At 40.5% G+C, this 72,089-nt stretch overlaps 1 protein-coding gene across 9 annotated transcripts; it reads right to left on the bottom strand.

Moving 5' to 3' along the window:
• Positions 1-21,319: 21,319 nt before the first annotated feature.
• On the bottom strand, positions 21,320-52,169 carry SOCS6 (suppressor of cytokine signaling 6). Of its 9 annotated transcripts, XM_077352876.1 has the most exons (4): positions 51,178-52,163; positions 49,866-49,957; positions 29,977-30,069; positions 27,751-29,665 (listed from the first exon to the last, which is right to left on the bottom strand). In XM_077352876.1, the coding sequence occupies exon 4, from the start codon at positions 29,542-29,544 to the stop codon at positions 27,940-27,942; it is 1,605 nt and encodes a 534-aa protein (XP_077208991.1). In that variant the 5' UTR covers positions 29,545-29,665; positions 29,977-30,069; positions 49,866-49,957; positions 51,178-52,163; the 3' UTR covers positions 27,751-27,939. The 9 variants fall into 9 exon arrangements, with proteins under 9 accessions (XP_077208997.1, XP_077208991.1, XP_077208995.1 ...); XM_077352882.1 differs by lacking the exons at positions 29,977-30,069; positions 49,866-49,957 and adding an exon at positions 21,320-25,904 and having other exon boundaries at positions 28,060-29,665; positions 51,178-52,169; XM_077352880.1 differs by lacking the exon at positions 29,977-30,069 and having other exon boundaries at positions 51,178-52,164.
• Positions 52,170-72,089: the final 19,920 nt, after the last annotated feature.

The raw sequence follows: 72,089 nt of genomic DNA, 5'->3' as shown, positions 1-72,089 counted from the left end.
GGGGTTTCAGTGGCTGTTTCTGCCCTTTTTATTATATTGACAGTTTTGGGCGATGTTTGGGTTTGCCCTTTCTCTAATTTTTAACAATAAGCCTTTATACGTATGTCTTGATGACAGTGATAACACACTAACCCTCCTTGTCAATTTTGTTATTGGAGTGTTATGTCTGGCCGGGTCAGCGTTTGATGTCTCAATTTCCTCTGAGGTGCCCCAAACTTTATTTTTCTTGACGGGAAGTGAGAAGATACCCTCAATCACCCTCAATCTCATCGAATAAAGTGGTGGCTTCATCCACTGTTTTTAGTTTTTTATCCCACAGGAACCATCTAAATTGTGAGGGAAATTGCCTGTAGGACCCTTCTAAGTTGCTTCAGTTCTTCAAAAGTTTTTACTTTACTCCCCTCAACCCACCTATTCAAGACTGTCTAGGCAACAACCTAGCTGGACACATATTTCACCTGGCTTTCTTTTAATTTCTCTAAGGGTTTTTCTGCTTTGTTCTAACCCCATCCACCCTTCAGCGCCATTCCTCATGAAGGCTAACCCCATCAGCCCTCCCCTTACCTGCCTCCTTGTCCAGTCCCCCAGCTAATATGGCAAGTAATATCTTCTCTAGGTACCAGCTGCCCCTTGTGTGGAAAAATGCACCAGCCCAGAAGATGTTATTCCAGCAACTAGGAGAAGAGACATTCCAGAAGAGAACTCTTGTGGCAGTTATCTGCCAAAGTCCTGCCTCTCCTCCAGGTCTCTGATGAAATTGCCACCTGTTTTATGAAGCGAGTCATCTGCCAGTATGATGCACGTTTTCTTATATGGAAAGGTAATCTGACAGTACAGCAGCTTCATGAGTTCAATATATGCCCATTTTTACCCTTGTATACTTTGCTGTGAATGCATCCGAAGAAGCTGCTCTGCTTCAGAAAAGCTTATGACTGTTTTTGTTGTTTTAGAAGCGAGGAAAAGATCATGGTGTCAAAAAGCAGGACAAACCACTTGATCAAAGCACACAGAACTCCTCATCCTATCCCGAGTAATGTTTCACAAAGTAGGTGTTGCCATGTCAGAGAAATGTGTCTGTGGAGCAAGTCCCTCATGACTCCAGTAACTAAGTCATAGTAAGGATCCTGGTTTTTTTTTTTTTTAAGAAACATACTCTGCTGGGTTGTTGGTTTGTTTCGTTGTTTTTAGTTAAAGGAATGTTTTAAAATATCTGTCTTTGGCAGGGTTGTAAAAAAGAAATCCTTCAAGCCAGTCTGAGCAGGAGCAAAAGGCATCCATCGAGTATCCATATACGGAAAGCTGTCTAGGAACACATCTTCTCTGCCACGATCTGTATTTGGGGAATTAAAGTCAGCTGCAATCTGAGCAAGGAAAGATCGCAGGATTGTGTGAGGAAAAAATATAGCCTCTACTACTATCTGCTATCTATCGAATGGCTTTGATAGTAATTAGATTTTGCTCTTGAGGCGTTTTGTCCATGAAATTACAGTGACAGATTGTCACAAACTGCAGTGAAGTCCCAGGAAAGCAGGCAAAACTCAGAACTTCGAGAAAAGACTCTAAAGTTTATTCTCCAGGATTCTAGAACATACAGGATACGTGTCATCTCTAGGTAACCCTTGAGATACTTTAAGATTACAGTAATCAAATATGTTTTATAGAGAAAAGATACCCACACACACACTCCTTGTACAACTAACAAGACGCATTCCTTGACGTGATGAAGGGGCGAACCAGCCTATTGCAAAGGCACGACGATGTAAGTGAATATACACATCTTAGAGTTCACCCAGGAAAGGGCTTATCTTCAACGCAGGAATGCAAATCACAATTCACACCTAGGAGTGAGAACAACCAGCCTAAACATCTTTTGAAATGCAAAGACACTTGAGCTCTGGAAACACACAGTGGAAGCCAAGGGCCTTTGGCTCATAAGTGGGAAAGCCATGGAAGAGAGCCACATAGCTACCTGATATAGAAAGTGGGTGCCAGCCTTTGTGAGTGATGTGTAGGCCTGCATATGCCCCACTAATGGCCATGGTATTGATTACTTGTTAGCATAGCCTGACAAAAGAGAGCCTTTACCTTACCTTCTCCAAAGCGAGGCATTGCTAGTTCCTAAAAGGGCTGGCAAGATGCAATCCTGTCAAGATGCAATCTTGTCATGATGGAGTCTGGGCCAGTGACATACATCTAGGACATATAATACTAACCATAAAATGCTCCAATGTTTTTTACTATTTTTTGACTGAAGAACAGTATTTTTACATACGTTCAAATTGCAATATACATTATTTCAGATTTCGAATCCATGTCTCTACTATGAAAACGAATGTCAGTAATGCTGTTTTTTATTTTAAACTGATTTCATTGATACAATGAATAAAGAGGGGTATTTTTTACAAAGAGCTACATTTAAAGGGTACACAGAAGGATTTGTGCCGAATTTGGAGTATAGTCCTCTATAAACTCATCTCTATATATTTTAATGAAGCTGAAATAACAAAGTTATTAATAGAATCTATTGTATAGCAAAAAAAATTAAATTGCCACTCACAATAGATTTATAGCGCATATTTTTATCGGAAGCATTCTTTCCAAACAGAGCATTCTCAGGTTCCCAATGCTATTCAGAAAGTAGGGGGAGAGTTGTAAGCAACAGGAAACAAAAGCCATGAAATACTTTTTATTGCAGCCAGTCAAAGTCACATGAAATATTATGTAAGCTTCTGAGCTTACCAGAACTCTTAATCAGAACAGAGGTTAGACTTTCTTTTTTTAATGGCCAGAAAAAAAAACACAATTTACAGTTCAAAAACTAAAGGTCTTGGCAGCCCTTGGTATTAGATGTTGACAGGCTGACAGTCGAATTAATCTAGGTGTTAGGTTGCAGTATTTGCATACTGGAAAGAAAAGGCAAACAATCAGGTGCAAAAGTCACATCAAAACCCATGCAGGAAACAGTTCTTTTTAGAGCTGAACTCTTTTTGTCAAAGCAAGTGATAAAAGACACAATTCACCACTAGAGGGAAGTGTTAGTAAACCAATAGACAACCAAACAAGCTTCTGCACCTAAGCATTTTAGAGTGGGTAATGAAGGGGTGGCTGAATATACAGGAAATCAACACGGAAGACTTTGGATATTAGTTTTCAGTTATTTAATACAGTCCCTTTTTTTCTCAGTGGGATGGGAGGAGATCTTGCCAAAATAGTTTGATGATAGCTTATATTATATTAGGGGAGGTATTAAAAGCATTCATCACTGTTTATCATCAATCCACAATTCTATTTCTACAGCAGTTGATTTGAAAACATCTTGCATTTTCTCTAAGTTCTTCAGGGAAATAGAGGAAAGTGCTTGAAATGCAAACCAAGTCATGGCACATGCTAACTTTCTCAGAGAAAGCTTCTTTCTCATTTGAGTTTCAGGAAACAAATCAGTACTAAAGTGAGGCCAATAAAGAAGTAATCAGGCACAAATTTACTGGATGTTTTATCATTTGGCATCAGAGGCCACTTTTAGGAGAGTACATATATAAAAATTAACATTAGTGGCCTTGGCATAACTGCAATTTATCATACCTCTTAAGTGCTGCATTTTAAACAATTATTTTTTTTTACTGCTGCCATAATCTAGGCAAATTTTGTGGCTCCAGCACTAAATAACCTGTGCTAAGGAATGAATAGCACTCCCATGAATTACTAGCACTCCAGAAGCCACTACATTGGATATCATTGGGTTCCTGGGATCAATACTAAGTTCTGGCTTTGACCTTTGGAGCTTTAAAGGGATTAGGACAGGGGTAGTCAAGCTGCGGCCCTCCAGATGTCCATGGTGACAGGGGTTCATGGGAATGGTAGTCCATGGACATCTGGAGGGCCACAGTTTGACTACCCCTGGGTTAGGATCATGTATTTGGAGATGGTGCCTGGGGAGGACAGGGGCCTCAGTGGGGTACAATGCCATACTGTGCACCCTCCAAATCAGACATTTTCTCTAGAGGAAGTGATCTCTGTAGTCTGGAAATAAGATGCAATTTCAGGGGATCCCACGATCCCACCTGTAGGCTGGCATCCCTAATTAATGGCAAGCAGCTGATTGTCTTTTGAACCCGTACCATTAATTTGTGTGCCATTTCTGAAAACAAGAGCTGGAGGACATGTAGGCACAACAGAAAGGCTGTGAAAAGTGGGCAACCTAGAACAAATCATTTTTCCATTCAGGTGGTCACATTTAAAGGTACCCACAAGACAAGCCCATCTTCATGTTGCAGGTCTCTATCTTCCCCCCACCATTCCCAAGTTAATTCATTTCTGCCCCATCTTTATCCTCAATGGGGACCCAAAGCAACTTACACCCTCCTCCTCTCTTCCTTCGTATCTGCACAAGTAAGGGTCCCGTAAGGTAGGATAGGCTGAATGTGTGTGACCAGTCCAAAGGGACTCCCAAGATCCTATTCCAGGGGTGGACTACAGTCAGACTGGAAGGGGCTCGTGGTAGTTGTAGTCCATAAACATCTGGAGAGCCAGAGTTTGGCCACCCCTGTCCTGATTCAACACTCTAACCCAGTCATTCTCAAAATTTTAACTAACCCAGGGAAGGACAGACTGGCTTTCTGTTCATCTGCCTGGTCTGTGGTGGCCTTGTTGAATTCACACACAATTGATAAGGAATGGGAGGGAAGAGCAGGATCTGCCACACTCCCCCACTGGCTCCTCCCATTCCCCCCTCTCAGAATCTCTTCTCAAAGCATTTCTGGCAGCAAATGGCTAGAGGAAGGCTGTTGCAAGTAAAGGAATTCAGATATTCAAGCAGGAGAGGATTGTGTCCAATGCTACTGTGTCTATCCTCCAAAGCAGCCATTTTCTCCAGGGAAATTGATCTCTATAGTCTGAAGACGAGCTGTAATCTCAGGGAATCCCACCTGGCATCGCTAGCTGAGAGCTAGCACACCTGGATCCAATACAAGGACTGTGCACAGCCTGCACAAGGATTCCTTTCTTCCCAGGTTTCTCCAGGCCCTGGCAGCCATTTATTTATTTGTTTGTTTTTATGTTTGGATTTATATAACTGCCGCTCTCATAGAACTGGTTTGTGGCAGTTTACAGTCTTATAAATACATATCCAAAATAACAAAATAACCATTTAATAATCCTTGATTATAACAAGTCTAAAAGCTCAACTACACAGTTGATGGCTGTATTAATTAATTTAGTTAAAAATGCATCCCGCACAGTGAGACCACTGGCTGATTGAAAAACAAGTCGCTATAACAGTTGGAACGATATTACCAGGGGATAGATCACCTCATGCTTTAGGATGCTTTGGGATGATCCTGCGTTGAGCAGGGGGTTGGACTAGATGGCCTGTATGGCCCCTTCCATATTTGTATTGCAATGATTTCTATGATTCATGCATTCAAGGCCGGCATAATACCGGCCCCGTACCCTAAGGGGAGGGGGGAACCAAATCTTAAACCCCAGGACTACCTCCTGGTCTCAGACAAACACCAGGTGAAAGAGCCCTGCAGAACTCAGAGAGCTCTGTCAGGACCCGCAGCTCTTCAGGGAGCTTGTTCACCAGGTAGGGGCCAGAACAGAAAAAGCCCTGGCCCTTGCCAAGGCCTGGCGTGCTTCCTGGGGTCCCGGGACTAACAGCAGATTCGTACCCACAGAGTAGAGTGCTCTGTGGGGGGCATAAGGAGATAAGCGCTCCCTCAAGTATGTAGGGCCCAAGTCGCATATAGCCTTAAAGGTTAAAACCATGGAAAAAATATTCTCTGGTCTTGCTAGGAATACCAACCTCCTGGTGGTTCCTAGAGATCTCCCAAAGTTACAAGTGACCTCTGAATCACACAGATCATTTCCCATAAGAAATGCTGCTTTGCATGGTGAGCTTTATGAAAACTGAGATGAATGCTTCCTTGTTTTGCTCAGGCAAGTTACTGTACACAACAAAAATGAAACTTACTTCTTATTTTAAAAGGATTTAATTTTATTAGTGATACCATGCACACTGTAAACATGTAACTTCTGGGGGCGTAGCAGGGAGGCATGGGCAGCTGACATCGCTTGTGGGGTTACTCAAAGCCTGAAGAATATATCAGGGGTTACTCCACAGTCAAAAGCTTGAGAAAGGCTGTGAATGTCATGTTTACAATAGATTTTTGTCAGTTTGAAATCAGCAACACCAATGATAACAGTACTATTAACTTCCTGCTGTAATAGCTATTAAATATTACTGTGATTTGTCTTAGCCCCTACAGATCATCTGGTGCACAGTGTCGGATAATGAAAAATGCCTGTCTCAAAACGAGTTGTATTCCAGAATGCACAATACAGATGAAAGTCTGCTGCATAACTAAAATATTTTCACTAGGTGGAGTAATTGTCAAGAAACTGGATTTCATCCACTACCACTACCATCCCTTCATTCTCTTACTTACAGTTTAAGAGAGCCTGAGTATTAACTATTATCCGCAGACAGTAGTAAAAAGAATATGGCCAAGGAGAGAGGTAATACCCATATTCACGGCCAAAAATCTTTAAGAAGGACTATAGAACATAACCTGAAGGAAGAATGAAGACATAACTTTAAAAAAAAATAAATGCTTTCTAGCTCTTTATGTTGTATTATTAGGACCCTTTACAAATAGCAATTGCATCTATAATGAGCAATATAACAAGGCAGGATGACAACATAAAGCTATTTCTAATATCCTCGAAATAGCATTGTTGCCAATTAAGAAAGTGAAATCCTATACTTTCGGGGTCTGGCTTTAGGCTCAGTTCCAAAACAGAGGCGTTTTGTATTCTGATGCTGTGTTGAATTTTGGCTTTCATTCTGCTGAACAGAAGAAACACGAGATACAGCCTCTGCTTCCACTCTGAATAACAACAAGCTAATATGGAGATCATCCTTTGAGACCATAATAATTTAATACGATCAACAACTGTTTTTCCACTGTGCATTTTTTATTTCATATTACAAGAAAGCTAATCATATTAGGGTTGCCAGATCCCTGCTAGACATTGGCAGGGGATGGGGGGGGGGGAGTATAAGGTTGTCTTCAATATTTGGGGATGGAGCCCGGAAAGGGCAGGGACATCAGCGAGTTACAACACTAATCAAATCTATATGCATTTCACACAGCTCCATAAAATACAAATGTTTTAATAAATTCTGCACTTTGACCAATTCCTGTAGATTTGCAGTTTTCAGAAATAATTATGTATACCTCTCGATGGTGATGGAAAATATACATGCAACCTGGTACTCATATTCATTCAATTTCAGAAATTCACAACCAAATTGTGCATACCTCTGCCTCCCCCTCTGCTAACAGCTTAAAGTTCAATGCTTTGGCTACCATATTTGCTTAGAAATCCTTTTATAGTAAAGTATGAAGAGAACATAAAGTCCTGGGCTAGAGCAGCTGCAGCAAGTTCCCACAGAATCAGACCCATGAAGAATATGAATTTATTTATTTACTTAGATTTATTTATTTAGATTTTATACCGCCCTTCCCTATGGCTCTGGGCAGTTTACAGAAATGGGATTGGGAATCACTTGAGAATTTCAAGAGCAGATATCAGACCTGATGTGGGACAAGAAGGCATCAGAGGCAACTGGTGTTTTGTTCTTTCAGTTTTTGCTTCTTTCATTCGTTGGCACAATGTTGTCCTTTGCCTGCCCTTCTATGGTGCTACATATTTTTCTATGTCAATAAGCACTAACACTGTATTCTGGTATCAGTATATGAGAACCCCAGGATTAAGGGCTGACCAAATACTTTATGACCATCTTGCAGCAGATGCTGACTCCTACTTGTACGTTCAGGATGGGAAACTAAGTCCAGAGCTCTCTTTCCATTCTTCTCATTTTAGGCCCACATATGCCTGTCCCTTTCTTCTGCTATTTTATGAGTTTTTGATACTCAGCATATCCATTGTAGCAACAGGCCTGTCTCAGTCATGAGAACAAAAATACATAAACAGTTTGGGTTTTGTTTTTTTGAGGAATATGTCTTTCACTGGCCTCATTCCCTACCCTACCTGCAAAAACAGTCTAGATCATTCTTTGTACTGTACAGAAGAACATACAGAACAATTAAACTGAAATGCCTTTCATCACTTCAGACCCTGAGGTTATTTAATGCAGTACCTCTCTGTGCACTCAAGGCATGCCATTTTCTGAACCACCATTCAGGAAATGCTCCTGAATTGGTCTAGGTAAATGCCCAGTTCCCAAGCCTCTCTCCACGAGAGATTAATGATTGTAACCTTTGTGCAGCCTGCATAATCTAAGGAAGCCGTGAACACCCATGACCTAATGCAAGTGCAGATCAAGGGTGGGATTCTATTTCCAGCCCTAGAAAGCTCTCTGTTCCTTTTGTAAGGCGACAGGGGACAGTTTTAGGGAGAGGGGAATAAAATAAGAAAACATCTGTTGTAGAGAAGGTAGCCTTTCACTATGTTTAATTATAATTAACTTGGGACCCTTAAGCCCATTTATGAGATATCACTGCTTAGTGGGCGCTGAGGGATTAACATGTGGTATGCGGTCTATGTCTGAATGGCTCATCTACAAAGAGCAGCTAACATTTCTTCTCCTTTACCCTAGAGCAGGGGTAGTCATACTGCGGCTCTGCAGATGTCCATGGACTACAATTCCCATGAGCCCCTGCCAGTGAATGCTGGCAGGGGCTCATGGGAATTGTAGTCCATGGACATCTGGAGGGCCGCAGTTTGACTACCCCTGCCCTAGAGTTAGTGACACCTGGAGGGCTGCAGTTTGACTACCCCTGCCCTAGAGCTACTGACCGCCCCAGCTAGTGACAAGATGCTGGAAGGCATGAATTCCTAGTGCTCTGGCAGTGTCATCCTAAGAAGAGTTATGCCCTTCTAAGTCCATGGATGTCAGTTGGTTTAGAAGGATGTAACTGCTTACGAGTGCAGTGGAAAAAAACTTCTCTTGGGGAGAAATAGTCCATGGGATTACCCGCTGCCAGGGTCTAACTGCTCACTGTGTTTTGGTTGGAGAGGGAATTTTTCCTAGCGCCTGGCTTTTTGCTTGAGCCATTGGAAGTGAGCAGTTCCTCCACAGCCATCTTTTTTTAAAAAACTTGTAGTGAAAATAATTTTTTTTAGAAAAGAAAATGTCAAACACATAAACGTCATTCGTAAGCTAGTATGGAAAATCATCATAATACTTCAGAGGAGGGATAACATAAATTTCAAAAGCAATCATGACACTAAGCAAAGAATCTACATGCCCCTATATAAGCTCTTATCCATCCATCCTCCCATCAGCATGGTGAAGTGGTGAAGAGCGGTGGACTCCAGAGAACAGGGTTTGATTCCATACTCCTCCACACGAAGCCTGGTGGGTAGGCTTGGGCCAGTCACAGTTCTCTCAGAACTCTTTCAGCTCCACTTACCTCACCATGTTCCTGTGGTGGGAAGAGGAAGGGAATGTGACTGTAAGCTGCTTTGAGACTCCATAAGGAAAAGTAGGGTATAAAATCCAATTCTTCTACCCACAGGAGCGCAATATCTTTATAAACCTATTATTACATCACATAAATATCTTTATATAACTATGTTCTTGGAGTGGTATTTTTGTCCTGCTATCATTGAAGGCAACTATCTTTAGCAAGTGCTTAACTGTCCCGCTGAAATCAGTTCTGTTGAAATCATCTCATCGGTTTGTAAAATACATTATACAGTAGTCATGTTGATGGTGGGGATGTCTGGTAAAGAATAGGTTAGTACCAGGACTGGACATATCCTGGAGAATCATTTCTGTTGATAGAAGAAAGGATATAATTTTTTTTTTAAAAGCAGAACTCATCTGTGCACTTCTATCCAACAATCCTTTTCAGAAGTTGTCCATTGTTATGCATATAGCTAAACAACCTTGGAAAGTAGATTCAAGTGGGAAGACATGTTGGTCTGAAGCAGCAGAACAAAGTTTGTGTCCACTGGCACCTTTGAGACCAACTAAATTTTATTCATGTGGAGCGTGCCAAGCTGCCAGCATCTGACAAAGTGTGCATGCACAACAAAAGCTTATTCTTTGAATAAAATTTTGTTGGTCTTAAAGTTGTCATCTGACTCAAACTTTGTTCTGTGGCCTTGGAAAAGGAAGTGTATTTTTCCTCATTCTGTGCCAATAAGCTTTCAACACCATATTCCCTTCACTGACACATTCCCTGGAGAATTAGTAACTCATTATGGAAACTGGTGTTCAAACCGGAGACTTTAAATTTGTTGTTGAAAAGAAGGTAGGGCTGAGAAAAGTAGATCTAGGCAGAGTCTGCAGTTACTTTCTTTATTCCATTGTAAATCCTGTTGAATTCAGATCGCTTTGAACTCGGGTCTTCCTCTCCCCCACCCTCCCCATTGAAACAGGAAAGTCTTCTGCACGTGGTTAGGGAGGCTCAGAAGGGGGGAGGAAGCCAAGCCTCTTTCTTTCTTTTCTTGAAGGGGGAGGAGGAGCCAAGCAGGGAGCCTCTTTCTTTTCTTGGAGGGGGGGGGGAGAGGATCGAAAAAGGCAGAGGAGGGAGGAAAAATCCAGGACCGACAGAAGTTGAGAGAAATTAGGGGCTTCTCCTTTAAGGCAAGCCTGTCACATGACCAGGTGTAGCCTATCAGAGGTTCTCTACCATGGAGCTTTCTTTCCCAAATGGATATTCAGGATAAAAAGCACTCTGAGATATCGCACAATAAAGGTAGGGTCACTCTGGATCAATCCTTCTTGCTGCAGAAGGAAATTTTAAATCGCCCCAAATCCAAACGGAAATCGCATTCTGTGTAGAGGGCAGGGACTGAATCGATCTGGGGTTGGAATAAAAGCTCTGTGCAGTTTACACCATAGAGAGCTGAAGCTGCCAGACATCAATTCACTGATAATTATTTGCAGTGTGCTTTCAAGAATGATAAAATATAAAGGATTTGATGCAGCAATGTTATTTGGGATTCCAGTATGGCTTAAAATCAAAGAGAGAGGTTTTACCTGGACTGCCAGTGCAATTCTAAGTAGAGTTACACCCTTTAGAGTCAATAGAAGTCATCGTCTTTGAAGGGTGTAACTCTGTTTAGAATTCCCCTGGGGAGCATTTTGATGTGTGAGTGGGAGATATTTTAAAACTGTCAGTTAAAAAGGATAGTCTGGCATTTTTTTTCATTGAAAGGCTAATTTTGTGTTGCAATGATTTCATTTTCTTTTATTCCCCCCTCCTTAAAAAAAAAAGACAGGGTTGTTTTCAAATGTGCAGTCTCCTACTTCTAGTTTGGGGTGATACCCTGGATAATTTTTAATGTAAACAATCAGAGTTTCTAGATTGTGCCCATAGTTATTTCTCATAACCTCTTGGCATAGGCATGGAGATTTCCTGCCTGTGGTCAGATCAATAGATCAGAAGTATTTTTTTAATGCGACTAAATATAAGTTTAATTCAGAACTGGATGATGTTTCTATGATTTATTATATTCCTCTCCTGTTTTCCAGGTGACAATTATCTCTTAAAGTGGTCTCTCACCTGTGAGAGACAGACTCTTATCTCAAATCTATAAACTAAGAACACATGAGGAAAGGAAGTGTACAGAAAGGGTAGACAATGAAGATTAGATTGATAATTAATGTAATAGATTCAACCACCCTTGTATTGATACAAAAAGGAGAAAGGAGTGTCACCTTTGCTCATAGGCTCTTTTGGGGATCATGGGACCAATATATACAGTAGCCAATATGGAATCAGGACTGTAGTGCGGAAGGGAGCTGAATAAGATCCAACCCATTTATGGTTTTATTTAGTAAACTTTTATTGCATATTCCTCCCCAATAGGGAAAACAGGGTTGCTTACCTGCAACTCTTGTGGAGACAACAGGTACGCCCCTGAATAATAGATTCTAAGGAAATATATAGTACATATTTTATTCCAATGTCCTCACAGAATTGTGGCATATACCATGGTTGAACAGCCTAATAATTTACTAGATATCAAATTAACTTACAAAGTATATCATAGTTTTATGATTCCTTAGTTTTATTATGACCATCACAATAACGCTGATTCAGGAGATCAACAACAGGGACAACGGCAGCAGCAACATTACAAAGACAATAGCATACAAAGTAGGAGCATGGTCTTTACTTTATTTGCTGTTCATTATAGAATATCTGGCTAGCCACTGTTGCAGAAAAAGATTGTTAGATGTACACATGGAAAGGTTATTCATCAGTAGACCTGCTGTGCACATAAAAGGTTCCAAGTTCAGACTTTGTTATCTCTTGGTAAAAGAAACAGTCTGGAGATTACATGAAAGAGCTCAACAGGAGTCCATGAAGACCCACAGTTGCCAAACTGCTAGTCTGCATGAACATAGCTGAAAGAAATTGGTATAACCAACCTTTATGTTTGCATGTGTAATTCTGGCTTGTTAACGATGTATCTCATTCTAATTTGGTTATTAAATTTATGATTCATTGCACAGTACTCTTGATAAGTCTCAGTTACAATAAATGGAAATCTGAAAGAACAGAATCCAGGTAAGATGGCAACTTTTGAGAACCTAAACAACTGTAGCACAAGGAATAACAAAGCTGAAAAGCCTCATTCCATTATTTCTGGTGATTGAAATTCTCATTATTTCTAGCTTTAACAATTTTTGCAGTAATTCTTATTTTACTGATTTTACTCATTTCAGCACAGAGGGGTAAAACTTGAGGGGCTTCCTGCTTGCAAACATGGGATGGCAAATCTCGCGTTTGCAGCCGTCCTGACAGAGAGACCCCTCCTGAGTTTTCCCTCTGCCCCATCACAACTTTTGCCTCCTGACAAGGCTGCAAGGGAAACCAAAATGAACTTCTTCCCCCCACTCTTTGGATGTCCATCACAGCAAGCCATGAATCACAGCACAGCAGTTTTCTCATAGACTGAAACTTTCTCCCTCCCTGCCCCCCAATTTTTTAAAGGTACTTCCGAATTGCTATGTGGTAACGACACAACACAGATGCATTTTAATAGAAATCAACACTGCCTCATTGCTACAGAGAAACGCCAGAATGATACAGCATCCCCCCCCCCTTTTTGGAATTAATGTGCTTTTGCAGTTTCTGTCTCGGTGGTTTACTGAGACCCGGAACATGATACTGGAGCCTGGCAACTGTATGTCATTGTGATAAACAACGGGTTGGATCCCAGCATCTTTTCCAGTAGTAGGTAAAAGGGAAGACGTCCCTTTTGAACACTGAAAAGTGGAAATCAAGCCAAATTGAGCAACTCACTTCATATACCAGTGAAAAAGTAGGATCCAAACCACTGGAGAGAGTCCGGAAAATAATAACAGCCAAGTCTTGTGCTTTCACATCACTTGCCTTTTCATACAGCTACAGAGGTTGTCGTTATTCCAAGATCACCTTCTTGAATGGCAGTAACTAATTCATAGCCCAACTGGGTGCAAGTCAAGTTGAAGGTAATTTTACCAATGTGCATTACTTTGCCCTTAACATTGCATTTCATTGGCCGTTGCCTCGCTTGTTCTTTTAACAGTCCTCTTGAGATGTCGCTGCACTGGCAGCTTTAGTACACAAACTGTCTATTCGACACTTCTCTTTTCCAATTGTGTGCCATTGCAATGCTGCGAGTGAGACGGCTGCAGCTATAACAATTATCATATTTAGAAGCACTCCAGAACTGTTTTCAGCTCAGCAAAATGTGTCCATAGAAACATTATTTATTTTTATGATTACATTTCTATACATTATAGAATTATTTATTTTTATTATTTCATTTCTATACATTATACCAGGGGTAGTCAACCTGTGGTCCTCCAGATGTTCATGGACTTCAATTCCCATGAGCCCCTGCCAGCATTTGCTGGCAGGGGCTCATGGGAATTGAAATCCATGAACATCTGGAGGACCACAGGTTGACTACCCCTGCATTATACAATTGTTTCAAAGCTGAAACAAATTTGTGGTTCAAAAAATAAAATAAAGCTAATACATACCTGTTCAACTGCCGACACTGCAGTCTTTTAAACCTGACCCTTTATGGTCTTTTGATCCAGTCAGTCCTCACGATCCCCCAGGTTCCAGATGTAAGAGCCATTTATATACACAGATGATTTCCATCTTCTATATGTTAAGACATTACATACCCTATTCAAATGGTTGTTATAAGTCACCGTGATCATCGGTTTGAAGCTGCTGTGCTGATTCTATTTTAGTACCACACAGCCAAACAACTTCAATCAGACTATGGGAAGAAAACATGGTCATTTGAGGCTGTTTTTCTCTCCCTACTGTGCAAACTAATAATTCAATCTTGTGCCTGTTTTGTGTCTTTCAACTAGTTCCTAAGTCAGCCTTTCTCAACATTTCTACCATTCTTCAGGCATTGAGAAAACCCAGAAATGGCACCATTGTGCAGAATATGGTTGGGGAGCTTAACTGTATACATGCCCACCGGAGCCCCTCCCTATCCCACCCCTCCAGGCCATCATTGGCCATTTGGGGGAGGGGGAGGTCAACATAATCATATATAGTCATATTATCTGACATATTTTTAATTTAAAAAATCAATTAACTCCCACTCATTAGGAAAACCCCTTGAAGGCCATCAAGTAATCCCAGGGTTTCATGAAATCCTGGTTGAGAAAGCTTATTCTAAATTATTAAAGAAACTGCAGTTTATGCCATAATTTCAAACAGCTCAATTTGGACACTCATTCCAATGGCTTGATAGGTACTTGGACACTGAGCAAACCACAACTAAATACCATATTATTCCCCCCCCCCAAAAAAAAAAACAACAACCCTATCTAGCTTATTGTATTGTATGAGCCTTAGTTATGGACAAATGGTTGTCAGTTTGGCTTTACAGTTTAACCACAGAGTCCCAGTTATTTTAATTGGCAGCAGTGAATGGTTTACATATGTCCCAGTCTGCATTCAGTGCAACCCCGCCTTTCACCTTTGAACTTCTGTTGGTTAAAAGGTTCCTTGTGACGAGATTATGGTTCTGTGGCATGTCAGTAGTTAGCTTGAGAAGGGGAAGGGCTGCATGTGTGTCAGTGTTAGCAGAGTGAAGCTGACTTGTGAGTTTTTTTACTGCCGAGAATGACAGTGTAAAAATAGTGAGTTGAGGATTTAGTGTAAACTGGAGGTCTGTCTTAGAAAATTGCTGAGCTGTCAGTAGATAATTGGAAAGTCCTTCTTTATGACATGATTGAAATGGAAGTAGATCAATATAAGTAGCTGTGTCAGTTTGTCTGTAGCAGAAGAAAAGAGCAAGAGTCCAGTAGCACCTTAAAGCAGGGATTCCCAGCCAGGGGTCTGTGGACCCCTGGGGGTCCATGGGCTCTCTGAAGGGGGCCTGTGGGAGCTCTGAGGTGGTGTGGTATGGGGGAGGTCCAGGTTGTCATCTCAGCTCCTACTCTTCTTTATGGCATACATGAGGCAGAGCCAACATAGTAGTAGTAAAGGTAGGGGGAGGGAGCAAAAGCAGGTCTAAGGGTGCAGGTAGTGATGTCACTTCTGGGGGCATGGCAGGGGATGTGGCCAGCTGACTACTTCCGGGCTCCTCGAAGTCTGAACAATTGTTTCAGGGGCTGCTTCACGGCCAAAGTATGAAAAAGTCTACCTTAAAGGATAACAAATTTGGTTGGCAGGGTATGAGCTTTGTGAATCACTGCTCACTTCTACAGAAACAGAAGCTTTCACAATTTATTTAAAGCCTGCACCAACAACACTCAAAAACCAACCAAAAAAATCCATTCTCTTACTTGCATTCTTCTTGCTATTCCCATTGCAAGACAACAGCCACAATTAAAAGGCTTTTTAAAAAATTAGTAGTTGGGGGATAATCTTGCATTGTTGCACACCTTTAGTTCCTGATGAAATCAACAGAAATAGCATAATTCCCTTCTACTATAGTGATGATGCTCTTAAGAACTAATTAGAAGCACTTTGTCAGTTCAGATAGCATAAATAATTTTGAAGGACACACTTGAGGCGATAGACCCACAATCTCTATTCGGTAACGGGCTCCCAGACTTTGAGAAATGCAAGTAATTGGTTTCAAGAATCTTGGATATAATTACGCTTCTCAACTTTCTTTTGCCTCTTAGAAAGACACATGGCTGTCAACCAGATTAGATATGATACTCCATCATGGGTATCATTCCCCGTTATTTCTTATGATTAAACATAGCTGCCTGATGAAGCAGAAAAACTCTGTGGTAGAACAAGGAAGGGTATTTTAACCCTCTCCTGCCTCCCTGATAAAAATCTTCCTATTTTCCTGTCCCACCAGAGAAAAGATTAAGGAAACTATTAAAAACTACCTGAATTTGTAGTTGCAAGTCAAGAACTTCCCTTTTTATTATATAAAAAGACTGAGCAAAACACGCATTTCTGCTTACACTAGGACTGACAACAACCTGGAGAGGTTATTTTTTCCATTTACACTCTGCCTTTCTCCCCAATGGAGACCCAAAGCAACTTACATTGTTCTCCCCTCCATTATATCCTTACTATAACACTGTAACGAGTGTCTGGTTGAGAAGTGTGTGTGATTGGCCAGATTGCACAAATCACTATGGCAGAGTGCAGATTTCAACTTGGGTCTTTCAGATCCTAATCTGGCACTCTATCACTGCACTGTACAGGCTTTTGAAGATGCTTCAATGCTATAATCATTTGTAGGATAGTGCTTTGTGTCAGCTGTTCATAAAAACAGACGCTATAGCAAGCACAGACCCTCAGAGACAGGACTACCTTCTTAAACAGAGTTGCAATATATGAATGTACATTAGAGCAGTGGTCCCCAACCTTTTTATCACCGGGAACCAATCAACGCTTGACAATTTTACTGAGGCACCGGGGGGGGGGGGAGGGGTGGTAGTCTTTTGCTGAGGGACGTCGCCACCACCACCACCAGCAGCTGCGCAGTGCCACGTTGAGGGGGAGCCACTGGAAAGCATCAAAGGTGAGCCAGTGGCAGAGTGGCAGGGCAGCCCCCGAGGCAGCAGCCGGGGAGGAGGACGAGGAGCTGCGGCCCAGTACCGACTGATCTACGAACCGATCCCGGTCCCTGGCCCAGGGGTTGGGGACTGCTGCATTAGAGAACAAAATTAAGCTCTTTCCCCAACACTATAATAAAAGGCTCTACTGCTGTCCCTCAGATCTGTAAACCTTCCATTCTAACTTTAATAGATTTCTGGAGATTGCTCAATGCTGAAGGTAGATCATATGCAGATGGTGAAGCGCTACATATGATTGCCTTGCCTCATATAATTGTGCTACATTTCAAGGCACTATCCCGTGTGTGTTTGGTTGAGTAAATTGAATCTTAGTGCCATCATGGATTTAGAGTAGTGGATACATTTCACACTCCAATTGTTATATAGATATTACCACTTCTGGGTTGGTAAATTCCTAGCAATTTTCCAGGTGGAGGGAGCTCAGTCTTAGTATAATACATAGTGTCCACCCTGCAAAGCAGCCATTTCCTCCAGGGAAAATTATTTCTGTTGTCTGGAGATGTAATTCTGGAACCTACCTGGTGGTTGGTAGACCTATTTCTTTGATATATTTACATTCCACTTTCCTTCCTATGTTAGGGGATGGGGAGGGAAAGAAAGCCTAGGTCACTTTGCTGGCATGGCACAAAATCACACCATCATGCCAGCAGCATCTGGGACTTGGGAAATATGGTAAAACTGTCTTCTCTCTTGGAATTTTTGTCTCCCTGAAGTCATTGGTGTGATGACATCACTTCCTGTGCAAAACTGGCAATGTAGCCTAGGCTGCCTTCTTTCTATTGGTAAGTCCCTCTGCCCCAGCTCATTGGTGCTGTGGGGGGGGGGATGGCCTGGCAGCAGGGGCCTTCATTGGGTGGGATGGGGGTCTGGCAACCCTTCCCTTGAAAAAGACCCAAAATGTCTAATTATAGAAAAGGGGGAAAAACAAAATCAAATATGAAAGGGCAGGGGATTTCAAGTGGTCAAACAGATATTCTCTTTTTCTGCTTTTGTCTATCTCTAGGGCTAATTCAAACGGGTAGTTGTGTTGGTCTGAAGTAGCACAACAAAATCCAATGGCACCTTTAAGACCAACAGATTTATTCAAGGTGTGAGCTTTCGAGTACAAGAACCACTGGACTCTGATTCTGTTGTATCTCTAGGTCTTTCAGGCTTCTGGCCAAGATCAAGAGGTCATTGGCTTATACTTCTGGCCACACCTAGCTTTGTATATCTGTGTGCAGAGAGAAGAACAAACACAGTGAGATGTTATTCAACTGCTGCTAGCTAGCAGGATCTCCTCCTATTCCTCCTTTGCAAAAAAAAACTCTCTGATCAAGCCCAAGCCTTATATTATACCTTCCATCATCCTTTCCCTTTCTTCTCAGTCCCATGGAAATGGCCAAAGGACATTTTTTTCCATCTCATACTTAGAAGGGGGCTTCTCACTTTTCTCTTTATTGTGCTGCTCATGTGAGAGATGCATACAGCTGGGTCTGTATGCTGCACTGCAATATTGGTAAATGCACATAAATATAGAACACTTGAAAGCCACTTTTACATCATCTCAGATCTATAGAGATTAGGATATAATCTGATCCATAGTGGGACTATGGCATTAAAATACTTTTGTTTACATTTCCGCAACGTTCCACAGGGCCTGCAAGACGGAGCTCTTCCGCCAGGTCTATGGTTGAGGCTGGGGCTGCTGGGGTACATCGACTGCTCTCCCCCGGGCTTCTTGACATCATTGACCTCCTTCTCCTCCACCCCCCCTTTTTTAGGAATGGGGGTAGGAAGGGGATCTTTTTATTGTGCTGCCATGTTGTGACATTTTAAAGTCTTTTAATGGGAGTTTTAATGGTTTTTTAAGACATTGTAACCCGCCGCGAACCATTTGGGAGTGGCGGGAAATAAATAGAATAATAATAATAATAATAATAATAATAATAATAATAATAATAATAATAATAATAATAATAATAATAATAATTTTAATCTGCTGATGGAGTGTATCCAAATATCAGATGCATACAAGTTACAACATTGATTGGTGCCTGTCTTCTGTGGTAAAAATTCTTAATATCTAATTTTGTAGGAGTACTAATCATTTGGCATTTGCACTGAATATGTGCATGGTCAAACGGGGAAGGATGCTAAGTACAAATAGCGCACCAGACCAAACAAATCCTATTATGTGGCCTTGCATTGCTCTACCTGAAACAGGTTAAAACCTGCACGTTCATTGTTTTTATAGGTAACCGCATAAGATATAGCCAGTTCTACTTGACTGTATTGAAGCTGTCCTATTCAAAATGAGTCAGACCTGAATGTGTGGAAGCAAGGAAGGATAATCAAAGAACGACAGGAGAAAGCCACTGCTGTTTCCAGATACAGCAAGTGAACTCAGAGAACATGTTAACGCAAACTTAGTGTCAGAAATCTGATCGATAGCCTGCAGCTTAATAAAGAGGAAGTCAGAACTATCCTACACAATGGGAGAGTATAGAAGCAATTGCATTCTCCAGGTGGTCAAATATCAGGTGTAATAGCAGAGATAAACCACAAACAGAATTCTGTTGCTGAATAAAAATAGGGACAACACTACATTCTGGAAAGAGCTCTACATATTTTTGCTATATGCATGGAAGAGTGGGATGCCGTGATTGTGCCAGCTGCCCCAGTGCTTCCAAGTGCCCACAATCCACATGTTGGTTAGAATCTGTTGTGTCAGTCAAACTGTGCAAAAAATGTGATATGGATTGAAGGAATGAGAGGGTAGGTGTGACAGACAGTCTGAGCCCCAACAGGGAAAACAGCAACTCACCTAATCCTTTGGCAGTCCTACACCAGCATCTAATGACCTTTGAAAGGGAGGATGGACTGTTCTGCCTCAGGGAGAGAACAGGAAGCTTCCAGCATTTCGCAGGGCCTGCAAGTTGGAGCTCTTCCACCAGGTCTATGGTTGAGGCTGGCGCGCTAAGGAAGATCTGTATGACCAACCGCAGGACTAAAAAATACTGTCATTATGCAATCAGCGGCCTTGGGCTTCATCTGGCCTTTTTTCCCCTCCCTTGTTGGGGAGAATTGGGATCTATATGGTTTTCCACCACATGTTCTTGTTTTCTATTTTGTTTTTGATGTCTGTGGTTTTAAGGGGATTTTATTGGGGACTTTTATGCAGACTTTTTGTAACCCGCCACAAGCCGTTGGGAGTGACAGGCAAGAAATCAAACAAACAAACAAACAAATAAATAAAAGCTTAGGTCTGGCTCAGGAAGAGCAGACAAAATGAAAGGTAGCTCTGTGTGGTAGCGTGGTTCCACTTGATTTCTGACAACAGAATGTTGTTCCCATATTAATGCATATTCTCTTGTCCAGTTGAGTAATAAGTTTCTCAACTATTAAAACTAATTTTCGTCACTCATTTTCCAAAGTGCAGGAAAGAACAACAAACAAAAAACACAGCATGAATTATTAAAGAAGCCTACAACTTTGTTTTCAATTATTTTCTTTCAATCTGTAACCGCTCCCACAGTATTAAATAAAAGGGTAAGGGCAATGTGGGAGGAGAAAGGGCGGGCTCTGTCCGGGATAAAAACTTGGGAGGGCCCAATCAGGAGCCCAATCACAATCCCCCACTCCACTCCAAGTCCACCTACCTCCCTGGCTGCCTTCCTTCTTTCCTTCCTGACTTCCTCTACTTCTCCATCTACTTCCTGCCTATCTCTCTCTCCCTCCCACTTGCTCTCTTTCCCCCTTCCTCTCTAAAACACTTCCTGCCTTCCTTCTATTCATCCCTTCAACCACCCCTTTCCCTCCTTTCTCACTCCCATCCCTCCTTCCCTCTTCAACCTTCCTTTCCTCCCTTATTCTTCCCTATGCTCTAGCGCCCGTTGTATTTCAGCTACAGCGGGCTTAATTTTTAAATAAAAATGCAAAAAACAGGTGTGCATGTATGTGCATATGCATTTACTTCTCTTGTATGTAGAATCATAGAGTTCGAAGGGGCCATACAGGCCACCTAGTCCAACCCCCTGCTCAACACAGGATTAGCCCTAAGCATCCTAAAGCATCCAAGAAAAGTGTGTATCCAACCTTTGCTTGAAGATTTCCATGTCAGTATATACATACCAGTCATCTGATGATTTTAGTATTCAATATTTTCCATGATGACCAAATCAGTCATAATTTAAATACTGTTTTGATGAACACAACGATGGGCCTTATCTCCTGAATCTTACTGGAGGGTTATCAATAGTCTTCAAAAACACACAGCACAAATACTTTTGTGAATGAAATTTTTATTTACACACCGTATCTAGAAGCAGATACATAAATCCTTATACAATTTTTTTCAAAAAATGTGCAAGAAATTACTATAATCTTTTTTTAAACAAACCAAAACACATTTAAAATCAATGGACTTTGGATAATTCATTTTGTTGTGTGCTTACTACAAATAGCACACACTCAGTTGGAAACATACAGAAAAGTGTAAACTACAGCAATCTGGATTTTAAGTATTAATTTCATGGCACTCCATCACCACTATAAAAATTCTTTAACCCAATATGTAGCAATACAAAATTCTATAAGAAACCCACACAACCCCCAGTATTGGCATAGAGAGTTTGGACCAAACACAGCAAACTCTACAATATTTTTGTCATTTTAAGAATTATCCCATTTATGTTAAACAATGTGTTTGTATTTTTTTAAGTATTTAAAGATATAACAGTAGCAATAGCTGATGTAACCATATTTTAGCTTAGAATTTCAGCTATGAGTCTGAAAATCCTTCCTTGCTGGAAATTCACAGTCAATATATTGCTGGTATTTTGGTTTCATTTATAGGTCCAGTATTTAAACATTTAGAAATGCATTTATAAGAAAAATTGAATGTTTTGCAAAGTTCAGCTGTAAGAGTTCAAATGGTGAAAAGCACCTTGACATGAATATTAAAGAAACCAGGGGTTACTTTAAAAAAGCAAAAAACATCAATACTGTGTTTGCTAAGCTTGCTCCTCTGTGACAAGTAAATATCAATAAGTAACAAACAAACAAAAAATTTGGTGATAGTTTCACCACTTTCCCCCAGATTTAGCAAATGTGAAAGAGCTTACTCCATACTGAACTGGGAAAGATGTTTCAAACTCCTTGTGAATTTTCACATTTGCCAAAACTTTCTACTCTACGGAAGTACTGAAGGGCAGAAACTCTGTCACTGACTGGCAATTTGATCCTTGCTTTGCCTTCCTTCTCATCAGGTGATGGCACAGTTGTGAAGGGCAGCCATTATTTTGGTGGTCACGGATAAAGCTACACATCCTGTCAGATGGCTGCTGTGTTTCAATCCCAACTCTAAGAGGCATAAGTGAGATTTCCATAAAGAATGGATCTTTTTTACAGTGTCAAAGAACTGGACTGCAAGTCTGGTTTATGGTATTTCCCACGCCTCCACACCTCATTTCAAGCTCTGCTGCCAAACTATAATTCTTGGAAATGCAACAACCATTACTTTGTATCCTGTAGGACACTGTCCAGCATCGTGAGAAAAATCACTGGGATTTTCAGGTGGCCTTAGGCAACTTTAGGCAAAAATACGCTCACTATGGGATCTGGGAGGACATTTATTCAACAAGTAGGGCTGTGAGTTTCTATGTCTTTGCCAGAAGAAAGGCAGTGTTGCCAATAATGTATGGAGCTAAGAGACAAGACGTGAAAAATAAGAAACAAGTAAAATTAAGAAAAACTTTGGTGCTATAGCTACACCAGAGATTTTAAATCAATGTTAGGCGTTATCCAAAAAAGAGGATGGATAATGAAAACTTGCTGGTTGCCAATACCAGAATTGGTATTACAGTATCTTGATAAATATGTCAACTGCGTAGTCCACTTAAGTATGTAAAAAAGTAAGTTATTTCTATCTCAGTGATACCAAATTGAAAATATCTAATTCATGGAATATATTTCATATCCTGTTAAAAGTAGCAGAGAAAAAGCAATGCAATAGCATAAAAAATGCTTTTGCTGTAACAAAGGGGGTAAGAAATTAGGCAAAGCATTTTTTTTAGTACTAAAGATAGAATATATTTAGATAGTGGATTGACATACCCACCTAAAAATGGAGCAACATAGTTGCTCATGGTGAGTGGCAGGCCTGCACAGCTGTAGCGTAATGCAGTATCCTAGGCTAGAGGGAAAGGGGCAATCTTTCCAGAGATTTATCTGACACACACCTTGGGAACTGGAAGGAAGCAGAAAGCCCAGCTTCATTGGCCTGTATTGTACAAACCAGCATCAGCCCCAGATACCTACATGCTAAAGTCAATTTTCATATGCTTTATTCTAAAGGGACACTCTCAAGGATAGCGTTTACAGGCTTACTATGATTTGTTCGCAGAATATAATGCAGAGGTCATTTTATTGTTTGTTGTATAAAATGCTAATTTGATACCACTATATTTCCATCAGATGATCTACAGTAGTACTTCCTGTAATTTAGTTTACCGAATTTATAAAAAATATTTATATCCCACTTTTTTCTAGAAACCAAACTTAAAGTAATAACGTTTTACAAATATATTTATCAATTAAATTATGCTAGCATAGGTGTGATGGTTAATTTTATAAAAGTCAACCCTAAGTATTTTATCAATGTTCAGGTTTTTTTAATTGTGCTCTTTCAGCTGACTGAAAGCCTGTTCTGCTAGCATTAGCAGATGGGATATAAATTAGCAATGGGATTTGTTCATAGAATGGTAATAAAACTTAAGTAAACTACTTCCATAGATTTAACAAGACATACTGTTCAGCTAAATCGGTTAGCTCATCCTTAAACTTGAGGGTGTCTCTTATACTATCTGCTTGCATTAACAGTTGATCTGAGAATCTATGTTAACTGTGACTTATTTTAACAGCTTACATCAAGTGACCTACAGGCAGCAGCGTTGTATAGCAACAAGCAATCCAGGCAAGGATTTCCACTTTCTAGCATGTTACTGCAGTATTGCATTATTTTCTTCCTATTACATCACTTCTTTCCCAGTTACACTGCCATTAAATACAATGTGGCTGAGTGTAATATTTATCAGTATAGCAACAAACTATGAACTTTTCACAAAATTCAAGCAAAAAGGCCAGGAAGGAATTTCAAAAGTGTTTTCAATGTATTCATTCAGAAGTCTTATTTCAGAATGCAACAAAGGGATGCAATTTCCCATTCATTTTGTTAATTCAGGAAAGCAGCAATTACTCCAAATTACAATTATTACAGTATATAATGAAGTATAAACTAAAGCATGTACTCACAGAGAATCTGCTCATGTCTGTGCCCGGTTCTGTTCACAAGTTACAGTGAGTGGGCATACAATTTGTATACAGCGTCCATCGGATTTTTTTTTTTAAAGAATATCTTAATTCTCATGTTACATTCAATGCGAGCATGAATACGTTTTTAAAAACTCACATTTACCCAGGTACTGATACCCGGTTTCAACTGCAAAGTGAGCATGCATTGGCTCTTTCTTGCAACGGATGTATATATTTACATGCAGGATTTTCACTGTAACATGTGAATTGGGCTGAGGTTTGCCAAAGGTTTAAACTCAAACAACTAAGAGAACTTCCACTCCATAAGGTATTGAGCTACAGTTCCTTGGTTTTCCTGTCCCTTTTAAGGCTAGCAAGCTCCCTCAGGAAAATGCAACAGGAAGAATTTCTGAGGCAATGCTGCGGTCTCATCCATCACTAGAGCAAGGTTGGAAAGTTGCCAACACTAAAGGAGAATATATCTGCTCTAGGCAGAGTTGGTGCATTTGTAGACAAACTGTTCAGTCAGGTCCAGATATAGGCCGTAGTAGAAGACATGTTCATGGTGCTATTTTTATTTGCCATTGCTTGTTTTTTGGGTGGATGTTTGAGTGCTTGACACCGGTTGTTACTTTTCAGGCTCAGAATGGAGGCAATGGCTGTGGGAAAGTTAGAAAGGAAAGACAAGGAAAATTTCTTGCTTTCCTGGGGCACGTGACTTGGCCACACATTGCCATATTTGGGCATATTTCTTCTGTCAACTCTGCTAAGTTGTGCAGTGGAAGCTAGATGTTCCTGCAGAACTTTGCTATCACTGCAATTGTGGAAGGAAAGCACTGGGGTGAACACTGCAAGGACTGGACAATCATCTCAAGAAAACCTATATTTAGCTGGTGTTATTGGTGCTAACAACTGCTCAAGAAAACGCAAGCAGAAATGCAGCATGCCATTGGGTTGTGAGCTCTGTCAGAACACTGATAGAATAGGAATACTGGAGATCTAAAGGTTTTTAATATATGGAAGGAACTGTAATATATAGGGAACCCTAAATCATCATTTAGAATTGCTAAACACTGGATATATTTTTACTTTAATATAATAAAATTTATTTCTAGAGGCCTCCCCCCACCCCCACCCCCAAATCATACTGCCCGTTTCTGGTATTGGAGGAGAATTTCCCCCCAGAAAATTACAGCATGAAGGCTTAATCCCAAGGTATGTCTCCTATTGTATAAAAATGATTTTCTTTTTCTTCCTCTCAGACATTAAAACACTGTACTATAGCATATATTATTGTGCCTTTTTAGGTATCAAATCTGTAGTCTTAATTTGGGGGAAGGGAAATCAGAAAGTAAATAATTTGCATAAACATCGGACTAGCAGAGCCAACAAATGATGCACACATACACTTATATATTTTGCTCATAAATTTAAGAATACATTTCCATCTTTTTTTGTTTCAAAATTAATTTTAACTGGGCAAGAGAGACACTTCCATCTGTATCCCCCACAGCAACAGACATGCTTTGCCTACGATCTTCTTTTTAAACACTATGATCTAAAAATAAATTTTAAAAAAATAGAAGTTTAGCATATTGATTCAGGCAACCCAGGATGTAGTGCCATTGCAGCACCTTGCAGCAACACTGTACTTAATATTACAAACTCATTCAGAGACAGAAAAGGCTAGGTAGGTAGAACGAGAAAGACAAACTGGTCCAGAAATGAAAGATTTTTTAAAAATAAACTAAATTTAACTGAACCAAAAACCTATTCATATGGCTGAGATGAGGAAATGAAAATGTGGAAAATATTTACTGTACCTTTTTAACAGTAAAAATAAAAGGAGAGAGATGAAAATGGCACAAAATAAATTCTGGAACCTAAAACTCAAACTCCCAAATTGTACATTTCCTTCAGAGATTTCAAAGTTCATCTTCCTACTCAGAAAGATTCTGAATCACAAGAGCAATCCTGAAATAGTTCAACGCCCCCTTACAACTTTTAGCATGGAAACAACTCCTCAAAACTCAAACCATAATGGCCTCAATTTAGAAAACCTGTTGTACTCTAGTCCCATTGTAATCAATGGTGCTTAAATTAATCATCACTAAACTTTTTCTCTTGATTTCAAAGGGACAAAAGCACAACTAATGTATCCTGAATTGGGGTCAACTTATGAAATAGCCCTGACAATAGCCCTTCTCATTTCTAATGTGAAAAATCCACTGGAAATATTTCCTGTCTAAACCTCACTGAAATGAAAAATACACAAAGGCACATCTATGCCTCTGTGGAAATCCTAACTCTTCATACAGGAAAAGCTTCTAGTGGATTTTCATGTGCCAGGTATATATATACTTAAAGTGGAACAGGAATTTCCTTTTTTCAAATATGAATAATATAGGAATGAAAACTGGTAACATGCTGAAACATTTCCTATGGTGATTATAATACAATACAATCAATCCATCCCTAATTTTAAAACATGCAAAGTTTTTTAAAAGCATAATTAGGGCTACTTTTTCCACCTCCACAGATTAAAATGAATGCTAAAAGATGAAAAGGAAACATACAAGTAAAACTAAAGGCATGATCCAAAGTGAAGAATTTCTAAGTTCCACTGATTTCAATGGGAGAGATTTAAGCATACCCAATGATATCAATGGGACCTGAATGCTGAAGTTGGCTAGCTCATGTGATCATTTTGTAGTACTATATGAGTTAAGGGAAACTTACAATGCTGAAAAGCTTTCATTTTGTTTTCTGTGTGTTACCACACTTAGTCCAAATCATTGTCTCTACAACAAATAATTTTTATCAATGGTCTTAATTTACATTTAGCCTTTGTCTAAATTACAAAATAGTAACAGGAAAGTGTCAATTATCTATTTTTCCCAACACTAATTCGAAAGTCCATTCTTAAAACTAGGAAAAATTAAATAGTTAAAAATGAACAAAAAATCAAAATAATATCTACATTCTTTGTAACGGTTTAGGAGAAAGGAGGCTTTCAAAATATTATGTTGCATAACTGTCTTGCATCACACATTCCCTTCAGCCCACAGATAAATTCATGGGTTTTGATCAGGGTATTGGGAAATCATTTTTAGCATTCATCTAAATTCTCTAACTTATAATACCAGCATGTTTTATCCTCAACTTTTTATTGTAAAAAAACTACCCCCAAAAAAACAAAAACAAAAGCAGGCCATTTGAAGTTGACAAAACATATTTCATCAGGTTTCAACTTTAACTTACCGTTGAAAACACATGAAATGTGCTTTGAATGCATAAAAATCACAGTGGATTAGCAGCAAAGGAGATGGGGAATTTTAATAAACTTTTTATAATTCACATTGTGATTATTTGCAAACTGAGTGAAAGATTATTTCACTCTTTAAAAAAAAAACTTGAGATCATCATTTAAAAAAACAGATCACCTATTAAACAAACAAAAATGCATTACCCTTCTTTATGAACAAAAAATGAAATTATGGCAGCAAAAGATAGCAAAGTCTGTAAACGATATTTCAATATCTCTCCTTTAATATTTTGTTCCCAAAGTGCAAGATGCAAGGTTCCCATAGCCTTCAGTAGTGCTTTTCTTGTAAATAATCCTTCATTTTGTTTGGCAACGGCAGTTTTTGAATCAGATCTATTCTGGTATACTGACGTATAACAAAGCGACACAGATACTGCAATGAACGCACCTGCATAAACCGAGACACTGGATTGGTCAGTCTGACTGGGTATGTTGTAGATCCAGGCAATCGAGACCTTGAATAGCAAAATGCTCCATTTTCAGAGTCCCTGATTGAGTGTTCAATTAGATCGACTATAGAAGTATGTCCCTCCACATCTGGTTGTTCATAAAAGCTAAATCTACCATTTGAATGCTCAATTCTAGTATGAAGAGTTTTACCGTGGGAGCGAAAGCTCAGACTTAAAAGATAGCGGTCATCAGAGCTATCTCGTACAAGAAATGAACCATCAGGAACATTGGCCAGTTTGCCTTCTGCTTCCCATCGTGTAATAGGGCCCCAGTACCATCCTTGTTTTGCAAGTTTTTTCAGTTCTTCTGTGAGGCTAGTCACAACCATAGGGCCACTGTTCTGTACAGAATCATAAACTCTTCCAACTCCAGGTGCAGTGTTGGGGTCAAAATTCAGATGACAACGCATACTTTCAGCCACATGGATATCTGTGCCACTTAGGCCATTATAGTTCCTTTGGATTTGATTATTCTGTATTGGAGGTAGCAATGGAGAGAGTGGAGGAACATCACTGTGATTAACTCTTGGACTCTGCAGCATGACTCCTGTGGTACCAATCAACAAGCCACTCACTGCCTGGTCCACAAAGATATCTGGAGCAACTACTACATCTTGACCCACTGTCCCCTCTTCTTCATGAAATGCACTCCCACCCATTTGAGAAGAGACTGTTGAAACCTCCATGGGTGAAGAACTATCCAAACAGTAACTTTGTGATCCTTCCAAAGGATACATTCCCTCATCTAAAGGCACAGTATACTGAATGTAGTCCTGAGGCATAAGTCCAATAACTACAGGCACATGTTCGTCAATATGAAGATGCAAGTCTCCATTCTGAGATTCTGTACTTTTTAATGCATTGTTTTGTTCCTGGAACACACTGTCTGACTGTAAGTCATGGAAATCTTTGCGAACACCATTCAGTGCAGGGCTTGGATTTGAGGAATGAACCAAGGCCTTTACTTTCACTTCCATTTTTATGCACGTCTCTTCTGAATTTGTTGGACGAAGGGGCCATGGAGTTGGACTATAATGGTGATTACGGAGGGATGTGGATCGAAGAGGTCTTTGAGCTCTCACATCTTTGAAGTTTATTGGAGCAGAAGACGAAGAAAATGTGTCATCATCAGCAGAGCTAACAGAAGGTGTACTGCCTTTGCCCTTCTGCTTTTGTTTTGCTGAAAGTCTCCGTTTTAAAGTACCCATTAAACTTTCACTCTTCGAGCGGTTTTTGCCACCTTTTTCATCTTCACTGTTGACATCACAGCTAGCCAAATCCTTACCATAACAGCTACCAAACAAGGATTCGTCTTTTCCAAAATCACTTAGAGATGGCTGCGTAACCACAACAAAGTCATTATCATCTTTGCTTTTATTTAAATTGAAAGACTTACGAATGGTCTTCAGACTTATTTTCTTCATAATGAAAGTAGACCAAGTTTGGTTGCTTGACGCTTTTGGAGTTCTGCCCCTAAAATATATAGTACAGAACTACTTCATTGGTGCGCTTTATGCAGTCTCATTTAACTTCAAGATCCATCTCCTGTAAACAAGCAAACAAATAACATATAAGATATACAGGAAAGGTACTTAAGAGATGTATAACTAAGTACACATTGAAAGGGACATTTAACATGAAATTCTGTCAAAATTAGTATTTTTATTGTTTAATCATATGAAATACCTCTTTATATTTATTAATATATTCATTAATATATTTATCATCAGTTTGCTGAGTAATTATTACTAGAACTCATTTGTTCCTTTTTTTGCAATTTCTACTTGTATTATGTGTCTAATAATAACCATAGCTGTGATGCTCAAAGCTTGGATCCCAACAAAACTACTGCTTGCCTCTCCTGTCCTGCTTGCAGTCAAAATGCTTCCAGATATTCTGTTCCCTGGGTGATAAGGACTCTCATGAACAGCCTGAGGGAAGTCAGGTGTCTGAAGTGGGAGAAAGGAACAGGCAAAAATTACACCCCAGGCCAACAATGGAAATATTTAGTATGATCTAATTCTAAATCAGCAAGATATGGTTACTGCTTCATATCCAAATCAGTATTTAAAAAAAAAATCTGTCAAGACCATGTTTTTGGATTGACTGACTGGCTAACAACAACAACACAACTCAATAAAAACCACCTGTTTGAGAAAAGGAAAAAAACTCCCTGATCCCATCAGACTAACAAACATTTAACAGATATATGGTAAAGAATTAATACTTGCAAAAGCAACAAACTGCACACAGTGCAATGCTCTTATCAATCTACTTTGATTTTCTATTCAGCAACAGATACCTAACACTGCTGGTACCACAAATGTTGGCAGCTCATTAAATAGTGGTATGTTAACCCAGCATATCTGTCCCCAGCTCCCAGAATCTAGAAAAAAACTCAACATGAAACCAGCATAAAAGGCATCTAGCCACTTTCATTTTTCTTAGCAAGGCCAGATATATGACCAGTGACCACTATAAATGCTATAGTTTCAAAGTGATACCTCAGTACCTCAGTTTGGTCACCTGAGCAAGTAAGAATTAAAATACAAACAACTGCGCTTGGTTCCATTTCAGAGCTGGAAACTCTTTATATTTTCCTAGTTGTTGTGGCATAATGCCATTTTATCCATCCTGTAAAGCTGACATTTTCTTTAAGGGGACTGATATCCATAGTCTGGTAATGAGCGGCAATTCAGGAGATCTGGCCCAACTTTGGAGGTGTGCAATCTTATTTAAGTCAGAACTTCAGATAGTTAACATTTTTGTCCCATCTCTGTAAAACGGCATACAGCACCATGGTTAATTCATTCTTTTGACACAGTAGCCCTACAAACTTTTTTTTATATCATGATATAGTATAGTTGTTATTTTAATTCAAATAATGAAGCATAGCACAAGTAAAACTATCATTATAATACTGGGCAACTAGAAGTTATGGGTAGGGACTAAACTGGTAACTAATTTATTTGTGTAGGTTTTGCCCCTCCCACCACAAACAGATTGCAGTCTGTTTACTTTTGCCTGATCAAGTTTATAACTTCTTTTATAATCAAGGAAAGACCTACGTACCTGAAATACTGTGAGGGGTACACACACAGTAGGATTTCATACATGTAAATAGTGACTGAGCAGGTGTATCTCTTGTATCTCTTTCCCAGAAATTCTGAGATTAGGATGTTGTCTTAAAACTTAATGTTGAATCCTGGACTCAAATCCTCTCTAGTGCAATCCTCAACAGAGTTACAATGGGACATGTCCATTGAGATCATTGGGCTTAGAAGGCTGTAAGTCCATTTATTTCACAGAATAACAAGTATTACCAATTCTTATGATGTGATGCTCAAACAACTTAATTTAAACTACTGCTCCAAGTTTTCTATGTCAAAATCATACTGTTAGTATCTGACTAGTTTCAGAGCAGTCTTGTAATTCCTCAGAGTACCAGACATTTTATTTAAACAGACAATATCATTTAATCAATTAGAGCTCTGATTCAAACCTACTGATTCCATTTAGGAGACTGACATTTATTTTAATTGGCTTTGACTTTAGCCTTGCAACAGTCCACCACTGATTTAGTATTCAACCTTCAAAAGTTAATGTCAAGGTCCCAATAGCCTGCTTTTTATAAGCAAACAAAAATATGCCCAGAAAATAGCTATGATTGTTCTGTTTATAGGGTGCCAAAAAAAGGAAACTGCATTGACAAATATCTTTATATCTACTATCAGGGAAGCCTGTTGTGGCAGCTACTACCAAGCAACTTTAAAAGAAATCTGTACAACCAATGATATTTTCAATGGGCAATGAAAAGCCTATGAGGTAGAAGTATGATCTGGCCCCACCCATTTTCTCAAAACACTTGACATGCACCAGAAAGGTACCATGCTGGGGACCCCGGTCTATGAAATGTTTAGTAGGCTTAGTGACTCTTCCAAAACTGCTTGGTTTTGTGGTTTTAAAAGTAAATCTCTAGATGTCATAGTGAAGGACAGTGCTTGGAAATATCATTGTGGTATGGCATCCAAAGCCCTTTAGGATCAATATTTAGGATGTGGCTCCCCAGTCTCCCAACCTCATCTGCTTCACATAGTTATTGTGACAATAAAATGGGATAATGCCTTTTGTTACTTGAAGACAGAATGAGATACAAATGTAATTAAAAATAATGACAAATTTAGACGAACAGGTCTTAAATGCAAACCTCATCTATCTATTAAGAATAAAAGTCCTGCCTATTTCTTATTCATCTTTGCAAGCATTCAAGCAACTGATAGACAGGACATACAATCAAAACTTCAGAAGCATTCCAGTCCAACACACAGCAGCTGGTATATAGGTATAATAATAATATTGAAATGGAAGACCTGTAGTACCCTGTCAGAATGAACAGTAACTCTTATCACTTTTTATATAACCTGCTGCAAGATTCATTTTGCAACCAGGCATAAAACTGACAGGATAAAAACAAAAGTCTTTCATCTATGAAACAGTTCTGCATTGTTAAATAGTAGAACTTGTTCACAAAATCATGACAGAATATAAAACCATTTATTCTTATGCTAGAATGAAAGCTATAGTTTCTAAGCATACAGGCCAAAATATAAGATGCTAATGTCAACAAGCTAATAGTGCAATCCTAAACAGGTCAACTTAGAATGACTCAGTGGGGCTTGCAACCAAGAAGTGTTCTAAATAAAGGTACACTCTCTTGAAGTCCATACCCTTTCAGTTTAGGGCTACCTTGTCAATGTCTCAACATACAGGTCAAAAAGGCTCTATAGCACAAGGCCACAAGGCAGAAAATCTGCCTTATTGTTGGCCAACATTATCAAAGGTGGGAGCTCCTAGACATCCTACACACATTGTTGTAATGAACTCTGGACATAATTAGCAAAGAAATATTTAAGTTAGTACAATATAAGGGTTTACATCTAGCTAGAAACAGAATTAGCAGGCTACTATTGTCTCAGCATCAGTATTCATATACAACATGGGGATCATGACAAAGGGCTGTTTTGAGGAATCTCCTACATTTAATATAAATGTTTTCAGTAGTAGACTCTAATGTTTTCATTAGTAGACTTCACTAGTAGATTCAGGAGCAGCAGCAGAAGAAGCAGACGACGAAGGAGACGAAGACTTGGTTCTTATATGCTGCTTTCCTCTCCACACAACAGACACCCTGTGAGGTAGGTGAGGCTGAGAGATAAAGAGAACTTTCCAGAAGGAATGTTTTGTCATTCATGCTCCAGGGCACTACAGCATCTTGATCAAAGTGAAATCCAAAGACCACTACCTATTCTTGGTTGTAGACAACCAGACAACATGAAAGGCCAGAATATATGAAGGCATTATGAAAACAAACCAATTCACTATTAAATAGACCATATTCACATTTGTAATTATTTTTAGCTAGTCTTCCTTAAGTCTAAACTACATGAGACAGCAACTGAAAAAAAGGCTATATCTATATTTCTAACGCACATGAGATGCACTCTCAGCACAGAATTATATGATAGCGAAGAGTGGTGAGCCTAGGCATATGCCATAGGAGGTGGTCTCCAAAAAGTCAAAAATGAACATATTAGTTGGAGCCATAATCATAGATCCACTCAGCTACACTTTATGAGTTTATATTTTGTATCTAGAGTGTATTGTTATAATTCTGACCACTGAGGAAGACCCAGTAGGGTCGAAACGCGTTTGGTCTTATGAACAGTTAGCTCTGTATAGTTTTTATGTAGTTTTATTCTGTTTTTAAATTGTGCACCACAATAAAAATTTACTGTTTTGATATTATTTTTGTACAGCTCAACTTCTGAGTTCCCATTTGTAAAGGTTGGGTTGTGTTCCTTTTTTGGTTTTGGTTGTACTTACAACAGGTGCCAACTTGTCAAGTCTCTTCCTGTGATGAGATACTCAAGTCTCCTAATTGGTCCTGATATCAGGCTGCAAGCCAAGCACTGCATTGCCTATCCCTGAATTCCTATCTACACTGTCTTCTTCTTTGTTTCAGGGGCCCCTGGGTTTCTCATGAATTACGTTCCTTTTCCTCCTTCCTGTTGATGGTAGGAACCTCATCCTCACAGATCCTGTTTCAGCAAGTTATTCACTTCCGGGGTTGCTGTCTGCATTAGGAGTTACTTCTGCTTCTGATATTTCTAATTCATCCTTCACAGGGATTTCCTCCTGCATAGAAGGCTGACTCACAACAACCAGTTTGGTTTGTGTAGTGTGTGGTTCGGTTCACGGTTCTGCTGAATTGGCAAAAATGTGGCTCATCCCTAGTCCTAATGCACTGTTAAATGTTGCCATTTTGAGGGTACTTACAAAAACCCAAACTGATTTCATTTTTTAAATTCTATTTTCAACAGCTTATAAATGAAACTGATGACAACTGTATTGGAAACATGAAACAAATGAATGCAGTCTGTTTTATTTTTTTTCTTCATTTATACCCCACTTTTATTCCCAGCAGGGACCCAAAGTAAGTTTATGGTGGCAGATCAGGTCTTTTAAAACATGTGCTGTTGGCACTGTAGATCAGAAAAAGTACGCATGCGTGGGTGCAACTGCATGTGCCACATTGTGGCAAAACTTGTTATTTGTGTTTTTAATTACTTGTTATTTGTGTTTTTAATTACATGTTCTACACAGAATTCTAATTAATATCCTGCCAGTTTAAAATTAATACTCTGGCAGTATCAGATTAGATTGCAAACTACTTTGCATTTAATGAGTAAACAGTAATGAATTTCTTCTGTGATTGTCAGCTAGTACTCAATGTAATAGTTGAAAAACTATTTTCTTATTTATAATTGCAAATTAATTTCTAAACATTTATCTCAAACTACTATTGATATTTACAAAATGTTGCTTTTCCCATTCGTTTATGATACAGTGTAAGAAATATTTTAGAAATCTGTCACAAAAAACAGTGTTTCATGACACAGATGCAAGGATGGGGAAAACTCAACGCAACTGCAATTTTACGTCATAGTTTTTGAAGGGATACCAGCTATAGCACAGCCTTTCTCAACATTTTTACCATTGAGAAACCTCTGAAACATCCTTCAGGCTTCCAGAAACCCCAGAAGTGGCATGATCGTGCAGAATATAGTTGGGAAGCATGGCTGTGTACACTACCACCCAGACTCCCTCCCTTTCCCGTCCCCTCCAGGTCCATCATTGGCCATTTTAGAAGAGCTGTATGGATTTACATTATATATGGCCATATCACCTAAAAATGTTTTCAAGAAATATTATATTAATTAACTCCCACCCATTCAGAAAACCCTTCCAGAGCTGTCACAAAACCACAGTATTTCATGAAACCCTGGTTGAGAAATACCTGCTATAGAAGAAGTTGGTCAGATGACAGAAAGCACTTTTAAAAGCTACCTCAAATTTGTCATGCTCACTTCACAGACTGTAAATTAAAAGGTTAAACTTGGAGAATAAAAACTGCTGCTCATTACATTTCACAATATGAAAATTCTCTGATATTCTTTTTTAAAGAACTAGATGTACAAACGACAGAATAACTGTAATGTATGGCAAATATATGATATAAAATTATCTCAATCACAATAAACTTCAATGAAATAAATTCTTCAGATCAAAATAATTTGATACCTTGAAACTGATGTGAGTATGCTCTTATCAGCAGTTACATCCAATATGTTTTTCAAAAAGATAAAACTCTGTTGAAGGCTGGGCTAAGAAAATACAGCATTATAAATACCCTGGTTGAGAAATGCCTGCTATAGAAGGAAGAAGTTAGTCAGATGATAGAAAGTATTTTTAAAGCACTGATGAACAAACGCTATTGAGGAAGAATCAGCATGGATTCTGTAAGGGAAGATCTTGTCTCACTAACCTTTTAGAGTTTGTGGGGTTGAACAAACATGTGGAGGAGGGTAACCCAGTAGATGTTTACCGAGACTTCCAAAAAGCTTTTAAGTACCTCATAAAAGAATCCTAAGTATATTCAGCAGTTATGGGATGAGAGGATAAGTCCTCTTGTGGATTACAAACTGAATAACTAACAGAAAACAGAAAATGAGTATAAATGGGCAGTTTTCACAGTGGAAGGTGGTAAGCAGTGAGATACTGCAGGGCTCAGTACTAGGTCCACTCTGTTTAACTTGAAGTGGTGAAGTGGCTAAGTTTGTGGATGACGCTAAATTCAGAGTGGTGAGAACCAGGGAGGACTGTGAGGCACTCCAGAAAGATCTTTCAAGGGTGGGAAAGTGGGCATCAGCTGGCAATATGAGGTTCACCTTGGGCAAGTATTATGCACACTGGCGCCAATAGTCCTCACTATAAATATACATTGATGGGGTCCAAACTGGCAGGAACTGACCAGGAGAGATCTTGGGAGTCATGGTAGATAACTCACAGAAAACGTTGATTCAGTTTGTGACTGCAATTAAAAAGGCAAATGCTATGCTAGACATTATTAGGAAGCGAACTGAAAACAAATCAGCCAGTATTGAAATGCCCCTGTATAAAACTATGGTCTAGCCTCATTTGGAATATTGTGTATAGTTCTGATCACCACACCTCAAAAAAGATAGAGCATTGGAAAAGGTGCAAAAAAGATCAACTAAAATAATTTGGATGGAACACCTCTATGAAGACATGTTAAAGAGGTTAGGACTCTTTTCACTTGGATAAATTATGATTATGGGGTGACATGATAGCGGTTTACAAAATTATAAATGGGATAGAAAGGTAGAAGTTGTGGGTACTCGGTAAAATTAATGAGCAGTAAGCTTAGAACAGATAAAAGAAAGTACTCTTTCACCCAAAGAATAATTAATGTGTAATTCTTGTGGCGCAGAGTGGTAAAGCAGCAGAGATGCAGTCTGAAAGCTCTGCCCAGGAGGCTGGGACTTCAATCCCAGCAGCCGGCTCAAGGTCGACTCAGCCTTCCATCATTCCAAGATCAGTAAAATGAGTACCCAGCTTGTTGGGGGGTAAACGGTAATGACTGGGGAAGGCACTGGCAAACCACCCCGTATTGAGTCTGCGATGAAAACGCTGGAGGGTGTCACCCCAAGGGTCAGACATGACTCGGTGCTTGCACAGGGGATACCTTTACCTTTAATTCACTGCAGCCACAAGGTAAAGATGGAATACTATGTCTGGGGCAGTGATGCTCTGTTTTCTTGGTGAAGAGGGAGCAACTGTGGGAGGGCTTCTGGAATTTGCGGCCTGCTGCTGGACCTCCTGATGGCACCTGGAATTTGGTCACTGTGTGACACAGCGTGTTGGACTGAATCGGCTGTTGGGCTGATGCAACATGGCTTATGATCTTATTTTTTCACTGAGTTACTTAATGTTGTATTTGCAATGGTGGCATCCATTTATTGTTACTCATTTTATGAAACAATGAATAATTGAAAATAGAATATTATCCATGAAGAAAATTAAGTACCAGTAAAATCTCAATTTCAGAAATTTTTCCACCCCAAATCTATGGTGATTATCAGTTCTCCTGGAGTCAAAATTTGTATATTTCAAATGGAAATAATAGGCACCTATTCTTTCAATGGATTAACTTATTAGCTGAAAAATCCTATTATCGGAAGTCAGATTATTTGAAATGCATTAGCAATATTAGTATTCCATTAGTTTTGGACAATAGGCGTCATGTAGCCAAACTGAACAGAGCCAGCATGGTGTAGTGGTTAGGAATGTGGACTTCTAATCTGGCGAGCCAGGTTTGATTCCCTGCTCCCCCACATGCAGCCAACTGGGGCTCGCCATGGCACTGATAAGGCTGTTCTGACTGAGCAGTAATATAAGGGCTCTCCCAGCCCCACCTACCTCACAAGGTATCTGTTGTGGAGAAAGGAAAGGCGATTATATGTTGCTTTGAGATTCCTTCTGGTAGAGAAAAGCAGAATATGAGAACCCTCTTCTTAATAAAAGATTCCACTAACTTACCCAGTAGCAACATTATACTGATTGGCCTGTAATTTCCCAAATCTCCTATCAAACCCTTTTTCAAAGTGAGGGTTACATTGGCTACTTTCCAGTCTTCAGGAGTGGAGGCAGATTTTTTAAATAGAGTGCATATTTGCAGTTTCCAGATTCAATGTTTTCCAGGTTATTATCCTTAAGAATTGTGTGATAGACATTTTTGGCCCTGACAGCAAGGCGGCTAGAAATACTCTATACAGGAACCATCAGGTGACACCGCTGAGATGGGTGGATCAAGAAACACAAATACTTCAAGACCCGCAAGCAGATACATCATGGAAAAGAACACAATTTCATTTTCTGCAACCACCTGAAGAATGTGATGAACAGTGGAACATTTACTTGGCTTCTTGTGGGAAAGACAGCAGTAATTCTTAGGTCAGGTTCTATATATGAAGGGAACTGACTTTATATTACCTAAGATAATAATAGAATATACTCTCATAACAGATTATACTCTCATATGTATCAACAATTACTTTGCTAAGAAAGATGGTAATAACTTCTAGATTAAGACTAATATGTGATGGGAACTGAATATGTATGTTAAAAGACGATGGCAAACTATACTTTCATATGTATCAATAATTATTTGGTTAGTTGCTTGTCTCTTTTTCTTTATAACTTAAGCGATGGGAATTGAGTACGTACTTTTCAAGATAAGAATGGATTGTGTTTCTATATGGATTAATGATTACTCTGCCAGCTGGCTATTTCCTTTTTTCTCTCTACTTTTCTGTAAACTTAAGAAAGACAGCAGTAACTGTTAGGTTAGGATTAATATGCAATGGGAACTGACTATATATCTCTTGAAATAATATCAGATTATACTATGTATGGTATACATGCATAGACGATGTATAGACTATGTATTAATAATTACTTATTAGCTGGTCGCTTTTTTTCTCTTTTACTTTTCTGTAAATGCTCTATATCAGTGGTCCCCAACCCCCGTTCCGGGGACCGGTGCCGGTCCGTGGATCAGTCGGTACCGGGCCTCGGCTTCTCCCCATCTGCTGCTTCAGGGGCTGCCCTGTCACTCTGCCGCCGGCTCACCTTTGGTGCTCTCCAGTGGTCACCATGGCTGGGGCTCCCCCTCAGTGTGACACTGAGCAGCAGCTGCTGGCAGTGCCCCCCAGTGGACGGTAGGAAGTCAGGGACGCAGGCGGAAAAGCAAGTGAAGCAGGGGATCAAGCAGCAGCGGCAGAGTCCCTCAGCAAAAGACTACTCCCCCCCCCCCCGGGCCTCAGTAAAATTGTCAAGCGTTGACCGGTCCCTGGTGATAAAAAAGTTGGGGACCACTGCTCTATATAACAATAAACAATAAAATTTAAAAAAAGAAAAGAATTGTGTGATAGAACACATTTTATTAAAAAGGTTGATGTTTGAGAGACTGTATATGTTTTATTGACAATGCAGTAAATGGGCACAGGAAAGAATAAAAACACAAAACATATCACAGTCCAAATAAAAATGAAGTTAGGAATTCACCTGACTGATGTCCTGTGATCTTTTCTACCATGTGAGAGAATGCATGTAAATAAGAATTTTAGCCTTGGTTTTAATTTGACTTGCACAGCCAATCTGGTAGGAAGCTAATTATGTCATGGAAAAATAACGATGAAACTGAGATAACCCAGTTCTCCATGGAAGTTAAATCCAGCCATAATAACAATCACACCCCAAGCCAGGCACAGTTGCTTGGACATGCTAAAATTAGTGTTTCAACAGTTCTCAATGTATTCCCCCTCTTAAATTTAAACATGCTATATTGTCCTTAAAATTTGTACAAGTATTATTCAAAATAAAAATAATCTCCATGCAAAGTGTTGAATTTCTTAAAGATCATATTTCAACATGATTTCTTTTCCAAAGCAAATATTTCAAGTATTTGTTGCTACTGAGAATTTAAATTAATGTGATGCACTTTTTAAATCCCAAAAAATCTACATAATGGAATGTTATAGCCCATCTAAACAAGTAGTCATCTTAATACTATCCTATCAAATTCCTGTAATGTCCTTTCAAGATCTGCAGTCCAGAATACAGTAACTACTTCTGAGTTGAACAGCAGGATAGATAGAACTGCTAACACTTGGCTCAAGAGAACCAGATTGAACCCTTTCTGACAATGCTGACTATTTAAGCTTCCTCTCTCCAAACCAAGGAAGCTGCTTTTTTCATTATGAGAAGAATGTATTGAGTCACTTCTCTTCAGTTTGCTGGACATGGTTATCCTGTTGTGATACTCCAGACATCATCGTAATATTATAGGGAAGCAAAGATTCTCCATAATGAATTTTCTCATTCCTGGGGGGAAATAGGTCTATGAAATCCAGGTAAGGGTGCAGAACCACTGGTGCTATTGAAAAGCAGTTGACTGGGATACTCCCACAGAGCCTCCCAAATCGTGCTCGAGATTGTCTCAAATAAGGCATATCTAATAATCCTCAATCAATCATATTTACTTCATTAGGTTTTGATATAACCATAATTTGTATTACAAAAAACAGGGACTGCACCCCATGATTGTTTGTTTTTTAATAACACAGATACAGAGAACACAGTGCTTCATCATAATCACCGGAGTGATTCAGGAAACAATGAAACGGCTACATAAAATGTCATATAAAATGCAACTGATTATATAACCTTCCATTTCTGTCCTTGTCTATTTGCATAAATATTTCGAAGCTTTTGTTGGTAAAATTTCTGGAGCATCAGAAAAATTCTGTCTCAATATTCCTTTAAATAAAGTATCTTTTTCCTTTTTGGCTGTCCATCATACTTAGACAGCCTGACTCCATGTAAATCCTAATAATGTAAGAAGAGCTCTGATGGATCTGGCCAGTAGTCTATTGAATTCTGTCTCATTGAGTGGCCAACCTGTTACTTTGGAGGGCCAATACCAGGGCACAGCATTCAAGTTCTTCCCCTAATACTGACTCCACGCTTTGGCATTTAGAAGTTTACTACCATTGCTAGTTATCATAGTACTAATCACCGATAAGATGTTATCCCTCCATTAATCTAATCATATTTTTAAACTGCCTATGCTGGTGGCCATCACTGGCAATGGACTTCACATGTAAATTACTCAGTGAGTAAAGAAGTATTTCCTTTTTTCTGTCCCGAATCTACTGTCCATTGATTTCATCAGAGCCCACAAGTTCTAGTGTTTTGGGAGATGGAGGGAAATATTTCTTTGTAACTGACAAGCTTGCCAGGGTCGCCGACGCTCTTGGGAACATGCTCCAAATAAATAACCATTGCTTGTTTATGCGGAAACGTAGCCTTGTTTAATCTATTCTTGATATTTCTTTGGGTTGTGATTTTGTATACCAAAAGGTTTCTGAGTCTACCTGACAAGGAGAGCTTGTTGAAAGTTCATACCATGAAAATCTTGTTGGTCTCTAAGGTACTATGGAACTCAAATCCAGCTGTTCAATTACAGACCAACATAGATACCCTCTGAAACTCTCTCCTCTGTCCACTCTCTACCCCATATATATCATTTTATAAACTGCTATGTACCCCTTAGTTTTTCTTTTCTAAACTGCAGTTTCAGAATTTCAGAGGAAAAGTACCACAACCCCTGAATGATCATAGGTGTCTTTTTCTACACTTTTTTGCAGCTCTGCAATGCCCTTTCGGGTACAGATACTAGAACTGCACAAAATATTCCAAAGGAAGCCTTATCATAGAGATCCAACATGTAGCCAGCTGAGTGACCTTGAGCCAGTCCCAGTCTTGTTAGAACTGTTGTCACAGAGTTTCTTTCAGATCTCTCTCGGTCTCACCTACCTCACAGGGTGTCTGCTGTGGCAAGAGGAAGGGAAGGCTGCTCTGAAATTCCTTTGGATGGTGAAAAGTGGGATATAAAAACCAACTCATCATCTTCTTATACAGGGGTATTATAATAGTGGTTGTTTCAGTTTCAACTCCCTTCCAAATAATCCCGGATAGAGTTCTTTTTTCACTGTTGCAGCACACTGGGCTGACATTCCCACTGAGCTTTCCACGGTCTCTTTCCATCTCAGTATAGCAAGTTCAGACCTCATTAGCTTGTACTTAAAGTTCGTTTTTTCCACCAGCGTTAAGCATTTGACACTTACCTACACTGATCGTCATTTGCCACACAGTACTTGCCCACTCACGCAATCCTCCCGGAGCTCTTCATAGTCAGGCTTGGTTTTCAACATCCTGAATAATTCTGTGTCATCTTCAAACTTAACCACTACACTACTCACATCCAGTGCAAAATAATTTATGATCCAATTAGATAGCAGTGGCCCTGCTCTTGTGAAACCCACTGCTCATTTTCCTCAACTGAGACAACTGACCATTTACTCCTACTGTCTGCTTCTTTTTGTTTAGTGGCCAACCTGTTACTTTGGAGGGCCAAAGTAACAGTTTAGTTACTGGCTAGTTTACTGTTTAGTTTACTGGCTAGTAGATCTACAATTTCACATTTGACTTCTCTAAAATCTCTTTGGTTTATGTGATCTGGAACTGGCGACTTACTATTTTTTAAGGTTCCTAGTTTGCCTCTATCAAATATGTAATATCTTTGCTTTCTGTGATCTTAACAAGTACTGGATAAATGTTCAGTAATGTGGTAGCAAACGTTTGCTGCTATAAGTGTTTTCTAAGATTGACAATGCAGCTGGAACAGTGGACTGCAGAAGTAGTATTTTAGCTAAAACTATAAAATATTACACACCAGATATTATAAGGGCGGTATAGAAATATAAGAAATAAATAAAAAATGGCTATGTCTCTGTAAACTGTGGCTCAAATCAATGTACAACATTAACCTTTTTGTCCATTCAACCACTGAATCAGCTATATAATTACTATAAAACCAATGGGCTGAATTCATATTTCTAAGTCTTCACTGGTTTCCTATAGCTTTCAAAGATTATACCTCTCTTATTATCAGCACAGGCACATTCTTGAAAATAATAATGAGAGCAACAACCAAGGTGTGTTTAACAGTAATGGTACTCACTCCGTGTATTCACTCACCTGCCATCAAGCAAGGACCTTGCTCTCTTTCCTAGAACACAGTGAGTGTCTTATGCTCTGAAGAGCCACATGGGGTTCCTGAGCCCCTGAGAGAGTACCACTAGCTTAAAGGTGACAGTTATTAATTCAGTGTATACCTAGGAGCGCCTATATTTTAAACCACAGAATGGAAGTGATTCTGATTTCATTAACACAGTCTAAAAATGTGACACTGTGTATGTGATGACAGATCACAGCTGCAGATTTCACAGTGCTGTACAACATATAGGCATTTCGCATCTGGTAGCCCCATTATACAACAGTATTGCTAGTTCATGAATACTTCCACAAACTGTGTCAAGCAATCTCAGGTATGCACAATAGCTGTTTGCTCACAAGAGGAAGATTATACCTGATTTTGGTTTGTTTTCTTTGTCTTTCCATAAAGTCGTATTCCAACTGAAATATGTATGCAGCTCTAAATATCTGTTCAAAATATCCTATTTAAAGTTATTCTCTAAAGCAGTGATCCCCAACCCCGGTCCGAGGACCGGTGCCAGTCCGTGAATCAGTCGGTACCGGGCCACGGCTCCTCCTCGTCCTCCTCCCCAGCTGCTGCCTCGGGGGTTGCCCTGCCACTCTGCTGCCGGCTCACCTTTGGTGCTCTCCAGCGGCTGCCATGGCTGGGGCTGCCCCTTGGCGCAGCACTGCGCAGCTTCTGCTGGCAGCGCCCCCAGCGGGCAGCGGGAAGTCAGTGGCGCTGGTGGGAAAGCAAGTGGAGCAGGGGCTCAGGCAGCGGCAACGACGTACCTCGGCAAAAGTCTACCTCCCCCCCTCCCGCCGGGCCTCAGTAAAATTGTCAAGCGTTGACCGGTCCCCGGTGATAAAAAGGTTGGGGACAACTGCTCTAAAGTCTGCTCTTAAGAACCAAAGAGGGGTTCTCATTTATTGTGTGAGTGATAAATTGTTAAATAATCAAATAAGAAATTAAGACACAGATATACATAAATGAAAGCTTGCTACTAAATTATTTGTTAGCACCTACCTTTCTCCCCCAGGATGGACAGCAATTATTACACCTTAGCGGCTTGTTCCACAAAAAGCCCCCAAGACTCATCTAAAGGGGGCCATTGCCGCTGCGGGGGAGGAATGCGGACAGGGACCTGGCTGGTGGGAGAGAACTCCCAGCCCTGGCATTCTGGGGCAGTATGTGTGTTGGCATGACAACAGGGGGTGTGGGTGAGCTAGTTAAACGGATGGCCTGACATTGCTCAGCCTCTGTTTCCTCATCAGGGCGCCCAAAGTCGCAAAACTGACCCTCCCTCCCTATTTATGAATTGTTGGACTTTGTTAGATGTTGGATTGTATTATTGTTTAATTGTCACAGCCGGCAGAAGTGTAGCATGGGAAGGATTGCTTTTGGGGCGGCCAAACTTGCGCGCTGGCCTCCCCTAGATTTGGGGGGGGGCCTTAAGGGGCTGTGTGGATGCAGAGCCTGGTTGAAGGCTTGCATTTCCGGGAGGCAGAAGAACCCAACAGAGGCTGACGCCCGGAGGGGTCACTCCATGTTGCCTCCCTCCCTTTTTCAGCCTGCCATTATGTCCAGGATTCTGGGCTGGATGCCAGATTAGAAGTTCATACTCCTAACTACTACACCAAACTGGCTCTCAGTAGCAGAGGTTTTAATAAAACTCAAATGCAGTTCACATGAGAAAGAGAATATGGGAGCAACTCAGTGGTGAAGCGGACACTGCTGGCCACCTCAAGTTTGCTTAACTGAAAACTATAGTAAGTGTTTAAGTAGTTGCTGACCAGGCCAATTCAACTTTAAAATGGCCCATATCTGTCATCACCCAACTATTCTACCCATAAAGGGCTTTCATTTGAATGTTTCTCCCAATGCTTGAAACAAGACATCATAGTCTTACTTGCTACAAGATAAGAGGCATATACTATGTGAATGACATAGCTGCTGTACTTAAACATGGTTAATGAATATTCAGTTTCAAAATCTAGACCACACTTATTTGGATAGTTTGATTCTACACTTCTTTTTTAAAAAGAGGCACATGTAAGTTGTCACCTGAAGTCACTTACACGACATGAACTGCATTTTCCTTTAAAGTGTCTTTACTGTTTGATGTTACCATAAATGAAATACATTATGTACTTCAATGAGCTACTTGGTGAACAACAAACCAATATGTTTTATGTTTCTTTTGTATGTCCTGATACATTTCCCTGAAGTGACACCAGAAGCCATACAATTATGATTATCTGACTAGCTTCTACAATAAAAAGTGAACCTGAACTCAAACAGCGTGCGTATGTATTACATATGTTCTAGAGCAGTGGTCCCCAACCCCCAGGCCGCGGCCCGGTGGCAGGCCGTAAAGGCCTCGGCGCCAGGTGACGGCTCCCTCTTCCCGCCCCTAACTGCAGCGAGAAGCTCGCCAGGCCATGAGCAAATTGGCCGCAGAAGCAGCCGATTAGCTTGCAGCCCGGCAAGCTTCTTGTTTTGGGGGGGAGGGGGGAAGAGAAGCTTACTGGGTTGCAAGCTAATTGGCCGCTTTAGCGGCCGATTTGATTGTGGCCTGGAGGGGCAGGGAGAGGGAGCCACGGCTGCCGGCGCAAACGCGCATCCAGCGGGACCGCAAACGCACACGTGCAGTTTTGCAAACTACAGAGCCCCACCAGACGCAAATGCGCATGCACGGCATGTCTACGCATGCGAGCTTGCGCCAGGGCTGCCGCGCATGCGTGGGGCCCTGGGTCACCCTCTCCCCCCACCCCATCACAGCGGTCCGTGGCCGCAGAAAGGTTGCGGACCACTGTTCTAGAGGATGAGATTAAAGAGCCCTGGCACTGACCTGGTGGAATACTCTGCTGAGCGAGATCAGTTCCACAGGGCCTGTAAGACTCAGCTGTTCCACCAGGTCTATGGTTGAGGCTCAAAAAGGAAACGCCATCAATAACTGGCCTCCCTACACAAGCCAACAAGCATCTATATGCCATCCAGAAATTCTTAATAACAATGCATTATACCCCCCACTGGAGTGAGGGCGGTGAATTTTGATTAGTTTTAATGTGTGAAATTGATCGTTTTAAATGTTAATTTAGAATATTATGGTTGATTGATATATGTTATGAGTCACCCTGAGCCCTCGAGGAAAAGCAGCATATAAATGGAAAACAAATAAAGAATAAAAATTAAGCCCAAGGATTGTACAACATCAGTCTTATGTGGATGCACCTAGGAATAAGCCACAGTGAATGCACTATACACTGCATCAAGTGCAAGTTTTAAATGCTATGTAATGCATCTTGAGTTTCCTGGTAAACTGACACCGATAAAGGAAGCTCATAAACCCTACACTGTTAATTCAACAAAAAGAGTAATGTTAAAACTTATTAATGGTTTAATTTTATTATAAACTGCCCTGAGCCGCAAGGAAAGGTGGTATAGAAATGTGACAAAATAAATTTAAATAAAATAAATACATTAAGGCACTATGGATAAATATAAAAAAATGAAACTTGAGACTGAAAATATGGAAGCACAATCCAGAGGATTCGCTTTATTATAAGATAAGAAATTAAAGGTAAAGGTAAAGGTATCCCCTGTGCAAGCACCGAGTCATGTCTGACCCTTGGGGTAACGCCCTCCAGCGTTTTCATGGCAGACTCAATACAGGGTGGTTTGCCAGTGCCTTCCCCAGTCATTACCGTTTACCCCCCAGCAAGCTGGGTACTCATTTTACCAACCTCGGAAGGATGGAAGGCTGAGTCAACCTTGAGCCGGCTGCTGGGATTGAGCTCCCAGCCTCATGGGCAAAGCTTTCAGACGGCTGCCTTACCACTCTGCGCCACAAGAGGCTCTTTATAAGAAATTAGGAAGCAGCAAATGCATTAGCAAGTCTATCTCTTAATGTGCTATTTAGAAGTCATAAAAGCAATGTGTTAACTAGAGTATATATCAGGATATATAGGCAATAACAAAGTACAATTGAAGGGGTATCTGTTTCCCCTCCCACATTATTTCATCATTCCCTTCCTTGAAAGACCCCACAGCCTCTCCCTTTTACCTTTCCCACCCCCCAAGAGCCTATACTCATCTGCTCCCGTCTTCACCTTTTCTTGCATCCCTTCCCCATAGCAGTTTCATATATTTGAATGACTTCTGAGACAATTCTATTAATTATGCAGTAAATATACACTTGTAACGCAGTTTGTGCAAAGAATCCCACTGGAATTTTTTTCACTGAATCATTGTGACTTCCTTGTAATTTCCTCATCTATTACTGCTGAAGGTGCCATCAGCACTGTGTGAGCATCATAGGCACTGATGACAGCACAGATGAGAGCCCTGATGAGTTGACAAATCTCTCCCTCCCTTCCGCTATGTCATCTTAAGAAGTCTGAAAGGAAGCTTTGTTTACTTGCTTCATTCATAATCTGTTTTTCTCACAAAGACTCAAAGGCACATATAAAAAATTAAAAACCAACAGTACAATAAAAACCAGAAACACAACAAAATCTGTCTGGAAAATTTCAACAGCTATTAAAACATAGAAAAAACTTTTTTTTTAATTATTTATAAAAATGCCCTTTGAAACGGTTCCAATTTGAAAAAGGATAGGCATACAAGAGCCTTCTTGACCTCTTTAGGAAGTGGCCATAAATAACCAGGCCCACAATATGGAAAGTTTGCATACAGATACAGCTGTTAGTTTGACCTGTCTGTGGAATGGGACCTTCCAAAGGACTCAACTACTTGTTTTGTAAAAGAAACTGAGCAAGAACACTGTGTATACACTTTTAATGTGTGGAGATGGACACCTTGGTGAACAGTGACTACCCTATCTTTTTCTCTGAATCAATACCCTCAACATTTGAAAATGTTAAACATTTAGTTTTAACTATGCTCTTTTCATCTTAGGTGCTGTATTACATAGAATTCTCCACGTTTTTCAAAACAAACAACATTAAGGCAAACAGACAATACATCTGCAGGAGCATCTTCCCTGTTCACTATTCTGATATACTGCATTGCAAATGGGCTAATACTTTTAGCCCACTGGGCTAATGATTTTCTAAAATATGACTGGAAATGATGTTAAGAGTGGCATATATGACCTCTCTGCTGAGGATCAAAATTCAGTACAAGCTGCGTTTCTGTCAAAGGTCAGCACCACCAAAATTACTAGTTATTAGTATTCCTATCCAAATTTCCAAGGGCATCATATTACTAAATCTTAAACATGTATCTCTAATGATAACTTTAGTCATAATACTGAGGAAAGTGATGAAGGGTAAGAATAAACTTATCCTGGATTTTTGTTTAAATTGTAGAGCAATAACTGATTACTTCAGATTAGATTCAGGTGGATAGCTATATTAGTCTGAAGCAGTAGAACCAAGTTTGAGTCCAGTGGAACCTTTAAGTCCAACTAAGTTTTAGTAAAGGTATACACTTTTGTGTCCACACGCACCTCAGATACAAAACTTGCTTGGTCTTAAAGGTTCCACTAGACTCAAACATTGATTACTTAGTTATTAAGAACTGGTGTATTGTCAGTAAACGATATTATCAAACTTAGGATGCATTTTTCATTTAAGTATTTTATTACAAACCAACAATAGCCATGCTATTTGAAAAGTTCTCTTAAATCAACTCAGATTAAGGTGACCAGATTGTCCCACTTTTGGAGGGACATCTGGGGGCACGTGGCAAATTGTACTTATGTTGAAATTTAAAAATATATATATTACAATACTATTTTTGCATTCTATGAAAATATTTGTTGCTTCATATAGACCAAATTTTTAATCAAGAACCCCTTCCCCCGGTCAATGGTTTCCCGCTTTACCAATGTTAAAATATGGTCACCTTAATTCGGATTCAAATGTCACAGTACCTATGAACATAGAGAAGATAAGTTTTTGCAGCTATAGTTCAACGAAATATAAAATACTATCCATGTTTTACTTAGAATCAGTAACTAATATTTTACTGGAAAACAAGTATCAATCAGTTCAGCTGAAAAAGTTCAGGCATTATGCAAAATTGCACATTAAATTAAACTACGCTTAGTGAGATCAAAGGAATATGGCTAATTCCTCTCGCTTTAGTTAGACTGTGCCAAACCAGGATCTGAAATTTTAGTTTGGCTTATTAACCACAGTTAGTCTTAACCATGGTTTTACTAACAAACAAACATCTCTAGCTTGTTCCCTCAGTCTGTCCACTCTGCCAGTTGACACAGCAACTGGATCTCTGTGGAAGGGGGAGAGGAAACTGAAGTTGATGAAACCCGAATTTGTCAAGGCAAAACATTATTTGAATGCTCATCTGTGAGCTGAATTCAAGTTTCACAATCTATAAAAGATAAATAAACCGGTTTATTGTGAACTGAGTCAATGCCAAACTGTGGTTTATAAATAAGGTGACCAGATTGTCCCACTTTTGGAGGGACATCTGGGGCACCTGGCAAATTGTACTTATGTTGAAATTAAAAATATATATTACAATACTATTTTTGCGTTCTATGCATTCTATGAAAATTTTTGTTGTTCCATATAGGCCAAATTTTAAATCAAGAACTGCCCCCCCCCCCGGTCAATAGTGTCCCGCTTTGCCAATGTTAAAATCTGGTCAACTTATTTATAAACCAACTTCACATTCTAGGTTCAAGTGTATAAAGTATATATATATATATCACTTTTAAATAACATATTATACCTGCCATTCTCTCTTGCCCACTTTAATCAGTGGCCAGTTCACAGTTTTGCGTCCCCTCATGCTTTTGATGCATGATGTATTATGGAAGGAAACTAAATAATATGGGGGAAATAATCAGTTTAGCAAGACAGCCAATAAATACAATGCTGTATACAGTATCTTTTACTGGTCTGACGACGGACCAGGAAGTTTCATAAAACTTGAAAGTTTGCATACTCCTACACAAACTGAAGCTTGTTTTGTAAGGATATATCTGCTTTGCATTTTCTGCACTTTGGAACCAAGAGGACAGCCACTGTCTAGTCAGCTAGTAAAAGTAAAGGACACCTTTCAAGATGACAGAATGATACGCCTGTGCTGCATTACTTTGTGCTCCATTAAAGTGCAATGGCGAGGCATTTACTTGTGAAATTAAGAGGCCAACCTCAAGACCAAATGAATTGCCTAAACATTATTCTTCCTTATATGTGGCAAAGAAGAAAAGGGATTAGTATAGGATAGCAACCACAGTGATTCAGATCCTATCTTCCCTTCCCATCCCAGTGTGTTTTCTCCCTCTTGCTGAAAGGCGATTCAAAACAAACTATACCGAAGATTTAGAATGACATATTCGATACTTCAACACGCACACACACAACTATTCAGGAGTAGCCAAAACAACGTTTAGATTTAATCTTGATCTTCTGAAATTGGGGGGGGGGGGGCTGTTAAGAAGGAGGGCGTAACCCAATTAACGATCCAGACCCTTCCCAGTGCCCCTGAAGTGGAAAGAGCACCCAATCCACATACCGACTCTCTCCAGGTACTTAGGATTCGGGGTGACTGCACGCCCTGCGGCCCTGACACCAAATGCTCTCTCCCCCACCCCTCCCATCTCGCCCCTAGGTTTTTGGTTGCGAAGCTGGGGGGGGGTGGACAATGTGACCCCCCCCCCACACACACACACACACACAGAAACCCCGGTTTCTTAGAGGTTCAACGAGGCCGTGGAGGAAAGCCCGCTGGGCTAGGGCCCCCTTCCTCCAGCAGGCCGCAGTCCCGTCCCCCGCTCTCCCCAGGCCCCGGCCGTGCCACTGCCAGCAGCAGACGGGAACAAAAGGAGGGAGCGGGAGGCTGAGCGGAGGAGGGGAGCCCGAGGCCGCGGCAGGCCGAGCGGCAGGCTTGCCCACTGGAGGCCGCCGCTGCCTCCCTCGCTCCAGGCCCGACCGCCTCCCCGCGCTCCACCAGAGCCTGGATTGCCCTCCCCTCCCCTCCCGTCGCCGGGCTTTAGGAAGGGCCCAGGCGGCTGAGACCGGTCCGGCGTCGGACTTACCGCGCGCTGCTCCTGGCCGATGGCGGTGGCGGCAGTGGCCGTGCTGGTGCGCGGTCCAGGCCGGCCGGGCTCGAGCGCCGGCTCCGCCTCTGCCAGGCTCCCTTCTCGTCGGCCGTCCTCCTCCTCCCCCGCCGCCGCCGCCTCCTGGCGTTGCAGTTTCCTCCGCCTCTTTCGTCTTCACCCCCCGCCCCGTCTTCGCAGGGGCGCGAGGGGGGCAGCGAGGCCGCTCCCGCCGCCGTCAGCCCGCAGTGGCCGCCACCGCCTGAGGACGGCCGGAGCCCAAGTCGCCGCTTTCCGCGTCGGCCTCCCCGGCTTAATCGCTGGCCGCTGACTCGCTCCCCAGCGCGGGCTGCCCGGCCGCCCTCGGCGCAGTCTCGGCCCTTCCCTGCCTCCTTTTGTGCCTCGCGGGGCTTGTCCCCCGGAGTCGGTGGCCGGGGCCGGCGCGCTGGACGCCTACTTTCACTTCCCCCTGATCCTTGGCGGGAGACGCGCACCGAATGCCTTTCCCTCATGCGCGCGGCCCATGGGCATGGGGCGCAGGGGTATTCCTTCGTCCCTCCTCGGAAAGCGGGCGCTTCGTTCCAGCTGGGGGGGGGGGCAGACTGGGCAGGAAGGGACCGATGCCTGCTGATTAACAGCAAAATCGCCTAGACTTTAGCACGCCTGGGCGCCTATGGGCACAGGAACCGCCATGCATGTCTCCGGGATCTCCTCATAGGTCCCAGCCTTACTACGGTAGGAAGTCGCTTTACTTCGGAATCAAACTTGCGTAAGGCCGGCCTGCCAATCAGGCGCGTCACAAAAGGACTCGGCGCCTAGAAGCGAAGGCGCCCGAGCGAGGAGCGAGTCCGCAGTGGGAGGATAACCTTTCTGGGTCTGCCAGCTTTCGCAGTCAACATACGATAGGAGGGAAGGAGCGCAGAAGAGCGGGGAGTAAGGAACCCGCAGCCGAGCTGAGCAGCTCCTGGCGGGGAAGACGGACCAAGGCAGGGCACGTGGGGAAGCGGTTCTGCAAAGTGGCGTGGCGTGGCGTGGCGGGGGGACTGGGCCTGTGGTGCCAGACAGTAGAGGGAGTTCGAAGTGAAGCTGGAGGAGTGGGAAGGGGAATATGTAGATACAGTGTCTTTTTGGCCGGTGTGATGATGAGTCAGAACTTTTAAAGGGCCGGACAAAGAAAAAGAGCGACATCTCTGTAATTATCGAGATAAACTTTAGCAGTCAGCATGCCGGGAGGGGGAAGGGAGGAATCATGCTCACATACCCTGAAGTCTGTGTCTATACATATGAAATAGTTTAATCTCGTAAGATTTTAAAGTTGAGGATACAATACAGACCAGAGAATCTTGGGCATGGTTGCCAAACAGTTGAAAAACAGGGTTTCCCCATCAGTCTCTAGTTTTGTGGTTTGCCATGTCTACTCCTTCATCAGTGACATTAGCTGTGGGTTGGGCAAATTCTTTCCTCCCAAGTTCCCCCCCCCCCTTTACAGCAGGCTGTAATTATCAACTGAAACTAGGAGCAGCAATTAAAGTAAGCTGTGCTGTGGAACAAGAGTTATGCTCATTTCATTACATCCTCTTAGCTAATGCAAAATCTGTGATACAAAATTGCTTTACACTTCTGCATTTTGACACAATTACATGACCCCCAATGGGCATAATGACAAAGAAGTGTTGGTTTTATACCCAGCTTGAAGTAGTGGTTAGGAGAGTGGACTTCTAATCCGGTGAGCTAGGTTTGATTCCCTGCTCCCTCACATGCAGCCAGCTGGGTGACCTTGGGTTTGCAATAACACTGATAAAGCTGTTCTGACTGAGCAGTGATATCAGGGCTCTCTCCGCTTCACCTACTTCACAGGGTATCTATTGCAGGGAGAGGAAAGGGGAGGCGATTGTAAGCCACTTTGAGACGCCTTCTGGTAGAGAAAAGTGGCATATAAGAACCAACTCTTCTTCAGTTTGGCATTTGAAGGTGATGTATTCCCATACTTCCAAGGTATAATTTAGCTTTCTGTCATGGGAGGAAAAATTGCTATATGTACATGCATCTGTTGGATCCTTGTTTTGATGGTAGTAGCCATGGTGAGCATTTGATTTTCATGCAGAAAGTCCAAGATTCAGTTTGTAGCAACTTCAGTATAATGGTGGTGGGTGATGCTAGTGACCTCTACTTCAGATCCTGACAAGGCCCTGCCAATCAGAGTAGATGACACTGATAATGGGAGATTAATGGACTCACTCAGCATTAGTGCAGTTACAGGACTGGGTTTTATATTGTTTTTGTTACCCTGCAAGACTGGATAGACTGTAGAGTGTTGTACAAAAGCTTCTTCCTTGTGGAAATTGTCAGACATTTTAATGTTAGAGGAAGGGGAATATTTATACTAGTATGGTATTCTGTTATCATGCTACTTGCTTCTAGCCATAGCCACTGGCCAAGCGAACTAAGCAGCTGCTTGGTGTACCACAATGAGATAACTGTAGAGACACACCATTAAAGCTTATTTGGTTGCTTGTCTGTGGCCATGTGGGACAAAACCTAATTACAGCAAAGGTCTGAAATGTGAAAGTGAGCACCTATACCCTTTGTGATTTTCAAAAATTTTGCTGCTGGTCCCCAGGTCCAAGGCTAGCTCTGAAGCACTTGCAGTGCTGCTTGGGTTCCCTGCCAGCAGCAGCAGTATGGGAGAAGGTCGTTATATGTCCTCCTAGATCCCAGCTGTTATCTACTGGGCCAGCCTGTACAGTTCTGCTAGCATTGCAAGACTTGACTTTCTCTTTTTATAGGAAATGTACCAGTTAGGGACAGAGAAAATTCTTGAGATTAATGCTCTGGCATCCACTGTACTTCCCTGCCATGTTTATGGAAAAGGTTCATGTAGTACTTTTGAAGTTATCAGTTTTAGCACACCACTTACTTTTTCTCATGGGAACAATTTACATGGAGTTGGATATAGCCAACATTTTCAGTGTCATCAAATTGTCCTCCTTACTACATCCTGCATCCCACACAGCTTATTGCCATGCAAGTCCCATGATCTGTACCATGGCCTTTTTGGATGGTCAAGGGGGACCCTTCATCCTCTTTTCATCAGTTGAATTAGTTAAGTGGATCCATCTCACAGTTTCAGCTGTTCTGCATTATTTCCTGCACACTTGGCTGCCTCATCATCAGTGCTCATCAAGCTTTATCTGTCTGGAAACACAGAAATCTATATCCTGCTCAATTTATCTTAGGAGTGGTCTCCCAGCTAGTTTCTTTTAATCCTCTGAGCGCACATTTTTAAATTACACACCTTTACTGTTCTCACTTTCCCCCCAACTTATAGCAACCTTGTAGAGTTTTCAAGGCAAGAGAGATATTCATGGGTGGTCTGCCATTGCTGTCTCTGCATAATAAGATGGGCATTTCTTATTGATCTCCCATTCTAATATTGTCCAGGATTGACCCAGCTTAGCTTCTAAAATCTGAAGACATCAGGCTAGCCTTTTCTCAACTAGAGTTTCATGAAACACTGGGGGTTCTTGACAACCCTCAAAGGGTTTCCTGAAATGGGTGGCAGTTGGTTAATTCTTTTAAAATGTGTTAAACACTTATCAGGTGATATGACCATATACTCCTGGCAAATATATGGGGAAGAAATGCAGGTAGTGACAGATTTCATTTTCCTGGGTTCCAAGATCACTGCAGATGGGGACTGCAGCAAAAAAATTAAAAGACGTTCCTGGGAAGGAAAGCTATGGCAAACCTAGACAGCATCCTAAAAAGCAGAGACATCACCCTGCCAACTAATGTACGTCTACTCAAGGCTATGGTCTTCCCAGTTGCAATGTATAGCTGTGAAAGTTGGACCATAAGGAAGGCCGAGCGTCAAAGAATTGAGGCTTTTGAACTCCGGTGCTGGAGAAGACTCTTGCGAGTCCCTTGGATTGCAAGGCGAACAAACCAATCAGTCCTAGAGGAGATCAGCCCAGACTGCTCTTTAGAAGGCCAGATCCTGAAGATGAAACTCAAATACTTTGGCCACTTAATGAGAAGGAAGGACTCCCTGGGGAAGAGCCGAATGCTGGGAGCGATTGAGGGCAAAAGAAGAAGGGGACAACAGAGAATGAGGTGGCTGGATGGAGTCACTGAAGCAGTTGGTGCAAACTTAAATGGACTTCAAGGAATGGTAGAGGACAGGAAGGCCTGGAGGATCATTGTCCATGGGGTCACGGTGGATCGGACACAACTTCGCACCTAACAACAAAAACAACCATATACAATGACCATATACAATCATGTTGACAAGCTCCCCCCTCCCAAAATGGCCATTGATGGTCCTGGAGTGGGTGTGGAGGGGCCCTGGGTGGGCATGTACACAGCTATGATTCTTGACAGATTGCACCACTTTTGGGGGTTCTTGAAGCCTGAAGGATGTTTCAGGGAGTTCTCAATGGTAGAAAAGCTAGCCTGATAATGCAAAACTTTATCCTTCGGTCTAGCTCAATGGATCCATTGAATTTAACAGTGCTAAACCACCCAAAGTTTACTCATCTACAAATATTTAACAAATGAGACATCTCTAGCCTTGACCTGATAGCCCAGGATAGGCCTTTTTTGTCAGATCTTGGAAGCTAAGCTGGGTAGGCCCAGGTCAATATTTGGATGGGAAAACTCCAAGGAATACCAGGGCTTTGACACGTAGGCAGGTAATGCCAAATCATCTCTAAACCTCCTGCCTTGAAATCTCCTGGGAGTTGGCACATTAGCTGTGATTTGATGACATTTTCTGTCACAAACAGCCCCTCAAAAACCCAATAGAGGGGCTCAGGTTGGGGGTCTAGAATCAGAAGAAATCCCTGCTCCACTTTTTAAAATATTTTAGTGTCCATGCTTCATAGTCTACTTCCTTTATCAACCAAAGCTGCTGCAAAAACATTACATCTGGATAGATACATTCTAAAAGGTCTCTCCACTCTAGTTTTACGCAATTGATTGGAGGAGTGAGGAGAAGGTTACAACAGCTCATTAGTATGTGTTGCTGCGCTCTCTCCCCCTGTCCCTGCGGCATTGCCATTTAGAAGAGACACACGGAGAGCCATAATGCATGTAATGCATGCTGTTCTGTTCCCTCCCCTGCTCTCAAAAAGTAGGCTGGTGTCATAGATCAGTATAATCAACGATTATTTGTTCCATATAAAATTGAGATGATGCCTATTTCTTATGTTTGGATACTGTCAGGGTTATTGTTTTGAGAAAATTGGCCAGGAAGGCTGTAGTCTTATTTCCAATGGAAGTTGATGAAAAAAGTGAATCCTACTGGCTTTAGCGAATAAGTAAACACAACCAGGTGAGTTACTGCAAGTCACCATGTTCAGTGAGAATGTTACCACTGTCGTACATGTCAAGGATACAAATTCAACACAGTCTGCATTTTTCAGCCACTTTTACTGGCATTTCAGATCTCTGATTTCCCTTATGCTACATTGATCAAATAGTAATTTCCCTCAATTTTGCATTAAATGCTCTGGATACTATGAGTGCACACTTTCCATTTTCCCTTCCCAATGATTTCTAGGCCACTGATAACAATACGTTTAGAACAACAAGAATAAAGTAATAGCTGTATCGTGATGAGAAGTGCGGGATGCCTAATGTGCCAACGAAATACGTAAGAGCAAATATAATTAAACAGTTCTTTCATTTGATTCAGTTGTATGGCATCCCTTTTCCCAGAAGGGCAACGTTAGTAGTTGGTAACACCCACTCTTTCTCAGGCAACTTCAGCTTTGAATAACTAATTCAAGAACTGATGGTGATATTAACAAACATGGAAAGAGAGCCTCATGGAGGGTATTCTTTCATAGAGAAGAAATGGGTGTAATAAACAAAATATGTATATACTGTACCTGCAAATTTGCAAAGAATTCAGTCATCTTTATTACAGCCCACATTCAGAAATAGAGTAAAACAGATTTTTACAAAGAATTGTTTGTGGATGTACACTGTCACAGAAATATATGACATTGTCAGTCAAAATTAGAAATGCAAAATGTATGAAAAATGTCCAGTCATGCAGGGAGGATCTTTTATTTTTCCTGGAAAACTGACGCTTGGATCAACCGAATATATGCAATACTTCTAAAAATATATAAATTTACTTCATGAACCACAACAAAAAAGCACAATATATGTTAATTATCACTTAAATACTCTGGTCCGTTTATGGTGTGTAGATTGAAATAATAATTACACACCTTTGCTTTTTAATTCAAATGTAATGTTATCATATTTTGTAATCAGTATACTGACTGAATAATTTTAGTACATTTATAATCCACCTTAATCCCAATGAGAAAGGCAAACTGTATGTAAGTTCAGCATTAAAGATGGAACAGGAAACTGTTGCATCGTCAGATACTTGAACATATGTTCATTTTTTGGCATATGGAAAGGGGGAAGAGTTAAAAATCAACAAAGGATTTTTTTAACGGACTTAGAAGGACCTGCTATCTATGTATTTAGTATTATCTGCCTGTTACCAGCAGTCATAGTGAGGGTAGAAGTAATATTGGTGTACCCCAAGCAGGGAAAGGATGAACATGCTTTACTGAGGTACAACTTCTACCCTGGTATGATGGCTTGCTCTACATATCAAAACCATGGTCTATGAAATTATTATTCCATAGTTATAAAATGAAAAAGGCAATCCAAGAGATCTGCCAAGCAATCGCTGACAAAACTGGAGTGCTTTATTCCTACTGGTGGAATGTCCATCATTCAGGGCCAATTGTGGCTCTTGCTCTGGGCTTCCATCACAGCAGGCTGTGATGGAAGCCCAGCAACTGATTGAAGCGAGGAATGCATTTCTCTGTCCATCTCTCTCTCTCACTTTGACCATTTCTGTAGTTATTATGTGCTGGCTCATTCTTGCTGCATTGTGCCTGATTTTGTGTCTGGCATTCTACATTTGTGGTTTTCTTTGGTACTGTCTGGTAGTCCGTTTTTGGCTTGCATTCTGCACTTCCATTGAGAGAATCAGTTTCCTAGCTCCCACCTCGCCTCCTTTCCCCTAAAAACAAACAAACAAAAAAAAAACATGTGCAACATCATCCTCCTCCTTGCTGTCCTCATACATGAGCTCATACATGTCTCTTTCTACACACCCTCCTTCTCTTAACAAAACTACCACAAGTTCCTCTTCTAGAGCCGTGTACATCTTTTCCTGCCAAGAGACAGAGAGAGATCCTCCCCACCTTTTCTAGGACGTGAGGCAGATCACCAACAAGGGGGGGGGGGATGACAAGGTGGGAGACCAGTCTCAGCTTTGGTCATATAGGTTATTTTATGGGTGGTTTTAAAGTTACTGATTTTATTGTATCTTTTAAAATTCTTTTTAAAATGAGAGCTGCCATGAGCAGGCAACCCCGGGAGTGGTGGCACAGAAGTCTAAATAAATGAATGATTCTGAGCAGCATGGGGAGACTAGGCCGCTAAGCTTATGGCTGTTAAAGGCCCCAGAGCCACCCAGGCCAGAGTTGCCAACACCAAACAGGGAGATTCCAGGTGATGTGGGAGTGAATCCTCAAAAGGGTACAATGTTCCAGAGTCCTCCCTTCAAAACAGTCATTTTCTCCAGAGGAATTGACCTCTGTTTCTTGGCGATGAGCTGTAATTCTGGGGGATTCCCAGGTCTCACATGAAGGCTGGAATTCCTACACAGTGGGGTACATTGCCACAGAGTCCCCCTTCCAAAGCAGCCATTTTTGCCTGGCAAGCTGATATTTATAGCCTGGAAACGAGTTGTAATTCTGGGAGATCACCAGGTCCCACCTGGAGATTGGCAACCGCAGGTTTGGAAATATTCCTTGAGATTTGGAGGTGGAGTCTTAAAAGGATAAAAAGCCTCAAAGTCTAACCTCTGCAGCAGTCATTTTTGCCTGGGAAGCTGATCTTTATAGTCTGGAATTGAACAGCGATGGCAGTGATGAAGGGTGGCCTGAAGGTCAAGCTGGAGTCAAAGTGGCATGGCTGTGTCCCAACTGGGCAATAGGCAACCCTTCACACCAACCACTACCTGGAGCCCACTGTATTTTGCACTGAACAGGCTTTAATGCTTGTGAAATTATAGGTACAGGATGGGCCCAGAGTAATTATGCTTGTGTCCTCCATATCAGAGGAAATCGTTCATTTTTCAAACTGCTTCCAACTCTCTGAAAAAGAATCAAGCTCTGCCTTCAGCCTATGACAGACTACCAGTAAGTCCACATACTGTAAGTCATTATATAATAACTAAGCTTACCAACCTCCAGGTGGAGCTTCAAGGTCTCCCACTATTATAATTGATCCCCCGACCACATTGTCCAGTTCCCTGGAAAAAATGGCTGCTTTGGAAGGTAACATTATATTATACCCATATATGTGGGACAAATGAGAGCAGTGAAATGAAGAATAAGTGAACATAAATCCAGAGAGGGCATTGATTTCACATTTCAAACAAAAAGGACACTTGGCAGAGGAAATTAAATATTTCATTATTGAATTGTTATAGCAACTTGGGTTCAAACATACAGATGTGAATAAACTGCTGTTACAAAATGAAGTTCAATTAATATTTGCAATAAAATCTTGGACACCATTTTGGCTTAATGCCTGTATTGACTATGCATGTTACTTATATGAATTTTTTTAGGAGTGTTCATGCTAAATGTTTCTATATTAATGGTAATTTTACTTACTGTATCAGTTAGAGTAGAAAGCTTTTATATAGCATCTTCAAAGACTGCTACAGACAGCAGAATGTGTGAGAATTAAAATTTTCTGCATTTCTGTAGTGATTTTTAAACATTTTTAGGTTGTAAGTACATGGAGGATGGAGATTTAAAATGAGTGATAGTCTTTTGTCCTTAAAAAAAATAGTTTCAGATCCTACAAAAAGCTTTAGAAATTGCTGATTTTCCCCTTAAGAACTTTTTCAACAGGTGCAGACTATCAAGGGCAATATCTAGTTTAGGTTACTTACCAGCTTCGGGCACTAATTTTTTGAAAAAAGTGTTTGAGGCTTTGTAATTTGGCAGTAAGTAATAGCTAGATGTCGTTCTGTTATATGTCACAGATCCTTAGGATACGGTAGTCAACCTGTGGTCCTCCAGATGTTCATGGACTACAATTCCCATGAGCCCCTGCCAGCATTTCATGGGAATTGTAGTCAATGAATTGTACTCCATGAACATCTGGAGGACCACAGGTTGACTACCCCTGCTTTAGGAAACTGAATTATTAGGTACTTTAATATTGTGATTGGGTAAATTCTGTTTTAATTGCAATGGTGTTTGTATGGTGATTGCATGATGTCTGTACTCATTGTGATTGATAGAATCTGAAGAAAAATGTCATCAGAAACAAGAATAATAATCAGGGTTACTTATTATTTCATAAAGAATCTGGAAATAAATAAAGAAGTAGTCACGGAGTCACGGAGCTTATTTTTGCCTCTATGGCATTGTACTGCAGTCCCTCTACTCCTCATACCCTGCCTTCCCCAATCTCCACTCCCCAAATCTCCAGGTATTTCCCCAACAGAGCTGGCAGCCATAATAAAACTGATGTAAATTCTATCATTCCTTATCTGTGGCTTCATAGTAATTTAAAATAAAATTAAAACATGAAACTAAGATGTCATTTAAGCAACAAACATTGCAACACTGAACATATTACCATTTCCAGTTTCATTCAAAAGATTAATAGCTTTCAGATTTGATCTCTATGGTATTCAGATAAAGTTCACATTGGAACACTCCTTTTTAAGGCATTTTTGTTTCTTGATTTGGTGCATATTTCCAAATACAGACCCGTTTCCCTTATATCCTATGGAGATGGAGTAAGCAAGAGGCTCTGACCAGTTTATGTCTACAGATTTCAGGTATTAAGCAATATATAATAGTGCAAATAGTCTTACTTGGTTATTAGAAAATATTTGGAGGCAAAAAGGGAAGCTGTAACTGTTTCCTCAAAAGCCATGTGATTAAATCAGCCTTTAATCTTTGCTTTTCAGTATGATTTGGTAGGGGCTAAGCAACCAGAGCACAAAATTCATTCTTGATTATGCCATATGCCATCACTTCCTTGCTTCCTGCTTGTGTTATCCAGATGTTGTTTTTCTCCCATAAAGTGTCTAGATCTGTGGCTTGCTGAGGTGTGGAGACATCAATATGTGACTTTATATCGAGTTATTCAGAAAGAATATTTAAGATACAAGCATTCATACAAATTGCACAATGAAATTAATACATTCATTGGAATATTTGCTGTTGACATGCAAGTGATTCTTACAGGCTTTCCAAAGCTCTTAAAAAAATAACCCCATTTGCATTAGGAAATTTACTATTACATTACTTGCATGTATAGGTGTGAACAGAGGCAAAATATTGAGAAATACTGTTTTGAATTGCATAGTGTGGCATAATAACAGTGTTGCATGCAAATAGTTAACCTTCACAGAACACTCAAAATATGTTTCATTTAAATCACATTAGATTGGATTTAATTCATAGAGGAACCTGAGACGTGGCAGTCTAGCATGTAACTTTGCTCCATAGCCTCTCCCAAGGCTAAGTCTGCATTGTGTTTCTCAAGGAAAAAGTGTTTGAGGCATTTTCTTACAGAAGGGAGGAAAACCATATATGACAACAGAGAAACTATTGATCATAGGCATTATTATGATATTTGACCTGTCTCCTTGTCAAAGCCCTTATGCCCATAATCAGGTAAGAATGACTAGTCTTTTGGTAAGACTATTATGACTATAGCTACCTCCAATTTAAATTGGAACTGGAAATCTTTAGCATTATAGAGATGACTCGAGTTTTGCAATAGGCCTCCAGGTGGAACATGGTATCCACCGGAATTACAGGTTATCTACAGTTTCTCTGAAGATGGCTTTGGAGTGTGGACTCTGTGTTGTTGTACCCCACTGAGGTCCCTGTCCTCCCCCAAGCTTCATCCACAAATCCCAAAGAGTTTCCCAAGCTGGATCCGGCAATCCTACTTTGCACTGATGAGCAAATGTGAATTAATTTGATTCCTTTCTGATTTAGTAACAACTCAGTTTGTAATTGATCTCCCTCTTTCTTATTTTATTCATATTTATTTCAGAGCTCTAAGGGTGTGCAATGAATCTTGGTTTCACCCATACCTTTGTGCTCAAACACTTCTACAGATAGACTTCCATAAATGCTTATGAGAAAACCTGTTTTTTCAATATTTTCATGGTGGTCTTTTTAAAGCATTTAAGAAAATTCTAGGTCCTAGCAAAGAGATTATTTAGGATAAAAGAGAGAATAACAGCAAGGTCACTTTTTATCCTTTGCATGACATATTTGGAGAGCTTTTAATAGATTTCTTAACTTAATGAATCATGGAGTTGAAAGGTACCTCCAGGGTCATATATTCCAATCCCCTGCACAATGCAGGAACTCACAACTCCCTGCCCACACACAGTGACCCCATTTTCATGCCCAAGTGATCTCCCGCACCAAACATCTGCAGAATCCAGCCTGCTCTTGAGGAAATTCACAGTGGCGGTCGGCAATTTCCCTGGGTATGCAAGGAAAGGCCATAAGAGACAAACACTGGCACATCTCTTTCTGCTCACCCACTTACAATCTGTCTAAGTTCATAAAATCAGCATTTCTGTCAGATGACTAGCCTCTGCTTAAAAACTTTCAAAGAAGAACCTACCACCTCCTGAGGAAGCCTGTTCCAATGAGAAACTGCTCTGTCAGGAACTTCTTCCGGATGTTTATCTGAAAATTATTTTGAATTAATTACAACCCATTGGTTCTGGTCTGAATCTCTGGGGCAACAGAAAACAACTCTGCTCCATCTTCTCTATAACATACCTTCAAGTATTTGAAGATGGTTATCATATCCCCTCTTAGTCATCTTCTCTCCAGGCTAAACAGACCAAGCTCCCTCAATCTTTCCTCATACAGGGAGACATGCTAAAGTTTGAAGATACTACTCACATGTTTGTAGAAATTATACATGGGCCTATTTCACACATGATTGTTGTATATTATTATTATTAGATTTATTACCCGCTGCTATCAGCAATACCATCTCGCAGCAGGTTACATAGTAATAAAATCCCACATAAAATATATTATTAAACTCCACATTAAAATTATACATCCCGGCAGCAAAAAGTCTATCCTCCCACCCCTAGATCAACTAACTCCCTTTCATGGCATCATGGGGGTAATCTATGGGCGCTGACAATCCACTACCAGGTGATGTGGAGGGGCACATCTGATCTCCCATACCTGGAAGAAGAGCTCCGTCTTGTAGGCCCTGTGGGACACAGGAAGCTAATTTTTTTCTTATATGCTTACTATAATTTACTCCATATGTTTTACATTAATCATTACTGTGTTTAATTTAAAAGCCTTGCTGTCGAAGTATTGTATTAATGTTGGATCAAAGAAATTTCTCAGTAAGTTGAAATATTTGAAGAACCATCATTCTACAGTTCATTTTATTGAGATCCACTGGAAATGTGAGAATAACTTTTGGGAGGAAGCTAAGCATCAAATTGCCAACTTCTATCTGGAAGTATGGAAATGACTAGGCAGGCATCCTCAGTCTGACAATACCATGTTTTGCTATTCATGATAGGTAGCATAGTATTTATAAAAAATGGAGCTGAAAGAAACCATCCACTGCCTCTGATGGGCTCATGATTTATTGATGTTCAAGTCAACGTATAAAAACTGATTTTCAAAGCTTAAAGGGATTTTTGAAGAAATATGACTTTAACTGGAAGTGAAAAAATGAGCAAGGCCATTGAAAGCAATCTATAAAGGCACAATGTGCTAGTTCAGTTACAGCATCAGAAGAGTCGCGTGCCACTATTCTTGTTGCTATTTTCTATATACAATTTGTATAATTCAGTGGACCATGTTATGAATGAAATAAATTCAGTGAAACATATTACATCTAACAATCTGTTCTAGTGGTTTTGGCATGCAGAAAGACTCAGATGAATATTCTAAAGTCCTGTGGTAAGGAGTTATTTGGGATTGGGGGGGGGATTGTGTGTTTTCAGGAGGGTCCCCCCCCCCGTACTTCAGAAAGAGAGTTGTCATTATCCAGTAGAGGTTTTATGATGGTTGTTAATTTAGTCTGAGGAAGAGTGCTTGCACTCAAAAGCTCACACCTTGACTAAGGTGCTACTGGGCTCTATTTTTGTTGTGCTATTTCAGACCAGCACGACTACCCACTTGAATCCATCCTTCTGAGCTTTAGTCAGAACAGAGATGAACATCAGATGTGAATATACATGTGGAGTTGTCTGCAGCAGTGAACTACTGATTACCGCTTCATTTGTTATATTTCATGTGCAAATGGGTAAATGCAACAACTGCATGAAGCTACAAGCATATCTCACACACTAATAGAGAAGGGAAATTTAAATACCTGCTGTTGTAAGTACTTAATTCAAAGAATAGTCTTTTAAAAGACAAGCAAACAAACTAGCAAGAAGCAAGCAAGCTGATAAGTAAATAGGGTGTCTAGGTACAGACAACCAGACAAGCATGAATGTGTCACTGCAGTTCTAAGCAGTTCTGAGTTCACTGAAGTCAATTTAAGTCTTCATGTGAAACAGTCCGTGGAACAGCATCCTACTGTTTTCACTTGGAAAGATGGTAGTGGAATAAAGCTAGAGGTGAACTCATAGGGGCTAACATCATGGGACATGGGGCAGCTGAATAGCTTTCAAATTTTCTATAAGGTGCCTGCAGGGCCCATTTTACCACAAACATACAGTATGCTGTAACAAAATTTTGCTAGCTTTAAAATGTTACAGGACTCCTTTTTGTTGTTGTTGTTGTTGAAACAGAATAACAAGGGTGCTGATAAACATTATTAGCTTTACCAATATCCCAGATTAGGTATGCCCAAAGGGGACAAGTGATAATGATCAGATTTCTTTCTTTTATCAGTACACCTTACTGGATATGTCCTCAGAAAACTAAAGTCAAGACCCAAGACAGAAAATATTGCTATCTTGAATAGTACCCCATTGTCCTTCACCTGTGCTCTAGCCTGTTTCTCCTTGCTGATGACCCATTGCCAGAGGCAAAGAACTGCCACCGCTTGGATTTATCACATTAAGAAACACAAAAGTAATAGATTTTGGATTTCTGATAAGATGCTAGTAGATATATTTAATAACCTTAAAAATTCTTTATACAATGTTCAAGTTTCTCTTGTAAGGCCAGAACATGTTATGCCACTTGGCAACTTTTTTCTTCTTTATTTCAGCCTTGAGGGCTGTAGAAAACTAGATATTTTGCTGTACTACTGATAATTTGTTGCCTCGCTATAATTGAGTTTTTTGGGGGAAATCCTCAAATAAACAAAGAAATAAAGTACCAAGTGTTCTTGTTTCAAGAACCATTTAAACGTAGTCTCAGTTTATGTGTAGATCTTTTGTTTCTGGTTCTGGGAATGGCATATGGGCAATTTCTCTTTCCCTTAGAGGTCAGATTCCATTATATCTGACTGCCACATTACAAATTAACAAACAATGCCACTTGTGAGCATTCATTACTCTTCATTGTTGATCATGCAAAGGATTTGCAGTAATGCTATTTCAGCTTGCTGAGATGATGGTTGTTTTAGAACAAATGTCACAAGAGTGCAAAGAAACACAACGATATAATGTATGCAACATAGGATCCCATCATACATCAAAAATGTGTATAGAGAGTACCATAAGTGTTCTAAAGATACAGTTCTTGTATTGTTTGAAAACAGAGCTGATGTGCATTAAATTACATGGACAGGAATGAGCAAGAACTGGCTCATGAATGAAAGTTTGTGACAAATTTTGGCCAGTTCATGGATCACAAAGTTGTTATTATTATTATTATTATTATTATTATTATTATTATTATTATTATTATTATTAATTATTAATTATTATTAATTTGTTTTATATCCTCACTCAGCGTCTTGGGGAGAACAACAGCAGTTAAAAATTGATGGCAAAAATCCATGAACTAGCTGTTTGTGGAGGTTTATACCAGTTAATGAACAAATACATCTCCAGACAAGCTGCTCAATCTAAATGTTTATACAACTTCAAAGCAGCCTGGGGGCAGAACTTGAAGGATACATAGAGAAACATGTGGGGTAGGTCCCCTGCAATGTTAATGTTGCTAGCTTGCACAAAATCTGTTCTATACACTACTGAACGTGCCCAGGTCAAAATTATTGCGGACATTTTGATAGGTGCAGTTTCAGAAGTGTATAGAATGGATCCTAGCTAGAGACACCAAATCCACAGAGGACCTCCCCCAAATGCTTCTCTACATGCCCTCCAAGTTTTGGGTCTCTGGCTTGCACAGAAATTATTCTATATCCTCCTAAATTTCCATCTGTAAAATAAAGACACAATAAACTTGCAAGGATCTCTGGCTGATTCTCTTCTATCTGCCCAAGTTTTAGTGAGGATTAGATTTACAGGTCCACATTACAGCTTGCCTCAAGCTCTGGATGTGTAATATCAATTCACTGTGACAGCATTTCTGTATTAAATATTTATTATTGAGATTAATGCAATTATGCCCTTACTGCTGTGCTAAGCTTAAACATTGAGCTGGAAAGGGTTTTTTGAATACAAAAGAAGTAGTGCCTGTGAATGACTTAGAATCTTATTTTTTAAAGTGCCACGATACAGAGACGAAGGAGAGAGGGGAGGGAGGCAAAAAAGTTATCCACAGAGCACAATAGTCATCTAAGTGAAATTCACAGACTGAAAAATGTATATTACCAAAAAATGAGCTTATGCCTGAATAATCCTCCTAACCTTCCTCCTACAAAAGTATGTAGAAAAAGAAGAGCTCGGGTTTTGTAGTCCTCTTTTCCCTACCTGAAATCTTACAATCTTATTCCCTTCCTTTCTTCACAACAGATACCCTGTGAGGTAGGTGTGACTGAAAAGAGCTCTGAGATAATTGTGAATGGTCCAAGGTCACCCAGCTGGCTGTACATGGAGGAGCAGGGAATCAAACCCAACTCTCCACATTACAGGCCACCACTCTCAACCACTACACCAGGCTTATATGCAGTCCTGCATTTGATCAAAATGTTCAGTTTATGTCTTAAAAACAGCCAGCGTGCAGCAGTGCATTCAAAATGTCTTAAACCTCTTTTAAATTAGTAATGGAAGTACAGCTTGTCAGCATGGTACTAGAACACACACTGTTGACCACAAATAGTTAAGGCAGCACACACTATTGTACTATCATCAGAAATATCTTTAGTCTCCCTGGTTGACATTGCCTTTTACAGCAAGGCTCAAAAAATTTAGCAACCAGGCATAACCTAAAGGTTATAAAAGAATAAAAATGCGTGCAGTTCTGTGATTATCAAAGCAAGTACTGTGGTCCCATGGCTCCTGCATTTTCTTTTGGATTTGGCTTCCTATGTTATGGGTCTGCTTGAATCATCATCTGACTGGTTGCTGACAAACACTGCATTACTTTAAGGCTGCAGAGCAGTCAGCACCATGTGACTGTAATACTCTTCATAAAGCAGCTATTCACTTTAATGACAAATACCTACAAAGGTACTTTTCAAGAAGAGTGCTTCAGTTTCAGCTGAACCTTCTGGGACAAATGACTATTGCTAGCTTACTCCAGACAGTTGGCTGTGTTTTATACACCAGGCAACAATTTTTATATTAACAAATATTCAGCCTCTGCTAATTATAAGCCATGCTAAGTGCAAATGTCATAGCTCAATAGCCACAGGAATCAAACCAGTGTCCTTGGAAAGGTGGAGTGTACTCTGATCAGTATTAAAGTACTGTACTAGTTTTCATAGTAAAGTATTTATGGATAAATTCATTCAATTTTGGGGCTACAAAACTGTCGCCTACATTTTAAGATGCTTCTCTGTTCACACAAATACAGGTACCATGAGAGGAGTTAATTGCTCTCAAGCATCCTCATCACGCTGATGGCTCCCCCAAGCACCCAATTTGTAGGTTTTGGGTTTCCAAATGCTTCTAGGTAATGGGAAAACAAAGGATGCTCTCACAACCTAGGAGGAACATAACAACTTGGGGAGGACAGAGACATGTGGTACCAAGGGCTAGATACAATGTCTTCCTGGGATGGACAGGGAAAGATGGTATGATCCACTGGGAGAGAACAGAGAAAGGTAATCAGTTCCCCAGACACAATGAGAATGAGGTCTATTTGGTTTGGATAACTATTCCATAGTGGTCATTTTGGCTACTGATATCTGGATGCTTGCAGCCTGGACAATAACTAAGGGAAAGCTTTTAGAACTGTGCAACCCAGGGGTAGTCAAACTGCAGCCCTCGAGATGTCCATGGACTACAATTCCCATTAGCCCCTGCCAGTGTTTGCTGGCAGGGGCTCATGGGAATTGTTGTCCATGGACATCTGGAGGGCTGCAGTTTGACTACCCCTGGTGTAACCTCTATGCTTGAAGAACAGGCTTAGAAATAACATCTGCTAAGGTACATATAGAGCTGAAAGACAGAGGATAGCATGCTTATACCATTTCTTAGTATTACCTGCTTAATTCATTGCTGTGCAGAATGTGTGTGTGAACTTTTCTTTTTCAATAAGTCTTTTTCTATTTTAAATACTGGTAGTTGTTCTCCATATCACATAGGCTATTCAAGCGTGCTATTTAAAACAGGGGCAGAGGAAGTTTGGTTGCTACATGGCTATATCCACAGGAGTGCACAAGTGTGATAAACTTTCCCTTCTACTATTTCTCCCACATCAACAATGTGAGACTCAAAGGCCATTTAAGTCTCATGTGTTAAAATATCTCAGTATATATTTAACAGAAAGCTGCTGTATTGGAGTCTACAAAGATTGTCAAATATAAAAACTCTGATTTTTATAAGCTTGTTTATTACTACAGCGTATGCTGAAAACTGCAGAAAATCTACTCATATTTGAAAGGAACAAGAATAAAGAACATGACAAATGTGTTAGCATTTTCTCAGAAGTCTGGTCATGTGACATTATATGAAACCACAGTGTTGTTCCACAGCCGCAACCACTTCCGGTGGATCAGCAGCAGATGCTTCTAGCAAGAACCAGATGTTTCAGTTTGCTACGACCGGCAATGTGGACCTTTTAGGCCTAACTGAGCAATTTACCCAACCAATGGAATTATTTTATCTCTTCATGTGATGAAAGGATGACATAACTAGCAGATACCAACAAAGGAATTAATATCCCTTCTAGTAGTACAATGTTGACAATCACCAAACTTTAGGACTATATTTTTTAGATTCTGTGTTAAGAAGAACAGTTGGGTTTTTTGTAACCCATTTTTTTAACTTTCTGAAGTGGTTTACAATCACCTACCCTTCCTCTCCCCATGACAGACACCCTGTGAAGTAGGTGAGGCTGACAGCTCTGAGAGAACTGTTACCCAAGTCATCTAGCTGGTTGCAGGTAGAAGAACAGGGAATCAAGCCTGATTTTCCATACTAGAGACTGCTGCTCTATACCAAACTGACTTTCTTTATAAAGCGGGGGGATTAGTAATTTCATTCACATAACATGTCTGCACTGATTTATATAATCTATGGAAAGGGTTTTTTCATGCAATAATCACAAGTAGAAAAACCTCTTCTGTAAACAAAAGATAAAAATAACATTTTTATCTTTTGTTTACAGAAGAGGTTTTTCTACTTGTGATTATTGCATCCATTTTGTGAGAGGTTAGTGGAAAAGGTACATCCATTTACGTCACTTGGATTAAACTCGGGTTCTCAAAAAACTGTAGTTGTTCTATTACTTATCTGTCACACAGCTCCTTTAGCCTTGTATTGCTGAGTATCAGCTAAGCTGTTCAGCTCTTCATACAGTGATGAGGTTCTGAGTGGGCAGAATTGTTCCTTAATCTACTGACATAATCCTTAAATTCTTGTCATTTGCTGCAGAGCAATTCACTCAGGTTTTGCAGCAACTGGTTTTCAAGGACAGTGAAGCTACAGTATAAAAGGACTGAGTATATACCATGACCCAATTCAAAGGGCAGTACTGCTTAATCAGACACGCCAATGATCAATAATCAGTGATAGAATACTTCCTGCTACACAGCCACTAAGAGATGTAGCATCTACTCCAGTCTTTAATAAAAGACAGATTTTGAGAAACTGAAAAAAGTTAATTAGAAAAAAAAATTAAATCAGTGAAACACAGAACATTAGTATGCTTTTCTGACAATTACACAAGAGTTACCAGTAAACCACATACAGATATAAATGTTCTTGTGGATACTGAAGATCCAAACAGAACTGAATAACAGACGAAGCAGTGATAACCTACACATGTTTGTGCAGGAGTAATTTTCATTATAGTTTGTGGTTAGAAACGCAACTTTAGAGAAGACATTAAGAAAACCTATAAAGAATGGAAATTAGACTTTATTGCTAAGGAAACCAACACAACAGAGATTAGAAGGCAGAGCAGAAAAGAGGCTGGTGTACTGCAGTTTTATAAAGACCCTAAAAGAAAATACCAAGAGACAAGTTAATAGTACAACAAGCAGGAAAAAGCTACTAGTATCAAGAAATGCCACTATATATAATAGACAGGGAGATTAAAAACTGTGGGCAAGATCTAATTTATGCTTAAACTAGAGGCAAAGCCCACTAGGACGCAAACCTGCATTGTTACTTTCCTGGGGCTGGCTACATGGCAAAAGCTCCAGTCCACCCTTGGACTCTTGAGGCCCCGCCTTCAAACCTCAAGGAACATTCCTGACTCAGAGGTCACCAACCTCCAGCTGCGGCCTGGAAATCTGGAATTGGACTATAGAGATCAGTTCCACAGAGAAAAATGGCTGTTTTGGAGGGGGGACTCTACAATGACAACTTATCTCCAGGCTCCTGGAGAAGAAAGGGCTTGCTTAGGAGGGGGGAATTCTGTGGCAGAGAGGTTGCAGGATGGGAGAAGATGGCATCTGGGGATATGCTGGAATTTCAGGTCATTTTCAGGCAACAGAGAACAGTCCCCCTGGAGAAAATCTGTGGCTTTGGATCTCATGGAGCTGCAGAGATACCAGGTATCAAGTAGGAAACAAAGAGAAATGCTGAGTGCTATTAACTGCTAACAACAATAAACATCAAATAATTCATAAATTTGTCAGTTTCTTCCTTTAATGAAAATATTTAATTGATGGCAAAATTTGCTTAAAGAACTGAACACCTTTCAGTCAGTAAGTTCTTCAGTTCAGCTGAATATCAGAGTAAATCAAAAACAGCTGTATGTTACAATCAAACAAAAAAACACTGACTGGCAAACAACTTACAGAGGGTGTCTCAATTATTGCCTCTATGCCAGCTTTTTTCAACTTTTTTTACCATTGAGAAATTCCTGAAATATTCTTCAGGCTTCGAAAAAGTCCAGAAGTGGGATCTCCGGGTCCCAGCTGGAGGCTAGCGTCCCTGCCATTGTTCAGAGATGCCAGCCTCCAGGTGGGACCTGGAGAATCCTCAGAATGAAAGCTCCTCTCCAGACTGCAGAGATCAGTTCCACTGGAGGAAAGAGCTGCTTGGGCAGGGGCGGGTGGGCGGGCTGTGTAGCATTCCCCACTATATACTCACACAGGCCCATTATGCACATGTAGGATAATGCACTTTTAGTGCGCTCGCAGCTGGATTTTCCTGGGCAGAACAGGATAATCTACTTCTAAAGTGCACTGGAAGTGCATGATCCAGCGTGTGCAGAATGGGCCACAGAGAACACAGAAGACAAAAGCATCCCTCTCTTCTCCAATTACAAACATTAAGAAGCACACAGTCACCTCTCCATGTAAGAAATACCTAAGTCTCTCCCTCCTTCAATTGCTCTGAGAAGTCA

This window comes from Paroedura picta, chromosome 9 (assembly GCF_049243985.1).
Source record: "Paroedura picta isolate Pp20150507F chromosome 9, Ppicta_v3.0, whole genome shotgun sequence".
Classification (NCBI taxonomy): Eukaryota; Metazoa; Chordata; class Lepidosauria; order Squamata; family Gekkonidae; genus Paroedura; species Paroedura picta.
Note: the sequence above shows the minus strand (reverse complement) of the source record. Positions and strands in the feature narration are given on the sequence as shown.

What these genes read in the sequence shown, in the direction of transcription:
- SOCS6 (XM_077352880.1), bottom strand. Translation starts at nt 29,544, where the DNA reads ATGAAGAAAATAAGTCTGAAGACCATTCGTAAGTCTTTCAATTTAAAT.